Consider the following 72,089-nt stretch of genomic DNA (forward strand, 5'->3'; position numbering starts at 1 on the left):
TATCATGAGTAAAGTGGGGGTTGTTAGCTCTGTGTTTGAGTTATAAAGGTTTTTTTATGAGTAAAGTCTGGTTTATTAGCACTGTATTTGATTTATTAATTATTAAATATGAGTAAGGTAGGGTTTATGAGTATTTCCCTAGGTATAAAGTGTTCATCATGAGTAAAGTGGGGTTGTTAGCTGTGTGTTTGACCTTTAAATGGTCAAATATGAGTAAAGTGTGGTTTATTAGAACTGTGCTTGAGTTATATACGGACAAATATGAGTGCAGTGGGGTTTATGAGCAGTTCTTGATTTATAAAGGGTTTATTATGAGCAAAGTGTGGTTTATTAGAACTGTGTTTAAGTTATACAGGGACAAATATGAGTGAAGTGGGGTTTATGAGTATTTTCTAAGGTATAAAGTGTTTATTATGAGTAAAGTCTGGTGTATTAGCAGTGTGTTTGAGTTATAAATGGTCAAATATGAGTGAAGTGGGGTTTATGAGTATTTTCTATGGTATAAAATGTTTATCATGAGTAAAGTGGGGGTTGTTAGCTCTGTGTTTGAGTTATAAAGGGTTTATTATGAGTAAAGTTGGGTTTATTAGCTCCGTGTTTGAGTTATAAATGGTTAAATATGAGTGAAACTGGGTTTATGAGCAGTTTATGAGTTATTACGGGTTAGATGTGAGTGGACGGTGTTTATTAGTGGTGTTTTTCTCTGAGTTGTGGCCGTTGTTGTTGGTGGGTGGAGCTCCGAGCGGAAGTAGTTTGAGTATGCTAATGAAGTGTTGGGCTCAAGATATTTACGTTCCGTGGGCGCCGCCCTTCATTCACGCGCACATGGCTCAGCGCAGCGCGCGCCGCCGCCACTGCGCGGGGCTTATTGTTTACTCTGCCGTGTTTCACCGCTGCTATTTTCTTTTTATTTGGTTTATTTGTTTGTTTGTTTGTGTGTCTCTGTTTGTAGGACGGGGTCTCGCGCGGACGCCGCTGCAGGACTTGGTGGTTTCGGGTCCCCGCGTGCAGCTGAACGGTAAGAGCAAGCGAGAGAGAGCGAGCGCGTGAGTGAAGATGGAGGACCTGGCCGCGCGCGTGTTGTTGACATGAAACCTGTTGGCGCGAGACTCGCGGAGCGGCGCGGGGCTGTGATTTTTGAAAATATTTCAAACCCCACGTAAATAAACGAGCCGCGCGCGGGGGCGCAGCCCACCGTACGCCTCGCGCCGGCCGAACGGTGATGGCTCGCGGGGCGAGAGAGATAGAGAGAGGGAGGGAGATAGTTTGAAAGCGCGTGCGGCTCGCGGTGCTGCTGCGGGGAGCCTCCGCCCGCGCGCGCTTCACAATTTTTTACGATAAAAACACAGTAAAACAAGAAAAAATCCACACTCACGCGCACATATCAAACAATGCGACGGGGCGCGCGGGCGGAGGTGGCCTCGCGCCCGGTGTGTTTACGGTGTTTTAACGCGTTAATGGGCTACTTCAGTGTGTTTGAAAGGCTCCGCGCGCTGCTCGCAGTGTGGCTGCAGAACAAAAGCAGCACATGGGGGCAGGAGGCCGCGCGCGCGAGGCTAACGGGCTAGCACACATTATCACAGAAAAGAGACTTAAAAAGGGGATAAAGACCCAAAAGTGGTAAATCTGAGGTAAATGTTTGGGATTTTAACCCAAAAAGGCTGAAATTGCCTTTCGGTGAGGAGTAGAAACATCTGTTTATTTTAAACACACACACAAGTGGCTAGCTAGCATGCTAACTAGCTAAACCAGCTAGCCGACACTCAGGCGCGCGTGGTCTTGGTGCACGCGCAGGCCGGACGCTCTTTTTGTGCGAGTTTGTTGGAGTTTATCTGGGTTTATTTAAATGTGTTGGCTCGGGTTTTTTTAAGTGGATATCTGGGGGGATGAGGACGAGCTGCTAGTTTTTATAGCAGCTAATATTAAGCGAATAGAAGAAACAAACAGAAGAATCCTAAGTTCTTAGGCTCTTGTTCGGTTCTTGTTGGGATTTTTTCCGTTCCACCTTAAATAGTGCAACAGCTGCACGCGGGTGCCACAGGCGCCCATGTGTAACTGATGCAGCTTTTAAGGTGGAACGGGAAAAAAAATCAGAACAAGAACTTGAGTAACGAACAAACAAGCTAGGGGGGCAACTGAAGGCGTCGCGAGCTTTAGCTAGCTAGGCTAACACGCGTAGCTGAAGCAGCACGAGCCCGGGTAGCGTCGTTGCACATGCGCTTATTTCCTCTAGAGTTTGGTCGATTTATTGTGTGCATGTTTATTGTTTATTAGTTTTTTTTTCTTGTTGTAGTCGCGAGACGGTGGTGTGTGAGTGTGACTGCGGCGTGTCGCGCGCGCTGGGTCCGTGTGTGCGCGCGAGGTTCAGACACACGGGCGCTGCGGACTCGGCGGCGCCATGTTGGTGCAGCTCGTGGGGGGAGGGGGAAAGCGTTGCCCGCGTGCGCATGCGCCATGTTGGTGTAGGGCTTTAAGGGAGGGGGAGGGGCGGGCACGGGCGTGCTGGGGGGAGGGATGTTGAACGCGCATGCGCAGGAATGCCGCGCGGGACACACGAGTGCGCGCGGGTGCATGCATGGGAGAGCGCGCCGCAAAAAAGGAGAAAGAAAATAAAAATTATAGTGAAAGTTTTGTTCCACGCGAAATGAGTGTAAAAATAAGGGCTGGTTGCATTACCTGTTAAATAAACGTAATAAACTAGAGTAAACATGATGTAATTACTTAATATTAGTAATTAACTTATATTTCAGTTACTACAGAGTGTAATAGTAAATTCTGTTTTTATACTATGTAAAACAGTGAAATAGTTAGAACTGTTTACAGTAGAATGTATATTGCAATGTATTGCAGTTAGTGCAGTATTTGATGCATTCTAGTACTTTGGTGCAGTGTATGCATTGTAAAACTATATACTGATGTATTAATATATACACATCACAATATATACTTGAATTCAATATGCATATTATAATACATTATAATTTATTTAGTAATAAATATGTAGTAATTTAGTGCAACATATAATTATTAGTAGTACAAATAGTGTAACAAGAAGTGCAGTGTGTAACAAATTATTAAAGTGTTGATTCAATGCAGCATAAGTATAGTACATTATTATACACTAACAATAGAATAAAAACACTAATATAAACTTGTAGTACAGTTATATGTTTGGGATAAATTTTGATTTATTACAGAGTTGCTATTTTGTGTTAAAGCTGTGTATCCGAACTTGTGGAGAACATGTCAGTAACCAGCTTCTGTCTCTCTCTTTTTCAGATTCCCCGTTCCTTTCTTGACGTTCATCTGAGGTCACTTCTTCTTCTTCGGCAGCATCTTTCCTCTGATGTCACTGTAGGGTCAAAGTGCTTACAGTGCAGGTAGTTCTGTGTATTGTCTACTGCAGTGAAGGCACTTCAAGCTCTACATTTGACACACACACATATATAAATACATATACACACTTTGACTCGTAGACAGGTATGCTGGGATCACTACACCGCGAGCACAACTACTACAACTACTACTACTATTACTACTGCTTATGCTAAGGTGCATCTAGTGCAGATAGTGGAATAGACTAGCACCTACTGCCCTAAGTGCCCCTTCTGGCATAAGGGGCTGGGATGTCTGCCTGCTATGATTGGCTGTGTCCCCCGTACTTTCTCTGCTGTGGTTGGCTGTGATCCTCCCCTCTCCTCAGACCCCGCCCTTTCTATCTTTAATGCAGTTCTCTGCTAGTTTTGCATAGTTGCACTACAAGAAAAATTGAGTTGTGCAAATCTATGCAAAACTGATGGTGGCCTGCTTTCCCCGTCATTTCCTTTGTTTGGCTCTGATGTTGCTGGTCGCACCGCTATTAGTGTGTGTGTGTGTGTGTGTGTGTGTGTGTGTTTGTGTGTTTACAGGAGACCCCCCCTCCCTCCCCCAGCAGGCCTTCACTAGTCCCAGCAGTATTAAAGTGCTTATAGTGCAGGTAGTTTACTTTAATGCTTCTACTGCAGTGTGAGCACTTGAAGTACTTCTAGACGCGTGCATCGTCTCGGACGCCGCCATTGTCACCGGCAGGATACTGGTGCATTCCTCACTGATCTGGTCAGTTTTGCTGGGTTGCATTCAGCGTTCCCCCGTTGCTGTGCAAATCCATGCAAAACTGACCATAGCGGTGGATGATCCCGATCGAGGCTTCATGCTGACTGACTCTCCCCTTCCTTTGCAGGTTGGGATCAGTAGCAATGTTCTTTTCTGCTGGAGTATTGCACTTGTCCCGGCCTGTTAAGGGCAATGGGGAATATCCCAGCTAGCATCTCAATTTAATTTAACAAAAAAGAGCAACATTACAGCTTCATTCAACTTAAATTAAACTTCCTGATGCTTTTATAGATGCTCAGTGCTTCAAAAACAATTAGACTCTGCAATAAAGTTCTCTGCGTGGACCTTCATTTGTCTGATTGAGTGTAATTTTCAGATTTTTTTCAGAGACACTAAACCGAGTATTAATGAGAAAGTCTGTTTCTGTAGTCAAAATCATTATTGTCATCTGTTACTAATTTGGTGAAGAAAATATTTATATGTTTAAAAATTATATAAATATATTAAAAATTGTGTATATACTAAATGCAATATCTATTAAACATCTTTTTTGGATGGGAGCATGGTGACACTTCAGGTTCATGTGAGCACATTTATGTGAGCAAAAAAAAAAGCCTGAAGTTACCTGAAAAACTTGATTGTGCAGCTAAACCACCAAGCAACTGAACTAAAACCTGTAGAGGTACAGAGCAGAAAACTGCCTGTTTGGGTTCAAATTTAAGAGGTTTTAGCTCAATTCGCTTCATACAAATGTTATTGTTTCAGTGTGTCTGTTGTTTACCTGGACTGAAGCTTCACTTTTGGGTCTTTTTTAAATTCAACTTTTATATAAATACTTACATTAGCCCAGTACAAAATGCAAAATGTCTTATAATTTTGTGTAAAAACAATATTTATATGAAAGTCTTTATTATGTGTAGGGTCAGGTTAAAATCAATTAAATTACACTGTTATTTAAGTGTTAACAAGTTCTTAGACTTTTTTCTTAGAAATAAAACACTATAATTATATTGCAACCATTTACATACATGAAAATGATAATGATCTCTAGGAAATTTTGTACTATTTAGGAACATGTGTGCTCCGAAAACCAGCTCAGTGTTGTAGTTATAAAATATATAAGTAACTTTATTTTATTGATAAAGTAATGTTTATAGACTAATGAGCAGAGACAGATAGTAAGTGAAGTTCTCAGTGTGGAGCTGCAGTGTTTTTACAGGTGATTTTAGTAAATTCTCACAGTGGAGAACAATATTAAGCCCAGTGGATCAATAATAAAAAAGGAGGAAAAACTCAGGCAGAGTGTACACTCAATATAAAATCAATCTTTATTTGATTTGGGGTGTGCAGTGTGTGGGCTCATTTCAGTGCAGAAACAAACTGTAGAAAAAAATTATACAAAGTAAACTCGACATGGTTATTTTTATAGTTTAAGGGTTTTTAAGTACAGAGTGTTAATGTGCAGTGGTTCCTGATAGCTTGGGAACCCTTTGTATTTTTCTGAATCAAACAAATGAGACAAAATAATAGATTTTTAACCATATTTACTAAGTAAATTAAGTTAAGTAAAATTATGCAATATTTTAAAGTGGAAAAGGTATGTAAAACTTTGGGCTTGACACTTGATTTAAGAAAATCTTTAAGAAAATGATTGTTTGTAAAATATGACTGAATATGAAGTCTTAATAAAGTTTAGGATAAATAGCAAAATATTTAGAGCCAAAAAGGCACAGAATAATAATAATAATAATAACAACCCAATGGCAACACATTATTTGCTGCCTGATTAGAAACTGCATGATTAAAAAACTGTTAAATTGAAAGTATTAAAGTAATAAAGTACTTTTCTGACCATTTCCTTACTACTTTCCACCTCTGGAGGACCAAGCCTTCCATATAAAAAAAAGATGAGTATAAAACAAACATACGCAATTAATTAGTTAAAATGGGAAATAAAAGACATAAAAAATAATGCATACAGTATGGATAAAGAAATCCATTTGTAGATCATATAAAACTTGTTCCTCTCATTTTTTTGTTTCTGCATAATAGTTATTTTTAATTATGGCTATTTCTTGTGTGTATTTTAATTTTTAAGCAGTGTTTTGCTCATTTATAAATGTCTAGTAGGGCTAGTACTTACTAGTTAAGAATCCAATGTCTATTAAACTCACCTGGAGGTATTTGAGCTCTTCTTTGTGTGGTGGATTTCTTTTTCCATTACTCATCGCTTAGCTACACTACAACAGGGGAAGCCCTTTTCACACACTAAACATAAAATATCACTTATTTATTTGTATATGGCATACGCTCTGCAATCATATAGAAATCATAAATGTATGAAACACTGCATTTGTATTTAATTAATTAATTTATTTATTTATTTTAATTTCCCCCATGTGGTCCCAGTTTTTGTTCTTATTTGGGGTTGTTACATGTATTTTTATTGTACTTTAAAGTGGTTTAATTGGAGATGGTGACCTCCATTTCTTACTCTTTATTATTTATGATCTCAGTATCTGATTCTGCAGTTGTTGGGTCAGACTGAAGAGACACTAGAGGGCGCTGTAGGACAACAGAGACTGCAGTCAAATGCAGATTTGAAACACCTGTGGATTTTGTGTGATTGGGACAAAATACTGCTATTATTTACAACCTTTATTCATAAAAAATGCAGCAGTATTGAAAATGTAAGTTGTAAAAATGTAAGAAAAATCAGGGGTTCTATTTTTACATTCGCCCCTTTGATTTTTACTACATTTACCACTATGAAACACTTCACAACAGATCTTTTGGCGACAAGGATAACAAGTGCTAAACAGTTTCAGATTTGTTCGTAGTTTGTAGAATCTGTTAAGTGTTTATGTTATTTAACAGCCCGGAAAATCTTCTATGGAAATATTCATCTTTGTGGCCCTTGTCTTACAGATAATACACTTAAGGAGTCAGATGGAGTCAGTAGAGTTCTATTGGAATCAGTGGAGTTCTGTAGGAGTCAGATGGAATCAGTAGACTTCTATAGGAATCAGATGGAATCAGTAGACTTCTATAGGAATCAGATGGAATCAGTAGAGTTCTGTAGGAATCAGATGGAATCAGTAGGGTTATGTAGGAATCAGATGGAATCAGTAGGGTTATGTAGGAATCAGATGGAGTCAGTAGAGTTCTGTAGGAATCAGATGGAGTCAGTAGAGTTCTGTAGGAGTCAGATGGAATCGGTAGACCTCTATAGGAATCAGTAGGGTTATGTAGGAATCAGATGGAATCAGTAGAGTTCTGTAGGAATCAGATGGAGTCAGTAGAGTTCTGTAGGAATCAGATGGAATCAGTAGAGTTCTGTAGGAGTCAGATGGAATCAGTAGACCTCTATAGGAATCAGTAGGGTTATGTAGGAATCAGATGGAGTCAGTAGAGTTATGTAGGAATCAGTAGGGTTATGTAGGAATCAGATGGAGTCAGTAGAGTTATGTAGGAATCAGATGGAATCAATAGACTTCTATAGGAATCAGATGGAATCAGTAGGGTTATGTAGGAATCAGTAGAGTTCTGTAGGAGTCAGATGGAATCAGTAGACTTCTATAGGAATCAGATGGAATCAGTAGACTTCTATAGGAATCAGATGGAGTCAGTAGAGTTCTGTAGGAGTCAGATGGAATCAGTAGACTTCTATAGGAATCAGATGGAATCAGTAGGGTTATGTAGGAATCAGATGGAATCAGTAGAGTTCTATAGGAATCAGTAGGGTTATGTAGGAATCAGATGGAATCAGTAGAGTTCTGTAGGAGTCAGATGGAATCAGTAGAGTTATGTAGGAATCAGATGGAATCAGTAGAGTTCTGTAGGAGTCAGATGGAATCAGTAGAGTTATGTAGGAGTCAGATGGAATCAGTAGAGTTCTGTAGGAATCAGATGGAATCAGTAGAGTTCTGTAGGAGTCAGATGGAATCAGTAGAGTTCTGTAGGAATCAGATGGAATCAGTAGAGTTCTGTAGGAATCAGATGGAATCAGTAGAGTTCTGTAGGAGTCAGATGGAATCAGTAGAGTTATGTAGGAATCAGTAGAGTTCTGTAGGAGTCAGGTGGAATCAGTAGAGTTATGTAGGAGTCAGATGGAATCAGTAGAGTTCTGTAGGAGTCAGATGGAATCAGTAGAGTTATGTAGGAGTCAGATGGAATCAGTAGGGTTATGTAGGAATCAGATGGAATCAGTAGGGTTATGTAGGAATCAGATGGAATCAGTAGGGTTATGTAGGAATCAGATGGAATCAGTAGGGTTATGTAGGAATCAGATGGAGTCAGTAGAGTTCTATTGGAATCAGTGGAGTTCTGTAGGAGTCAGATGGAATCAGTAGGAATCAGATGGAATCAGTAGAGTTCTGTAGGAGTCAGATGGAATCAGTAGAGTTCTGTAGGAGTCAGATGGAATCAGTAGAGTTATGTAGGAGTCAGATGGAATCAGTAGAGTTATGTAGGAGTCAGATGGAGTCAGTAGAGTTCTGTAGGAGTCAGATGGAATCAGTAGAGTTATGTAGGAATCAGATGGAATCTGGGATTCTATAGAAATCAATAGGAGAATCAGAAGCCATCAGTGGGAGTCAGTAGGGGGTCAAATGGTCAATAGAATTAAGGAGACAGTAGAACTATGTAGGGGTCAGTAGAAGAGAATAGGGATTTGTCACAGTCAGTAAAGTTCAGTAACAGTCTATAGGGTTCAGTAGGAGTCAGTTGGGTTCTATAGGAATCAATATCTATAAATTCTGAATCCTCTAAGATTGACGCAGTTCATAAAGAAAACACCAGAGGGACATCTTGTGCTTAAAGTAAGGTCCGATATCTGAACAGCGCTGTGATACAGAACCACCTGCTGTTACTGTATTTTTCCTTCATCTGGGACAGCATGTTAAACTTTATTCTGAACAGGGATTAAAGGTTAGTTGTTGACTTTATTTTCCTGTCAATGGAAAATCTCTATTCAAAATGCTGTGTAATCAAAGACCAGGCTTAATCCCTGTCAGAGAAACGGCCCTTTAAATTTAAGGTAAATCTTAGTTCATCTTTACTGGCTGTATTTAATCACTGATCAGCCTGGAAATGAGGAGCTGCTTCAGAGCCCACCTTTCAGGACTGACCCTCTCCTCAATGAACTGAATCTGATGGACTCTTTGGGAAGTGTGTGTGTGTTGTGGTCGGGTTGTGTGTGCTGTTGGAGAGGACAGTAATTTCACAGATGAACTCATTCAGCTCAGTTTTTCACGATAGAAGAAGCAAACAAATCACAAACAAACAGAAATAAATGAACTTGATTCATTCATTGGCCGCTCGGATTAGTGTTACTGAAGCGTCACCTTTGTGCGAGAGTTTTTCAGAGATGATGACGAGAATGAAGGGTGGAAAAGAGTTCAATTTGAATCTTTTTGTGAACATCGTCTTTCACCACCAGTCTGACATATTCACTGACTGCACTGCTGCACTACAGTCACCTTAGACTCACTATTAAGAACAAGTTTCTAGGGTTGAGATCAGTCTAGGCATCAGTGCAGCAGTTCACCAGTTTAAGGGTGAACTCACACTTGGCAATCCGTGCCACGTCAGGGCATGGTTACCTTCGAAAGCATGGCTCAACTGACTAGTGTGATCGCTCCGAACCATGCCCAGGTTCACTTGGAATATTTTTTAAGTAAGTTAAAGCAGATTATCTCTGTCTTTATCAAGAAGATGTGCTCCTGAGAGAGGGTGCTTTTAATGGCAGGGGTGCTGAATTCAGCACAACACCGGCAAGCCCACTGAGCAGTGAGTAATGACGTAAGTGTGCTCGGGCACGGATTGTTTAAATGTAGTGTGAGTGCAGGCCAGCAGGAAAGTGGGGAGGGGGCACAATTTAAACGCACCGTGCCTAGTGGGAGTAAACCCTAAATGACTGACTGGTTGACTGATTGTTCCACTGACTGGTTGACTGGTTTAGTGACTGGTTGAATGATTGGTTGGTTCACTATCTAGTTGACTGATTGGTTTACTGACTGGTTGACCAATTGGTTCACTGACAGGTTGACTGATTGGTTCACTGACTGGTTGACTGATTGGATGACTGGCTGGTTGACTGATTGATTAGTTTACTGGCTGGTTGACTGATTGATTAGTTTACTGGCTGGTTGACTGATTGATTAGTTTACTGGCTGGTTGACTGATTGGTTAGTTTACTGGCTGGTTGATTGGTTGGTTTACTGATTGGTCGACTAATTTATTTTCTGACTGGTTGACTGATTGATTAGTTTACACACTGGTTGACTGATTGATTAGTTTACTCACTGGTTGACTGATTGATTAGTTTACTCACTGGTTGACTGATTGGTTGACTGACTGCCTGGTTGACTGATTGGTTTACTGATTGGTTGACTAATTCATTTACTGACTGGTTGACTGATTAATTAGTTTACTCACTGGTTGACTGATTGGTTGACTGATTGGTTTACTGAATGGCTGACTGACTTACTGAAGTAAGACTTTTATGTATTGAACATGAATCGCTGTAATGGGGAAAGAGGGAGGACAGAAAGGCTCTTTTTTTACACTGACTCTAGTTGACTCCTCCTCCTACTAGTACATTAGCACTAACTCCTCAACAGACCTGACTGAAGTTTGCATTACCCATGAATCTTTGCAACGCATGACTTCATAATTTATGTCACCAGCCTGGGGTCACATTGGATGTAAACACGTTAAGAGCATGTGGGTTATTAAATATCTATAGAGCAGACCAGTAGATGTCCAGCGGCTGTCATGTTTCATATCTTCTCACGTTTTATTCGTTTTTTTCAACTTCCCTGTATTTTTATTGATTCCGACTCGGCCGGGTGGGAATTCTCCAGGGGAGCGAACCGCTGCTGCACATAAATACGCTCTCCTGCTGAGCGCTGGAGCATAATAATCAGCTACCACTGAAACATCAGCTCCCTGAACATCAGTGAACAATTCACAGGGTCTCATTCAGCAGCTCTCGCGCTCCTCAAGCAGCCGTTTCTGTCTTTGTAGTTTTCTGATATTCAGAAAGTGAGAAAGTGGAATTTAAGATGATTCTGCTCCTGTTATTCCTCAGTTTCTTACTTTGCAGCAGCTCATGAATCTGAATTCACCTCTACTTTTGGGTTTTGTTCTGGTTCTGTACTTTAAGTCGTATTGATTCCCCATAACTATACTGGATTTGGGTCATTGTACAGAAAAGTCCACTTTTGGGACTGCAAAATGTCTTCATTTTATATTTTAACATTTTATTTAAATTTCTTTTTCAACATTGTTTTCTGTATCATGTTTTAAAATTAGTTTTTAAATTATTTGTTATTGTATTCATTTTAATTTTGCTATAAATAATTCTATAGCTTTCTTTTAAACTTGTTCTGCACTGAGTCTCAAAATCGTTCTGTAATGCCTCAATGTATCAAAGGTGCAATACAAATAAATTTGCTTTGTCTTAAAATTATATGGCCTTTATTACACAACTTATTTGCTGTATTAATACACAAAAATGACAGTTTACTTCTTTTTTGGGTACCAAAGGAAGGCAAAATCAGTGATATTTATCATGGAAAATGTGTTACAAAAAAAGTACTGCAATTGACCATCAAACCACATGTTGTCAGTCTTGACTCATGACTGTATCTGCTAAAATATGTTATTAATTCTCATTTTTCACAGTTTCCAAACAATAAAGCACATCACAGCAGTCTGATGTGACTTCATTCAAAAGCTTAACTGAATCATGAGCTAAAAATAATTTCAGATAAGAAAAAAAGAGACAGCAGACTTATATTGTGCTTTATTCATAGATCTTTAGAAAAAGAGAGGAACACAATTAGAAGCCAATTAATGGCATCAGTGTGGTTTTATTTAAAAAAATTGAGAGATTTTTTGGTATACGATAAAACCAGTCACATGACTCCAGGAGACACAATTGTCTTATATCTTTTATTTAACAAATTCTTATCATAAACATCATATATGTCTTAGTCTTGTGTAGAATAAGAAATACGTTACACTGAAAGTCAAACATGGTTTAATTGCTAACTTAGATTAGATTAGATAAAGTTTTATGAGTTCAGAAATCAATGAATCAATTTTAATCACATGCATCTTGGTTTTCATGCATCTTGGCGTCATGTTCTCCTCCACCAGTCTTACACACTGCTTTTGAATAACTTTATGCTGCTTTACTCCTGGTGTAAAAATTCAAGCAGTTCAGTTTGGTGGTTTGATGGTTTGTGATCATCCATCTTCCTCTTGATTATATTCCAGAGGTTTTCAATTTGATAAAATAAAAAAACCCATCTTTTTTAAGTTTTCAGAGCTGTATATCTGTAAACAGAAGGGAGACAAAAATATTATTATTAGTTTTTTTTCCATTTGGAAACTGTTTACAGGATCTCACATAGAGCAATAGAGTATAGAACTGAATTTAGAACAGCTTCAGTCATTTCTAGAACTCTTTCTCTGTAAGAGCTGAATTTATTTTATTCGCTAAATCCCGCCTCTTCCCCTTTGTCTTCCTCCTCACCTTTTCCTAGCCTGTAGCCCCTCCCTCTTATCATTCCTCCCAGGTGTTTTGTGGTGCGACACCTTTGATTTTACTGAAAATTGAGGTCAGGTCTGGAATATTGAATGCCCCAGGCTTGATTACTTGTCACAACCTCAATTCTAACTCTGATGTTCAGCAACAAATGTAATCTTCCACAGATTCACAGTCTGATCACATTCAGAATACATCCATCTGCACTATACTGGCTGTACTGACTAGTGAATTATCTGAATATGCTCTTAATCTGGGCTATAAATTAGTCCTGGAAAAAATAGTGATATTCTTGGTGATTTGACAAAATCATGAATATTCAGTAGATATAAAAAACTGTAAACAGTCTATACCAACATGTAGGTTAACTCTACTACAAATGTAGCCTAAACTCTACCCTCACCTTACATTATTTTACCCCAATCTCTTTACTCAAACTTTACATAAACTCTATCTCAATCTTTATCCAGTAAATTGTGCCAAAATCCTGCCTCAATCTTTACCCAAAATTTACATAAGCTATACCCCAATCTCAACCATATATACAAAGTATACTTTAACTATATCTAAATCTCTACCAAACTTTATCCAAATGGTACCCAACTCTAACTCAACTCTAATCCAGTTTGTACCAAAACTCTTCCTACATTGTGTTTGACCTTTACCCCAGTCTATACCAAAACCTTTACTCTACTAAAAATGTGCCTTAAACTCTACACAAACTCTACCCTAGTCTTTCTCAGTTTGTACTCAAACACTACACAAACTGTACACAATCTTACCAAACATTTTACCTAAATTCTCAAACACAAACTCTACACTCTAAAAAACAGAGGTACGATATGAGTACTTTTTTGTACTCGAAGGTACACTCTTTATAATTGTACTCTCAAAGGTACAATATTGGTCTTTACAGGGTCAGATTTGTTCCCTCTGAAGTACAAAGTAATTTCTAACAGCAATAAGTACAAATTTGTACCATTTAACCAGCCAAAGGTACATTCAGTATTCTGTATCACTGTACTAATAAACAATATATATTTAAATTGCACATTTTTTATTTGAAAGCCAGACAATTTTGTATCATCAAGTTTTTGAGCCATATTTAGTTGATGATAATGTTTATAATCTTTATAATCTTTACTGGCACAAAAACCATGGGTACAAAAAAGGACTTTCACTGAAAGGTACTTTTTTGTGCCTCAATATAAGGTACAGCCCCAGCGACAAGCTTTGTACTCTTTTAAGTACAAATCTGTACTTATATTTCTTAGAGTGTACCTAAACTGTGATCAAACTCTACCTCAATCAGTTTGTACCCAAACTCTACTCATTGGTATTTCAATCTTTACCATTTTTTTACCCAAACTCTACCTAAACTGTATCCAAATCTTTACCCAATTTGTACCCAAACTCTACATAATTTTACCTCAATCTCTACCCAAATTGTAATCAAACTCTACCTCAATCTTTACAACATTTGTACCCAAACTCTACCGCAATCTTTGCCCAAATTCTATCTAATCTGTAACCCAGTCTCAACCCAAAATGAGTTTATATAAGCTGCACCCAAATCCTACACCAATCTTTACCCGAATATTACATAAACTCTTACTTACTCTACATATATTTTATTGAAACCTTTACTTAAACTGTACCAAGTCTCTCTCTCTTACTCTCATACCCCTTTGTAGTATTTCCCCTTCCCTGCTGTTTTACACTCTCTCACTTTTCACTCTGCTATAACCCTCTAACCCTCCCTTTTTCTCTTTCTGCGTGTCCCTCCTCTCTCTCTCTCTCTCTCTCTCTCCTGTAGAGCGCAGGCGCTCCTGCTCTCAGAGTGTTTCTGGTTTATAGAGTTTAGTGTGTCTCTCTCTGCACTCAGCAATGTTCACTCAGCCTGGTGGAACGACTCGGGAGGAGAGGAAGACATAGAGAGAGAGAAAGAGAGAGAGTGAGGGAGTGAGAGAGTGATAGAGAGAGAGAGATGATGGTGGTGGTGTTCTGCGCTCTCGCGCTGCTGCTGGTGTCCTGCTGCACCGCGGAGCTTCAGACAGAAAACTGCAGCTCAGCTCACAGCGCCTGGACCGACCTCGGCATCATCACCCAACCCACGACCCAACACACACTGACAGGTACACACACCCAACACACACTGACAGGCACACACACCCAACACACACTGACAGGTACACACACACCCAACACACACTGACAGGTACACACACCCAACACACACTGACAGGTACACACACCCAACACACACTGACAGGTACACACACCCAACACACACTGACAGGTACACAAACCCAACACACACTGACAGGTACACACACCCAACACACACTGACAGGCACACACACCCAACACACACTGACAGGTACACACACCCAACACACACTGACAGGTACACACACCCAACACACACTGACAGGCACACACACCCAACACACACTGACAGGCACACACACCCAACACACACTGACAGGTACACACACACAGGTACACACACACACCCACAACCCAACACACACTGACAGGTACACACACACACACAGGTACACACACACACACACACACACACACACACACACAACCCAACACACACTGACAGCTATACATGGACCCAACATGCACTGACACACAAACACACTGCCTTATACACACACATACAAACACACTGACACACATTAACAGGTATACACACCCCTCACACTTTACTTCTCTAAAATGTTTTTATATCCAGTCCTTTCAAATCAATTACATTTCCAGCCTTTTCGTTGCTCTGTCCAAACATTTTTGAGTTATGTTTCTGATATGAAGATCTAAATAAGTTAATGCTTTTTTTTTCTTTATAAAATGGTAAAACGTCTGATATATGTTCTAAGTTCTGTTGTAAAAAATATTTATTTTTGGAGTTGGTGTTCTGGTGTTCTGGTGTACTGAAATCCCAGTAATATTAGCTTCACTGTTTCAGTTTCCAGTGCAGAGTGATTTACACACAGTGAGTCACACACACTCCTGCTGGCTTTGTAAAAATGTACATTTTACATTGGAAGTTGAATGTATAATTGAAATATAAGTAGATATTCATACGGGGTAACATTATAATATATCATTTTGTTATAGTATTATTTATTACAACAAGCAAAAAGAGAGATTTTTTTTTACTTTTGAATGTATTTATAGAAATGCCTCCTGGCTATTAGTATTATATATTTATTGGAGCTATTAAATGTTAATGTTATTAGAACTGCACTCAGTATAGATGGAGTAATGAAAGCATAATGCATAAACAGAGACGCTGAGGAGGAGTGTGTTCTTAATATGAAGTGTGTGTGAGTGTGTGAGTTTATGTATGTATGTATAAATGTGTGTGTGTGTGTGTTTTATTAATGTCTGGTGTCACTCTGTGCTTTAATCACTCTGGAGTGAGATCAGTGTGGAACCTGAGAGCTTCAGGAAATTCAGCCGAGGTCAGATTTTAGACTGAGGTTCTGCAGCGGTTCTGCGAGAGGAGGAGTATCTAGAACACGGTGCTCAAAGCTTATATAGTCTTAAGATCTATGATCTGGATCTAATTCTGATTTTAAAGCTACAGGAATTTCCAGACGTTCACACTTTAAAGCTACGAGCATGAATAAAATTAACCAGGGAAAATACAGTAAATATTTAATAACTCTATTTAAAGTTTAATAAGTGACAATTTTTTATATTAAATGTCTGATTATTTTTCTTATTTTAAGGAATTCCATCTTGAGAGATGATCTTGATCGTTTAGCTTCATCATTATAAATTCAGTATTATCTTTTCATCATTTATGGACTTTCTTTTAATCTTTAAAGCTATGTTTCATTTTGGGTTAATACACTGAGGAACACAGTTATTATCAACATTTTCAGTTATAGGCAAAACACCACAGTTCTACTTTAAATACTACATTTATAAGCTGAACATTACAGTTATACACACATAAAGTGTTACTACCATATAGTTAATATAGGCTTAATGCCCCGTTTTACACTAAATACTACATTTATGTGCTAAATACTGTAGTTTTATGGTGAATACGGTTGTTTTAAACTAAATACTGCAATTATAAGCTAGATTCAGTAGTTTTACTCTTAGAATTACTAAAATTCTAGTAAATAAAGTTATACACTAAATATCAAGTTAATGATATCAAGTTAAATGCCACAATTATATGCTAAATATTACAGTTACACACTAAATACCACAAGTATACACTGAATACTGGTTTTAAGCTAAACATTGCAGTTGTACATTAATAGTTATGCAGTAGTTATAAATATAGTTATACAGTAAATATCACAATTATACACTGAATACAGGTCTAAGCTAAACATTATAAACAGAGAGAGCAGGGCCGTCTGTGCTCTCTCGGGGCTCCGGCAGCTGATGGCAAGCTGCATGCATGACTTGCCTTTCTTCTATTGTTTGTCATCTCACTGCAAGAACAACACCTGGACTGCAGGACAGAGTCAGGACGTTCTCTACACTCTACACACACACACTGAGAGCAGAAATACACACTTTGTTGTCCCAAAAACACAGCAGGATTCAGCTGGAGTTTAAGCTGCTTTATCTGTGTTTCTGGTTCAGTCACTGTGCACGAGTTCAATCAGGTGAATTAGAGCAGCAGGAGCGTCGTTACCCAACAGCACCATGTTCCATCCCATCATAACAATATTCCCTCCTCAGACCAGACAGGCAGAAACACCAGACAATCTCCTGAATGAAGGTTTCAGCAGTGATGTGTTTGATACAGACTCTAAAGCTCTGTAAAAATGATTGTTCTTTGTGTGCATTATCACACTATAAAACTCAGTAAGTTCACTAAACTTAAACCTTTTGTTGTAAGTGATTATCTAATACATTTAAAGTTCTTGTAATATAATTTTTAAGTACAGTGAACTTTGTTATATCAATTGCTTTGCATAAAAATAATAATTCAGTCAGCTGTATAAAATTTGTAGATTTGTCTTTAGCCTATTCTTGATTGAAGTGAACAGCATTAAGAGAACAGCCAACAAAGAGTTCATGCAGCTCAGAAAATGTTGCTTGTTCTTACAGCCTACAACAACACAGAGACTGAGCAGTTCATCATAATAATATATGATCTACAAGTTTACCTAATATAGCCCAGGGGGATATACACACTAAACTCAGTTATTATAAGTTGATTAAACTCAAAGATCTCAGTTTGAATGTATAATATTTGCCCACAAATGTTTAGCTAACTTAAAATAAATTCGTTTTAGTTTAAACAACTTTTTAAAAAGGATTAAAGTGTACTGCTGAGCTGATAGATTAAATGTGACGCCCTCTTGTGTTTCAGGTGATCGTCTGCAGGTGTGTGTGCAGGAGAGGACGTGCTGTACGCTGGAGGTGGAGGAGAAGCTCACTGAGAGGAGTAAACATGAGTTCGAGAAGCTCATGGACGAGGCCACCGAAGACCTGAGGGACACCTTTGTGTCCAGACATAAAAGGTTTGATGGTGAGATTCCTCTGTATATGTTTGGACGCAGCTGGAGAAGGAACATCCACCCCCGAGGTGGCCAGTATGGTACACAACAGCAAGCGAGCGGTGCTGCAGCATGGAAGCTAGTAAGCAGGGCTAGTTCAGCTGAAACCTTTAGCTCCTACACAGCCTAAAAAAACAGCATGTCAGAATAAAGCTCAGAGACCAATGAAGGAATAAAATAAAATTAAAAATTTCCAGTGAGTTGGAAAGTTCCTCTGCCTCTCCTACCATCAGCATCTGCCCAGTCACCACTGTCTTAAATTCAGTGTTTATTCATTATTATGATTTAAAATTTCAGAATTTTAGATTAGATAGATTTAGTCAGGTTTATGAGGTAGAGTCACCTGGAATTAAGGCTTTCAGTTAACAGCTGTGCTGAACTCGTCAAGAGTTAATTACTTGAATTTTGAGGTAGAGTTACAGGTATACAGTGAATAGCTCTGTTTAAGTAATGTTCTAATCCAGATTAGGAGAAGCAAGAACTACTCAACTAAATACATCAAAAAATTGAAGAATTTTAAAAATATCCACAATTTCAGTCGATAAGACCTTTAAAAACATTATGATGAAACTGGCTCTCATCAGGAACAACAAGAGTTTCCTCTGTTTTACAGGATAAGTCTGGATGATCAGCTGGTCTTGAGCTGGATTTTTCAGCAGGTAGAGCATGAGCTTCAGATCACAGTCTGACCTGAAGGAACACAGTGCTGCTCTGCACTGGAGTTCATCCTGTTTCATCCTCAGCAGATCTGATTCAGTGATGCAGACTGTATTTCTGATGCTGAGCTGCATGAGATTTCTGCTCATTTTAGTCAGGATTAAGATCAGCTTGGCTAATGTTGCTGTTCTGAGGTGAATTTCTCTAAATGTTTGTAATTCTAAGTACTTAAGAGCATGTAACTCATTTACACTGTTGGCACAGTGTAAAACACTTCAGTTTCTGAATCAGTTTCTCTGATTTTGCTATTTATAGGTTCATGTTTAAGTAAAATGAACATTGTTGTTTTATTCTATAAACTACAGACTACATTTCTCCCAAATTCCAAATCAAAATATTGTCATTTAGAGCATTTATTTGCAGAAAATGAGAAATGTCTGAAATAAGACCTCAAATAATGCAAAGAAAACAAGTTCATATTCATAAAGTTTTAGTAGTAGTAGAGTTTAGAAATCAATATTTGGTAGAATAATCCTCGTTTTTAATAGCATGCATTTTGGTTTTCATGCATCTCGGCATCATGTTCTCCTCCACCAGTCTTACACACTGCTTTTGGATAACTTTATGCTGCTTTACTCCTGGTGCAAATTCAGATTCAAGCAGTTCAGTTTGGTGGTTTGATGGTTGGTGATCATTCATCTTCCTCTTGATTATATTCCAGAGGTTTTCAATTTGTTAAAATCAAAGAAACTCATCATTTTTAAGTGCTCTCTTATTTTTGTCAGTGTGTGGTCACATTCTGGGGCTCCTTTGGGTGAACTTTTATATCATTTATTATATATGTTTACTATCTGGCCTTGGTGTTTGTCGACTGTAAAGCCAAGCTGAGCTATTTATTGACTTTGTGTTTGCTGTGTGCTGTACTTTTCTTTATATACTTTTCTAAAAGTACTTTTAAATCTATATTTAAATCTATATATTTTTAAATAAATGAAATTAATGTACATGTTCTGCATTTTGGAGTATAAAGAAAGCTTTTTTGGGAAACAGAATAAAAACTGGTATTTTTAAAGTTATGTCATTCTTAAAGGTGTTAGCAAATCACTAAGATATTAAGAAACATTTATTTCTGTTGGAAAACACTGACACACACACACACACACATATATATATATATATATATATATATATAAAGCCGAGCTGAGAAATACTTTGTACAGCTCCAGTTCGTTCCCGAGGGAAGTTCTTAGTTCTTTAGTTATGTAGAGTAAACTCATGCTAATTAGTGAAGCCACTCATTTACTGTAGTTCTGCTGTAAAATTGAGAAAAAAAAGAAATTGCTGTAAAATGTTGATTATTATATTTAATAGCTGCTCTATGATTGGTGATCTTTATATGAAGTGACGCTGATAGTCAGTAAAAGCATCAGCAGCCAAACTGCGCTTTCTTCATCTGGCATTAACTGTCCAAACTCAGCCTTTTAACTTCTATATAACGCTGCAGAAACGTGCTGTTCACACGTACACTTCTGTGCGCTTCTTTAATCGTTTGATGGCAACCGGCTCAAATGTTTCGCTTCTTCTGAGCGATCATTTATCTCCGGGAAGTTACTTATCTGGGACATCGTAACGCCTTCTCGCTTTCAGCAAACACATAGAATATTCATAACTCAGATCCTCATTAAACTGATGTCTGCGAGGCTTTTTTGACGGGAAATTAGCCGTCATCATTACGGACGCTGAATCCACTGAATAACCAACAGGGCCTCGCCCGCATGCTAATTCAGTTGATGCAAATTAGATTAAATGAACAGCAATGTTTCATACATTTGTTGATTAATGTGTTCCAGTGAGAGTTTAAAGCTTGGCATTTGGAGGGGAAGTTTAAGTTAAGTTTAAGTTTACTTCTTTAGAGTTTAAAACATGGCTCTTGAAGCCTCACTCATCACAGTATTCAATATATACAGCTCTAGAAAAAAAATAAGCAAGCACGTATAAATGATGAGTTTCTTTGATTTTACCAAATAAAAAAAAAACTCTGGAATATAATCAAGAGGAAGATGGATGATCACAAACCATCAAACCACCAAACTGAACTGCTTGAATTTTTGCACCAGGAGTAAAGCAGCATAAAGTTATCCAAAAGCAGTGTGCAAGACTGGTGGAGGAGAACATGATGCCAAGATTGAAATGCCATGATTAAAAACCAGGGTTATTCCACCAAATATAAATTTCTGAACTCTTAAAACTTATTATTAACTTTATGAATATGAACTTGTTTTCTTTGCATTATTTGAGGTCTGAAAGCTCTGCATCTTTTTCTCATTTTCTGTAAATAAATGCTCTAAATGAGAATATTTTTATTTGGATTTTGGGAGAAATGTTGTCTGTAGTTTATAGAATAAAACAACAATGTTCATTTTACTCAAACATAAACCTATAAATAGCAAAATCAGATAAACTGATTCAGAAACTGAAGTGCTCTCTTCATTTTTTCCAGAGCTGTATAACGTAATAGCTTTTATGAGATAAATTAGTACAATTTACCGAACAGCATGATTTACTTTATTAAAAGACTGCAACTTGAGCATGCTCAGTAGCAGCGTTCAGTCTCCTGCTTCAGACAGGATTAACATATGGATAGAGTCAAGTCAAAAGTCAAGAGACTTTTATTGTCATTAAATCTGTTAAATTACATAAACTACTAAAAGTGTAAGTAAACTGTACAACATGCAATGCTTTTAGACTTTTAAAGATTTTAAATATTTACAAAAATAATCATTTGAAACTGCCTGAAACTTGAAATATGTATTTTTTTAAATACTCCCCCACAGTGTTGGGCAGCAGCTGATGAAGGCAATTAGACTTGTGATGAAAGTGTGATGAAAGTGCAGCAACATAAACAGCTCAAGTAAATACATTCAGTATACAGAATATATTAATAAAACATGACATAAATAAATATATATACGCAGTCTTTCCTGCTCAGATACTGATATCTGAAATTTGCCCCCTCGTTTCCCTGTAGCTGCAAGAAACTTCCTTTTTTTACTGCTTTTTTTACTCATCGATATATCAGTTTGAACTTCATTCCTGAGGGAATAGTCGGCTGTTCTTTGAGGAAAAGGAGCTTCAGGATTTCCTGTTCTTCTCCAGTTTCTTTATACTGAAGTGCAGAACTGAAACCTCCTCCATAAATCTCCTGTTACTCTAAAAAGTGATTTAGTGTTTAATCAGGAGAACTAATATTATCAAGTTGAGTGAACTTATTGGTCAATACAACTCAATAAAAATAAGTTCAGAGAACTTCAACCTAAAAACTTAAAAATGCTTGTTGAGTCAATAAAAACAAATAATAAAAAAAAGAGGCAACGGCAGAATTCGTTAATTAATTAATTGTATTAATAAAATATAATGTAATAATTAATAAACAATGCCTAATAATAAATAATATATATATATATATATATTCATATTGATAAAAACATGGTTGATAACTTAATATAAACATAATAAATATATTCTTTAATAATGTACGTCCCCAGGACGTCCAAAAAAGTTACCTGGTCCAATGTTTAAATGTTTAACTGCATATTGACGTCCAATTAGGGTCGTAGTTAGACGTCCAAATAGCGGACCTAGTTTGCACGGCGTGTAGAAGTGCAGATTTGGTATTGGACCGACAGACGCAATATAGACATGATCTACACATCTATAAGACGTCTAGTGTAAGATGTTTAGTGGGTAGGGTTCATACAGCTTTCCCATAGGCTCCTGGCACCATATATTTGCATATTGGGTGTGGCCTCTGCCTTACCTACCTTATCATAGGCGTGCGTTAGTGTAATATATGTGTTGGTTGCCAGGCCTCAGTGTTGTAGGCTGTAAGAGTAAGTTACCTTTATTCTGTGTTCCTAGTGATCACTTTTATGCTGCCCCAGTAAACTTAACTGAGTCAAAGCAAAATGATGACTTGACTGAGTTAAGTTGAGCCAATAAATATATTTTTTTACATTTTTCTGTTGAGTTTGTTCATCTAAATATAAATATTTTAGCAACTAATTTCAACACATTTTTAGTTGACAAGTCTAGCATACATTTTTCAATTACCTCGACTAAATATATTTAGTTCAGACAACTTAATATATTAGATAAACATAAATGAACTATGATAAATTCTATGTTGAAGTGATTCAATAATTTAAGTTTAGCTGACAATTAAGACATTTTAGGTCAACTTAATTTTGTAAGTGCAGAGATCAAATGAGCCATAAAGTTGTACTAACTTAAAAAGGGCAGGAAATTAGATGCTTAATGATTTTAAGTTGGAGTGACTAAAAAGAAATTTTCTCCTGATACTCCACAGCATCCAAAACATAAAATACACACACCTGTAAGGTACCTTTAGCTCCTTCAGCTCCTGAACACGAGCGCTCGCCAGCACGTGATTGGTGGGCTCAGTCGGGGCATCAGAGCGGCTCTTCTTTTGCCAGCCGAAAGCGTCCCGGCGCTCGGGGACCGGCTTCTGAATAATTCAGCGAGTGTCGGGACAGATCTTCCGTTCGGTGTGAGACACACTTCCTCACTGGTCTCGGTGGACCTGTTGAAGTGCGGCGGCGGCGGGGACGGCTTCATCGTGTTCACGCATCACAATTACTCAGTGTCAGCATGAGTGTGAACATTTCTGAGATTGGTGATTTTGAGATTTGTGGTTTTGACCAAGGCTGTGGTCACTAGAGTTTATATTCTCTACCCGAACCCGACCCCATCCGAGACCTGACCTGAACCCAACATGAGCCCGGGTTGGGTCCAGGCTCAGGTTTTTAATGCTATTTTTATTATATGTAAGATATGTTGTGATAATCACAAAATATATATATATATATATATATATATATTGCATGTTCTGAAAATATTTAATATTCTAAAACATAGTTAATTATATCAGAGTAGACATAAGTAATTGTAAATTATGTTATTGTTGTTGGTTTATTTTGGTTTAAGTAGTGTTGTTTTATGTGTTTTGCTATTGGTTATATGTAAAAAAAATGTGTTTGTTCAGAAAATGGTTTATATTCTGAAACATTGTTAATTATATTGGAGTGGTCGGGGAGATCAGTTCTTTATAAACATTGTTCTTAAATAACAGGTCTATGCTTCTTCAGTGTTGCAATGTTAATTAACATCATTCTAGACGGTTTTCGCTCATTTAAACAGCTCAGTTTTAACGCTCTACTTATTAAAAAATGTGGGGTTTAATTTGGGCTCGGGCTCAAAATGGCAGTTTATCGGTTGGGTCGGGCTCAGGCAGAACGTGCAAAGGCTCATGGGGATTTTTTGGGCCCGATATGAGCTCTAGTGGTCACTGTCCTTTTTAAAGAAATCTCCAGTCCTGCAATCTGTAATCAATATCATTATTAGAAGACCTTTAACTGGTCCTGATGCAGAAGAACTAAATTGAAACTTCAGTCTTTAGATGTAGAACAGTGTAGAACAATAGTCACCAACCCTGCTCCTGGAGAACTACCACCCTAAAGTGGAGTTTAACCTAAATACACCTCACCTGATACACCCAGAAAAAATCCATGATTGCGAGCCCGAGCCCGATTTAAACCCAACATTTATTTAGTAAGTAGAGCATTTATAAAAAACTGAGCTTATTAAAAACATTTTCAGGCTGTTGTAATGAGCGAAATCTGTTCAGAATGATGTTAATTCACATTGCAACACTGAAGAAGCATAGACCTAAGTATTGCTATTGGTCTGTGGCACAGTGTAAGGGACAGTTTGTCTGTTCAAATTGTGTAGTAAACTAAAAATCGTCAAAAATTGAGATACTTGTTTTTCATTGGACAGCGATGATGTGTTTTTAGAACAGTACTGCAGAATCAGAACAATGACTCCTCTAGGTAAGTGTATCTTTGGGTCACTCTCTATTAAACAGGTATTTGCTTTTTATTGAAGATCACAATACATCCTCTTCAGCTCCTCTTGCAGCTCCTGAAGACAGCGGTGGTAATTAGTTAATTATTAATGAGTGTTAATTAAGGCGGAGTAGCTGATATCCCCCGTTTTTGAAGCTCCTCCCTGGAGTCCAGCGTGAAAGGGAACGTGCCGCTGTCTGAATAATTAAAACGCTCTGGTATGCAGATTTGGACATCGGAATTAAAATAGATCAAAGATGTGTTCATGTGATCCGACTGCGGGATTAAAGACACCGGAGAAAAACTTCACCGCCGGAAAATCAGCGCTCCGATAATCAGCTCGGAAAAGACGTTTGAGTTCATTTCGGAAGTATTTTGCACCTTCAGTGATGGATCACAGACTCCTGCAGCTTTACAGCAGCTAATTTAATCATCATATTCATCATTTTTATTTACTGTAGATACAGTATTAAACACAGTGGCTGTAAACTACGATTACTTAAAAACAGAGGAAACAGAAACTGAAACAGATCAGAACCTGATGAGATCATTAGCAGACCACAGATCTTCTACAGTCGTTAATTATTATTTATTTTACAGAAGAATGATGTCATAGTCCCTCTGTGATCTCTCTGTTACATCATTACCGAGCATGACCTTCTGACCTCCTGACCATCTGGAGCTACACACACACACACACACACACACATTATCAATATTGTCTGAGGTTTTAATGCATTAAATCTGAGAATAGTGAATAAAGTTCTACTCCACAAAAAACTACCCCTATTCCATCATTTAATAATGATAATAACTGATGATCCAGTCGTAAGTTATATTAACGTTAGTTCAGATGTGTTTTATTTTAATCAGATCAATACGGTTAGATATTTATCCTTTAATAAATTAATAAACTAGAAAATCAATTAATCAATTAATCAATCTTCAGTTCCACTCTGTATTACATGAGGGTGACCCTCATTTACATTGCAGCTGAGATTTTACAGTTTAAAAGGGATTAAAAAAAGACATTTAGACAAGAAATTACAAATAATATAAAAAATAATAATGATAATACATAAAAGAAAGTTTTTGTTTAATTAATTTAACATTTAATATAGTTGAATTATATATATATTATACATTTAAGAGACAACTTTTATGAGACCACAGTTTCAGAATCGGTTTCTTTGATTTTGCTATTTATAGGAATATGTTTGATTAAAATGAATATTGTTTTTTTTTTTTTTTCAGAAATCAATATTTGGTGGAATAACCCTGTTTTACACCTGATGCAAAAATTCAAGCAGTTCAGTTTGGTGGTTTGATGGTTTGTGATCATCCATCTTCCTCTTGATTATATTCCAGAGGTTTTCAATTTGGTAAAATCAAAGAAACTCATCATTTTTTAAGTGCTCTCTTATTTTTTTCCAGAGTTGTATAATTTAAGTAAATGTAAAATAAAATGATGAGTGATAAGAAGTGCTAAAATTAATAATAATTAACTTTTTTGAAACAATGTTGCCATATAAACGTTGGTTTAATTGTCAAAATCAATACCAAATCCAACATCAATTCAATTTTGATTCAATGTTAAAATGCAAGTTGGGTTAAAGATTGTGTTTAATATTATATAATTAAAGTCAATGAACCCAAACCTGTATCGGTTCTGTTTCGGTTCTACTACAGACGTTTCCATTAACACGTCTCACCCTGTTCTCCTCTCTGTGGACAGAGTTCTTCCTGGAGCTGCTGGAGAATACGGAGCGCTCTCTGAACGAGATGTTCGTGAGGACGTACGGGAAGCCCTACATGCAGAACGCTGAGGTGTTCCAGGGTCTGTTCTCCGAGCTGAAGCGCTACTACACCGGCGGCAACGTCAACCTGGAGGAGATGCTGAACGACTTCTGGACGCGTCTGCTGGAGAGGATGTTCCAGCTGCTGAACTCGCAGTACCTGATCACTGAGGAGTACCTGGAGTGCATCAGTAAATACATGGACCAGCTCAAGCCCTTCGGGGACGTTCCAAAGAAGCTGAAGTCTCAGGTGACCCGCGCCTTCATCGCCGCTCGGACCTTCGTCCAGGGCCTGATGGTGGGACGCGAGGTGGCCAACAGGGTGTCGAAGGTAAGACCAGGTCTTCAGCTCTGACTATCTGTCTGAATTACGTTTTTAGAATATTTTAGATTAAATAGTAAATTATATTAATACATTATTAGACTTAAAACTTTAATTGCTGTATCAAATTAAAAGTCAAAAGTCTAAATTTAAAGAGATCAAATTTATTTATATATATATATATATATATATATTTTACTTTTATCTCATTATCCTTATCTCATTATTTCAATGAGTTTTTTTTTTCCTACCAGTGGAATAAAATGGCTTTCAAATCAGAATTGGCCATTTACTGTGAATATCGTCGATATCCAATGAAAAACAAGTATCTCCATAACAGCAACTTTACAGGAGAAAGAAAAACCTTCTAAACTTTCAATGGAATTAAATGTAAAACGTGTTTATTTCAGGTAATTTTGGAGAAATTTTATTGGTCCATACATCAAGAAATTTTAACACAGTATAAGGGACAGCTGGTTTGTTCAAATAATGTAGTAATCTAAAAATGGACAAAAATGTCCATTGATGATAATGATATTTAACTATTTTTTTTTCTAAGAATAATTTAGTAAGTAGGAAATCTCTATGTTTGAGCTCCAGTGCTGAGATCCACCATATCTAGAACGTCAGCAAAATAGTAAAAACAGTAAAAGAGACACTTTAATTATCAATGTCCAGTGAAAAACAAGTATCTCCATTTTGTTGAATGTCCCTTACACTGTGTCCTTCAACTTTCTTAAATAATAGACCACAAGAAATTCTCCAAAATGACCCATTTAATGTTAAGAAGGTTATACTTCTATTTGGAGATCCTGTACATATTTATCATTGGACCACTACAAAATAATAATTGATCTGAAATTATTACCAACATACAGCTCTGAAAAAAATAAGAGCGCACTTAAAATGATGAGTTTCCTTGATTTTATTAAATTCAAAAACTTCTGGAATATAATCAAGAGGAAGATGGATGATCACAAACCATCAAACCACCAAACTGAACTGCTTGAATTTTTGCACCAGGAGTAAAGCAGCATTAAGTTATCCAAAAGCAGTGTGTAAGACTGGTGGAGGAGAACATGATGCCAAGATGCATAAAAACTGTTATTATTCCACCAAATATTGATTTCTGAACTCTTAAAACTCTCTTTATGAATACGAACTTGTTTTCTTTACATTATTTGAGGTCTGAAAGCTAGTAGTTTTCATTTTACTTAAATATATATATATATAGAAACTGATTCAGAACCTGAAGTGGTCTCTAAATTTTGTCCAGAGCTGTATAATGTTGAGTTGTTGAGTTGTTGTATGGATTTGTGGAATAATGAGACGGTGAACCACCAATGCATGTTGTAAAGTAGATTTTTTTTTTTCAGGTAGTCAACAGAAATAAAATTATTGAAGAATATTTATAGTTCTTTATTAAACTGTCATCCTTGTGCATTTTGTTGTTTCTATTAAGGTCTTGATATCTCAACTGAATGTTCTCTGACAGATTTTTTTGACTCAGCAATTTTCAGAGGGTGTTATAGTGCTTGATACCACTAAAAACCACTTAATCTAAAGGGGAATAAAGTTGTGCAGCGTTGGGATTTGGAGCAGAGGACCTGTGATCTCTGGAATGATGGAGCTCCATCCAATATCTTTGTGATATATTTATATTTTTATATATTTCTATATAGCTGGAGTGTCAGAACTAATCATCCAACATCAGAGCCTGACCTCGCTGATGCTCTCGCTCTCATGGGGCCGAATGCAATCAAATCCTCCTCCCAGCAATGTAGAGTCTGCTGATGCTGCTGCTACAGCAAAAAGGGGACAAACTCCCTTATAATACACTTACTTTCAGCAGGAACTCTGGAGAATAAAGGTTGTTGAAGGCCGAGTCTCTGTGAAGTCAAATCTTCACCAGTGTATGTTATTTTTTTCTTTTTCTTTTTGGTCATAAATAAATAAATAAACACAGCAGGAGGATACAGTTGCAGCTTCCACTCGTTCCTCAGGCTCAGAACTGCTGAAATCAGTGTTTGCTGTTTACTGTCCACAGGGAGGGTAAACACTATCCTCCTGAAGCAGATGTTTCACTGGCCGGGCTGAAGGTCACTGCTTTAAATTCAGAGCGGTGCGCTGCGGACCGTCAGACTTCCACCCGCATCTCTTTCAACTGATCCTCCACCATCCGTTCATACTGATTTTCCTACGAGAGCCACGGCTCTGATACAGATTCAGTCATATCTGCTCATTTTTTAACACTCAGGAGGAGTCTCAGGAGAGACAGTTGCTTCATTCTTCTCTTAAAGAGGATATATTGTACCTCCTTTTACACAGTGTTACAATATGTCTATAGACTCTATAAAAACTCAAATAAAATACACGTTTATAAAGTTCTCTGCACAAAAGAGATACATAAAGACATCTCATCAGTTTCAGTCCCTTATAGAATGAGGCGTTTAAGGGCTCTGTCACCTTTATGCAAGCAAACTGTTGTTCTTTACCACATGTTAGTGTTAGCTTGTGCTAAGTGGCAAAACACAAACATGCTAGTTTATATTTTACTGCGAAAGAAACACAAAACACAAAAATTATTTGAAAAAACTTACATCTTCCTCATCGGCTGATTTGCTACAGACCCAACGTGACTTGCCATAGATTCCTCCTTCAGAAGAAGTCTGCTGGCTAATCCTGCTGCAGACCGAAATTCTATTGTGTAGCTATGATGTTGTAAAGTGGTTGTTATGATATGACAGGTGGTTGCTTTGTGTTCCTAAGTGGACAATAGGTGATTGGTATTATGTTTTAGGAAGTTGCAATAATCTTGCTTAGGGGTTGCTAGGGTGATTTGTCAGGTGGTTCCTCAGGTTGCTGTAATACCCCATGTGGTTGGTTGTTACTTCATTATAAAATCAAATGACAAACAAATAAGCTATTTTAAAAGAAAAGCTTTACCTAGTAAATTTTGCATTATTTTTGCAGTTTTTTTTTTTTATTACATAACCATTATAAACTTAAAATTGAAATGAATATAGAATACATTATTTATTTTAACAGCTTTTATTTGCCTGTTTTTACAAAACTAAGAGGAATATATCAAAAATTACAATATGCAGTCAAAAAATTACTTACTTTTTAGTACTTTACTTGTTTTACTTTTACAGTCTTGTTTATATCATATCATCATGAGTTTGAAGTAGTGTGTTGCATTTTGGGTGTGCAATCCAAACCACAATTAAGAATTATTTATTATTTAATAATTATTGGTCTCATTCTTCTGTATGAAAGCTTGTTTGCTTTTTATAGTGATTTAAACATATATAAATATTAGACTAGATCTTAAACTAGGGTTATTTGCATGAAGCAGTGTGAGGTATGTGAGGTGTGTAAGGTGTCTATTTGAGATCTATCTGATGTTCTGCGGTACACACGTGTGGTTTGCTCTGTCTGCAGGTTAGCATTAGCGTGGCGTGTGTTAAGGCCGTGACCAGGATGCTGTACTGCCCCTCGTGTCGAGGCCTGACCGCCATCAAGCCCTGCAGGACCTACTGCCTGAACGTGCTGAAGGGCTGCCTGGCCAATCAGGCCGATCTGGACCCGGAGTGGACGCACTACATCGGTAAGACCCTGACTTGCCATAGATTCCTCCTTTAGAAGACGTCTGCTGTCTAATCCTGCTGCAGACTGAAATGCTATGATGCAGCATTACCGAGTAGCATCACAGCGCTAACGCTCGGAGGAAAGCGCAGCGACTCGGTTCTGATACATCAGCTCACAGACGCAGCCTTGTGCTGATCCACATCACCCTAGGAGTGATGAGGGGAAAGAGAGAGCGCCATCTACTGTACTGTACCCACGCAGAGAGAGAACAAGACTAACTGTGCTCTCTCAGGGTTCCGGCAGCTGATGGCAAGCTGCATGAACAGGATTTGAACCGGGGATCTCCTGAGTGGCCTAATATTCTAATAAGTACGATTTATTCCCACAAGATAGAGATTAGCCTGATTACAGTAGAGTACAGTAGAGTTTAAAGGTTTTCTGAAAGCTAAAAGATCTGTATTGTGCTGCTGTTTCTCTCACACAGACGGCTTTCAGACAGTAAGTGGCTCTCAGCAAGGCACTGTGTGTGTGTGTGTATGTGTGTGTGTATGTGTGTGTGTGTGTGTGCTGGGGATGTCCCTGTTCAGAGATAACATCAGGAATTAATGTGAGACGTTCGGGGCCGTGGCAGATGGGAATATGTCCTGACGTTTATTTCCTGACTCTTATGGTTTATTCAGGTTCAAGGGGGAAATATCAGAGTGGAGCACCTTCATTTTCCTCAGTCGTACACACACATACACACACACACACACTTACACACACACACACACACACACAAACTCACACACACACACTCACACACAATCACACACACACAATCACACAGACTCACATCAAAACCTCCCTCTGTTCACCTCAGTATCGCTCAGGGTCCCTCAGCTCTCAGTGTCTCTCAGCATCTTTCAGTGTCCCACAGTGTCTCTCTGCATCCCTCAGCTTCTCGTTTTGTCCCTCAGCATCTCTCAGTGTACCTCTGCATATCCTAGGATCTCTCAGTGTCTCTCAGTCTCTCATATTGTCCCCCAGCATCCCTCTTTTTCCCTCAGCATCTCTCAGTGTACTTCTGTATCCCTCAGCATCTCTCTTTGTCTCTTAGCATCTCTCAGTGTCTTTCAGTGTCTCTTAGTGTCTCTCAGTGTCTCTCTTTTTCTCTTAGCATCTCTCTTTATCTCTTAGCATCTCTCAGTGTCTTTCAGTGTCTCTTAGTGTCTCTCAGTGTCTCTCTTTTTCTCTTAGCATCTCTAAGTGTTCCTCTGAATATCTTAGAATCTTTCAGTGTCTCTCAGTGTCTTTCAGTGTCTCTTGGAGTCTCAGAATCCCACAGCATCTCTCTTTCTCCCTTAGCATCTCTCAGTGTCTCTCAGTGTCTTTCTTTTTCCCTCAGCATCTCTCTTTTCTTTTAGCGTCTCTCAGTGTGCTTCTGTGTCTCTCAGCAGCTTTCTTTTTCTAATAGCATATTTCAGTGTCCCTCTGTGTCTCTTTGTTAGTCTCCCACATCTCTTCATGTCCCTGAGTGTCTTCCATTACCTTGTAGTATCTCTCAGCGTCTCTCAGTGTCTCTCAGTGTCCATTGATGTCTTTTATTGTACTCCTCGGTGTCTTTTAGCTTCTCTCTGTCCCTCAGCATCCTTCATTGTCTCTTTTAATTTTCGGTGTCCCTTGTGTACCTCAGTGTCACTCAATCTCCTTCAGTATATTTAATTGTCCTTAGTGTCTCCCAGTGTCTCTCAGTGTTTCTTAGTGTCCCTCAGCACCTTTTACTATTCTTACTGTCTCTCAGTGTCCTTTAGCATCTTTAAGAATCTCTAATTGCGATAAATAATATTATTGTAATATTTTAGGACCATTTTACAGCAATGATATAAAGTAACTATAACAGCATAATAATGTTATTTAGAGTTATTAAGAGTAGTTTTGACTTTACATTTGAAATGTAATATATTGATTATTTGGAAATATTCCTTCATTAAACAGAAAGTCAGTACACTGCTCTCTTTGCTAAGAAAAACATAATGAGCAACACTGAGGTCGTGTCCGTATTTTGTGCATTAGGTTGATAATGTGATTATTGTGACAGGCCCGGCCGCGGGCTCGTTTTTAAGGGCAGGTCTCATTAAGAACAGTGTAATTGAAACTCACAACATTTACACAGGATGTGTTCTTCACTTAAGAGAGAGTGTTTGTGTGTGTTTGTGTGTGTTTGTGTGTTTTCTCTCCACTTTCCTCCAGTTTAACAGTGTTTCTAAGACAGATTTGGGCTCGTTAGCCTGATCATATATAATTAATGGGTGTTGTCCTTCGCGCAGCCCTTTCTCGCCCTGCTGTAATCGGACCCGTATCGACCCGATTCGCTCATCTCTTTTTAATCGCGTGATTTGTTTCAGTGAGTAACAGGAGCTTCCCCCTCACCATTCATCACCATTCAAACCCCAACATTTCCGGTGAGCTAGAGATACACACACACACACACAAACACACACACAGAGAGAGAGAGAGAGAGAGAGAGGCCTCTACTCAATGACCCGTTTGGAGAGTGATAAATCTTATTTACTCATCATAAAAAGGGATTTAGCTGGTGTGCACTGTCTGTACTGTGTTCTCTTGTATACTGACCTTTACTGGTGTACTAGTGTATTCTTATTTAAACTGCTGTGTATTGGTACGTTCTTGTATGTACTGGTTTGTACTGGCTCGTTAAAATGTGTATTATTCTATAGTGGTGTATACTTGTGTGTTCTTTATATTCTCTAGTATATGTACTGTTTATTTGTGTAAAAAAAAATGTTTACGATGTGGAACAGATGGTTCCATGTTCTGTTACTATGAAATAATAGTGCAGTTGCATTGTTTGAACACCAGAGGGCTGAATTTCGCTAGTGCAGGCAAGAGAGCCAGTGGGCGTAAGCAAAGGATGGAGAACATGTCAATCATTTAAAAATAGAACCAATCACACAACTGCTTTTTAATGTCAGTTAAGTGATTAATTGAGAAATGTAATGCAGTTTTAGCACAGTAGTTTTTTTAAACTTAAAACAGTACTTATAATACTTAATAATTAATTTTACTAATACAAATATTTATGCATGAAACATTTATATAAGGTGCATTTGTACTGGTGTGTAGTTGTGTGTGCTGGTCTGTACTGGTGTGTTGTTATGTGTACTGGTCTGTACTGGTGTGTTGTTATGTGTACTGGTCTGTACTGGTGTGTAGTTGTGTGTGCTGGTCTGTACTGGTGTGTAGTTGTGTGTGCTGGTCTGTACTGGTGTGTTGTTATGTGTACTGGTCTGTACTGGTGTGTTGTTATGTGTACTGGTCTGTACTGGTGTGTAGTTGTGTGTACTGGTCTGTACTGGTGTGAAGAGGTGTCTCAGAGGCAGCTGTTAGATTAAAGGATTATTCCATTAACTGTGTTTATTCCAGTTTATTCCAGTGCTCCCACAGGCAGGTGTACTGGGTTTGAGATAAAAGCCGTTTCCCTCAGTTATACCGGTCGCCACCTGCAGCCTACCTGTCCGGTACCTGTCCCCCCGCTCCTCAGAGACCGGTGTAAATGGGTTTATAATGGCTGTTTGCCGCAGGCCGGCTCTCAGGGGGCTTATTTTATCAACGGGGCGCGCGGGGTTAAACAAACCCGCATCAACACTGCAGGAGCAGCTGTGAGCCGAGGACCCCCCCACACACACCCACTAATGACTTCCAGCTGTGCTGAGAGGAAGCGGCATTACTCTCTCTCTCTCTCTCTCTCTCTCTCTCTCACACACACACACACACAGTGCTGCAGGTTTATCTTCAGTACAGGCCACACAGATACTGTATATTATCTGAACACTGGAATCATGTGGAGATAATTAGACTCTGCTGTTGCTTTAAATATGAATTGAACTTATTTTAACCCTTTATTAAAATAATTATTTAATAAGTCATAGGTAACTATGACTGGTAACTTTATTTTGTGTTGTTTTTGTGGTAGGATATGTAGGATATGTAGGTTCTTTAAACAGTTTTTGTGGTTCTGAGAGTGTCATCTGGTTCTCAGTGTGTTATGTGTTTCTGAGCTTCTCTTCTGGTTCTGAGTCCCTGGACTGGTTTTGAGTCCCTGGACTGGTTCTAAGTCTCTGAGATGGTTTTAAGTCCCTGGACTGGTTCTGAGTCTCTGGACTGGTTCTGAGTCTCTGGACTGGTTCTAAGTCTCTGAAATGGTTTTGAGTCCCTGGACTGGTTCTGAGTCTCTGGACTGGTTCTAAGTCTCTGAGATGGTTTTGAGTCCCTGGACTGGTTCTGAGTCTCTGGACTGGTTCTGAGTCTCTGGACTGGTTCTAAGTCTCTGAAATGGTTTTGAGTCCCTGGACTGGTTCTGAGTCTCTGGACTGGTTCTAAGTCTCTGAAATGGTTTTGAGTCCCTGGACTGGTTCTGAGTCTCTGGACTGGTTCTAAGTCTCTGAAATGGTTTTGAGTCCCTGGACTGGTTCTGAGTCTCTGGACTGGTTCTAAGTCTCTGAAATGGTTTTGAGTCCCTGGACTGGTTCTGAGTCTCTGGACTGGTTCTAAGTCTCTGAAATGGTTTTGAGTCCCTGGACTGGTTTTGAGTCTCTGGACTGGTTTTAAGTCCCTGGACTGGTTTTGAGTCTCTGGACTGGATTTGATTCCCTGGACTGGTTCTAAGTCTGTTGCCTGTTTCTTAGTCTGTCTCCTGGATCTTTTAGTCTCTTAGTCTGGTCTTTTGTCTGGTTCTTGGTTCTCGATTTTGAGTCTCTCAACTGCTTCTGTCTTCTGGTTCTAAATCTGTTGTTTTGTACTGAGTATATCGTTTGGGTTTCGCTCTCTTTTCCAGGTCTAAGTCTGTAATGTGATTTTGAATCTGCTGTCTGGTTCTAAATATATATATTTTGGTTCTTAGTCTCTTGTCCAGTTTGAGTCTGTCATGTGGTTCTAAGTCTCTCATCTGATTCTGAGGACCCTATCGTACACCTTGCTACCTTACACCCCGTCTATTTGCAATCTATTATCACGCCTTGTGCCCACACCGTTAATATAGCGTCTAAGTTTAGGAATATATCTCCACCAATGGTGTGTTTTTTTTTTATCTTTGCTGCTGAAAACACAGGTGCGCCACTGACCGATTTAAACCCCAATAACAGTCAATAGTCACCCATCCTTACCTACCTTAGAGGCACGCACTCAGGTCCCCCTCAATAAACACTCAGCTTTTACATCAGTGAACAAAATACAAAAAAAAAAAACATTGCTGTTCCTGTTAAGATACCAATGCGCCAAAGTCAGAGCTCACCTGAAATGGAAATCTTAAATGGAATGGCAAGTGAAACGCTGATTGGTTTGTTTCCCGTTACGCCAAAACACACCCACCCACCCACCGACACGCCCTAAATCTAGATGTGCGATTGCAGAAATAGGTCCCTTAGTCTCTTGTCTTGTTCTGAGATGATGATGATGATGATGATGTGGTTCTGTGCAGGTGCTTTAGAAGTGACTGAGCTTTCTGAAGCCGGTTTCCCTGTAGGACCGTGTTTGGTTGGTGCCGCTGCGTCTGGCCTGGACATTGCTGAAATAGCTGAGTGGACGTGCCAGGGCCACCGCCGCTGCTGGTGCGGTCTGTGCCCAACCAGAGGCCGTCCATCCAGATGACGTCCGGGGGCTTTTTGGCATTAATTTGTTCCCAGAACACGAAGCCTTTCCCTGAGAAAACTGCTGCTGACAGGAAAGGAAGGCTTCCTCTGACATACTTGTGGACAAAACTGGCTCTACGTTCCTCACTGTCTGGCATCTGGGCAGCTGGGACAGATGTTGCAGGGACAGATGTTGGGTTGGGAGAGCTGTGAGCGAGGAGAGCGGAGGAGAATTAGTAGAGCTCCATTAGTAACTGGAGCCGGTCTTGAGAGAAGACCTGTTTATTGGGTAAAGTCCCTCCTGGTTGGGTAAAGTAATCACTCCTGGTTGAGCTTCTGACCGTTTTACTGTTGGAGCTTCTTGCAGTGGAGGGGGCGGAGTTAACAGAGGTTAACGGAGGTGGGATTGGTTAGGATCTGTGTGGGGTAGAAAACATAGAATACAGCTGATGTCTCTGTAACAACAGTTGAGTTGGGCATTAGCTGCTGACGTGTGTTTTGTGGTGTTTCCTGTGGTTGACCACACCTTAAAGACGGAGGGTTTTTCTCCATCTGAAAGGAAAGGTCAGCTTTACCCAGCCAGCCAGAGATGATTCATGTATTTTTGTTTTTAGCTCTAATATACATGATTTGCACAAATGGTAGGTGTATGCAGTTTCCGGTGGAAACACAGCCCACAGATGTTGCATCTGGTCCTGTATCTCCTGCACAAATGCTCAACTGGTGATAAAACTGGTGAACAAACAGGCCAAGGAAGAGTTTTATATGGTAAAGAGGTTTCTGGGCAACCCTTGCTGTGTGTGGGTGAGAATTATCCTGGTGAAAAATGTCAGTAAAAAGCCCTGCCATGGCTATTAGCCATTAGTAGGGGCTCTGCAAATGTAATTTTGATTTGGGTCCAGTTTCCCAAAAGCATCTTAGCATTAAGAACATCTTAACATGGAGAGAGTGTGCTCAGTGATGAAACTGGCTCTCATCAGGGCTGCCCCAGGAAAAGAAGTTCATCACAGGATAATTTCCAGCCTTAAAAAACACAAGTTAAAGTTAACAGCTCCCCGGATAAGAGTATTTTTGGTTTGTTTAATCCTTTTAAGTTACTACATATCTAATCCCTATGTACTGTATTCCTTTATAGTCTGATAGATCACTTCACTATTCAATTACTATGTAGATAATGTGTCCAAACGTTTGACTTTTTTACTATATAATCAGCAAAGTTAATATAATCAGCAGGGTTAATATTGTAATTACTGGGGCTCTGTGGCATTGCCACTATGTTCAGGAGATCACTGGTTTGAATCCTGGTCATGCAGCTTGCCACCAGCTGCCGGAGCACAGTTGGCCTTGCTCTCTCTGGGTGGGTACAGTACAGTAGATGGCGCTCCTTCCCCTCATCACTCCTAGGGTGATGTGGATCAGCACAAGGCTGCGTCTGTGAGCTGATGTATCAGAACCGAGTCGCTGCGCTTTCCTCCGAGAGTGGGTTGGGAAATTGGCCTTGTAAATTGGGGAGAAAATGTGATAAAAATTAGAATTTTTTTTTATTTCGTTCAGATATAGTTTTATACAGGTTTTAGCATTAGCTGATTCTGACACTGTTTTACAAGATTCCAGATTTAAAGAGATTATTGTCATGTGCACAGTGAGAAACAAATTTCCTCATACAATTAAATTCTTCCTTCTTTAGAGATAAAAGTAAGAAAATATATAATAAAGCAAGAAATAACAAACTAACTAAATATATAAATATTACTTTGGTGTTAATCATGTTAAATTTACATCCAGGACATTGCAAATGTGGTAAGTGTGAACTGGACACCATTCTCTCTTTATATTCTCTGTATGTTTATTTAGTATAAAGGCGTTTGAAAGTTGTTTGAAGGCACAATATATTAATCAATACACAGAGTTTTATTTCAGGATTCAGTTTGAGGTGATCAGGAGGTTCTTGGACTGAATGTTCTGTGTCTTTCCTAAGGTTCAGTTTTGAATAAAGCTTATTCTTCAGGGTTCTTCATCATCTGAGCACTGGAAGAACTGGTATGAAATTTATTTTATTTTGGTGTGTCACTGATGTGTCAGGATTATTATCAATGGAGGAGAAACAGCAGAAATCAGACCACGAGAATCCAAAAAATAAGCTGAACACGTGTCCCTGAACAGAATCTAGATTTATATTCGACTTCACATGCTGAATATTGCAAATATGTAAATGAGACAGATCATTGTGAAGGGAGTTATTGTGCTGTGTCCGGGTGACGGGTCACTGCAGGGTCAGAATGCAAGTTGTTCATGTTCCCGAATGTGTTTGAGGAATTTTCCAGACTGGATTTGGCACTTCCGCACGTGGAGGACTGTTTGTCCTCTGGGGTTTTATAAGAAATGGGCATTTACATTTCTTGTAGGGAAAGAAAATGTCAGTATTGTGCTGAAAATCCTTCATTCAGAACGAGCCTAGTCCAACCAGCAGTCAGAAAACAGAGCCCGGGTCAGTTTAAGGGCTTACCCAAAGTCCTGGGATAAAAAAGCAAAACATAAAAAAGCTCATATCATATCACCTACTGGCTACTTTATTAGAAACTCCTACCTTACTCTAACATACCATGCAAAGTAATTGGATAGATGTATATGCATCATGGCATCATGTGGCAGCATGACCTCCACCAGTCTTACACACTGCTTTTGGATAACTTTATGCTGCTTCACTCCAGGTGTAAAAATTCAAGCAGTTCAGTTTGGTGGTTTGATGGCTTGTGATCATCCATCTTCCTCTTGATTATATTCCAGAGGTTTTTTAATTGCTCTCTTATTTTTTCCAGAGCTGTATATTGATCAAGTATGGTCTTATATAATATTCTATTTATCTGAGAGACTGATTTCTGGATTTAATAATACAAAACTATAAATAATATAACATACAAAAAAAATGTAATGTAACAAAAAGACTAATATAGTACTAAAGTGCAGAATATGTGCAGATCTGTCATCAAAGAAGAAGAAAGTATAGTATAAAACATATAAAACATATAAAATATTCTGGTTTTCTTAACATGAATTATGCATGTGTTCCTATAGAGCTTTCAATATTAAATTTACAATGTAAAAAATCATAAAAAAAAAGAAATTGAACATATAGAAAGAGAAGAGGTGTGTCTGGATTTAGAGTGGTATTGTAATATGGATTTGAAAATGATATAAAGTGACTCTCAGTATGACTCAGTATTGGTTTTACAGACGCAGCTCATTGTAATTATACCATTATTACTATATAATCGTATATGAGATGGTATAGAGTTACAGGCTGTATGTGTATCTGTGTGTGTTGTGCGTCATCGTTGTGTTGAATGAATGATTATTGTGAGACTCACTATAAAAACACGATTTTTTAAATCTTATTGTCTTGCTCTCTCTCTCTCTCTCTTTCTATTTTCTCTCTCTCTCTCTCTCTGTTGTGACAGATGCCATGTTGCTGGTGACAGAGCGGCTGGAGGGACCCTTTAACATAGAGTCTGTAATGGAGCCGATCGATGTGAAGATCTCCGAGGCCATCATGAATATGCAGGACAAGAGTGTTCAGCTGTCCTACCAAGTACGTTAAACACACTCTCTCTTCTACATCCGCCCGAGACCCAGCCGCCTGCCTCCGCTCCAATAATCCTCTTACTGTTTCCTGTCCTCTCTGAGGAAGCTCTGACTTTTATCATCCGCGGGTTCCTCTGTCTACAGGCCCAAAGGTCCAAACACTGTTATCTCAGGTTACAGATATTTGTATATTTGTATACCGACTGCCACGGCCAAGCAGGGTCACAAATGTGTAGTTTTTGAGTGCATGCGATAGATAGTTAGTCTGTGCCTCGTCTTTCTCTATGATTCGTTTCGGACACTAGTTGTAGTTCTTCTTTCCTGGAGGAGGTGCCGGGCGATTATGGCCCAAAAAAAAATCTTTGTTTTTTTCATAATTATTTCGTTTTTCAATTATAATCGATTTTTTTTCCCCCTCTACTAAAAATTACATTCATACTACAGATGACAAAGAAATTCTAATTCAAAACTAGGTTTACTTGTAAAAAATAACTATATACATATATATATATATATAATCTGTTTGGTGTTCAGACAGTTTGGGATGAGTCGACTCATTGAGTGAACCGATAATTCAAAACTGATTAAACAGCCGTGGAGAAACTCACACACTAACCAACGCTGGATTATTATACTTACAAACGCAGGTTTTTTTTTATCAAAAATTTAGAAATATTGCACTAAATAAGTCACAAAAGAATATCTGAATGAGAGATTATTATTTTTAACACAATTAATCACAGATCCTCACTGGAGAGCGATGACGCTGCAGACGCTTTTAGAAATGGTACAGTTTATTTCTGGCTAAATATACACTTTATTCTACTGGGTGTTTGTGTAGAAAGTGCTGGAACAGTGCTGGAACCTTTTACAATACTTTTTACACTTCTTTCTATGATACAAATGTTTAGAAAATGAGTAGTGTTTTCAGATATTTTAGATTAAAAAGATAAAATGTCTGTATGTAAAAACGAGATAACTCCATTTTGAAAAAGATATTTAAATCATAAGGCAGCACACTCAGAGGAAAGGGCAGTGACTCGGTTCTGATACATCAGCTCACAGATGCAGCCTTGTGCTGATCCACATCACCCTAGGAGTGATGAGGGGAAAGAAGAGCGCCATCTACTGTACTGTACCCACCCAGAGAGAGCAAGACCAACTGTGTGTGCTCTCTCAGGGCTCTGGCAGCTGAGGGCAAGCTGCATAGCCTGTTTTCTCAAATCACCACCAGCTAGTTTTGCCAGCTAGAAAGGTCCAGACACTGTTATCTTTGGACACCGGCTGCCACGGCGCGATAGATAGATCTGTTCCTCGTCTATCTCTGAAATTGGTTTCAGCCACTAATTGTAGATCTTTTCTAGAGGAAACAGGAGAGAGAGGATTTAACAGCCTGACGCTGCAGGAGGGTTAGAGTTCGGTCGGCTTTAGCTGGAATCTGTCGCTCCACTTCTTTTTCTTTTAATAGTGCGAGTTTAACAGTTTGGCCTTCATGTAGCAGCTCTCGCCGCCTCCCTCCCTCAAAGCCCTGAAAATTACACGACGGCTCTCGGCGTGAGGTATTACAGACCCGGCTCACGCTGACGGGAGGGCTGCAGTCCCCGGGCGTATTTGGGAACTCGGTGGGCAGAGCGAGTGGCAAGTTCTTCGCGCTCTGGAATGCAAACCATGTTTTTCTTCCTCGGTTGCTCTGGGGAAACCTGATATCTGGACTGGATGTGGAGGACGTGTCCTCTCTGTCTAATTGCAGGTTTTTCAAGGCTGCGGTCAGCCCAAGTCCTCGGGAACGAGCAGGTCCGCCCGCGGCGTCTCGGACGTTTTCAGCGGCCGCTTCAGGCCCTACAACCCCGAGGAGCTGCCCACCAGTGCCGCAGGCACCAGCTTGGACCGCCTGGTAAGGAGGGGTAACCCCTGATGTCCCTCAGCACCCACACACACACTTAAACACACATTTAAACACACACACACGCATCTCTCGCCTTCACACTGCTGGCGCGGACACACTGCACTGGTTGACCTGTATACTAAACTCCTGTATAACGCTTTACGACCTGACTGGTAAAATTCATAACTGCTGATTTTTGGGAAAATTAAAGGATTTTAAGTGCACCTTATAGTGCAACAAATACGGTAAAAGTTCAATTTCTTTATTTTCATGACTATTAACATTGTAGATTCTCACTGAAGCATAAAAACTATGAATGAACACATGTGGAGTTTTATGTACTTAACAAAAAAAGATAAAATGACTAAAAACATGTTTTATATTCTAGTTTATTCAAAATAGCCACCCTTTGCTCTGATTACTGCTTTGCACACTCTTGGCATCATTCTCTCAATGAGCTTGTGAGGAAGAGGTGGTCACCTGAAATGAAAAGTTTTCCAACAGTCTTGAAGGAAGGAAGGAGTTCCCAGAGGTGTTTATTAGCACTTGTTGCTCCTTTGTCTTCTTCACTCTGTGCTCCAGCTCACCCCAAACCATCTGGATTGGGTTCAGGTCCGGTGACTGTGGAGGTTCAGCTCATTTTTTGTTAAGTACATAAAACTCCACATGTGTTCATTCATAGTTTTGATGCTTCAGTGAGAATCTACAATGTAAATAGTCATGAAAATAATTGCATTGCCTGTACTGTATATGATTATTTCCAGTGCCAGGGTCTGTTTTCGCTTATGCACATACTAGGAAATCTGATAATACTCTGGTTAATAGTTAGAATGATCTGATAAGTATGATTAACGCTGAATCCAGCTCTGTTTCTTGATTCACTGGTTGACCTCGGCAGGCATTAAAGCCTTGTTGTCCCTCGTTGTCCCTTTGGCCTTCTCCATCGATTAGCGTTCAGGATGAGTTCTCTCCGTCACACGACGGCCCAGGAGAAACGTTCTGGCTCTGCCTCGACTCCACTGTCATTGGTGTTTGCTGTGACGGGTGTTTGCTGAATATAAAGGTGATTCTCAGGGGGGTTTAGGCATCAGCTTGTTTGTCTCCGGTTGCATCTGCTGTTTCTCTCTGACTGTCAAATTTAGGAGCTCAAAGCCGATCGATCAGAGATGACCTTGATGCCAAGGTGAACCGGTGTAGCTTCCAGATGTGAAGCTGAGGGACAGAACACAGGGAACTGACCACCACAGCCTTAACTCACAGCTTTCACTTACAGAACATTAACCCTTTGAACTCTAGGCTGTTTTGGTGTGTTTTTTATTCTTAGTTTTTGTCAGTTCTCTCTTTTTCAGGTCTTATAACACAGTAATTATATCAGACAGACACATGCCCTGATCTCTTTTACTCCAGAAGACATACGGCTGCTCAAAAATAGAATCATTTAAAATGTAAAAGGAAGCAGAATTGTTATATTTTCCTGGAACTGATCATGTTTTGCTCAAAATTTTACCAAGCGCCTTTTTAAACTTATTTTTGAATGTATAGACTTTAAATATATTCACACCTAAGATCTAATCTTTAAAAAAATGGTTAGACTAGAGTGTTTATGAGTTAAAAGAAAGCATAATAATATTGATGATTTGAGTTCATAACATGGATTATTAATTATTACTTTGATAAAATACATGGAGAAACAGCATCAGGCAGAGTTATTTATTTTTCTTGATAATCAAAAATCACACCTTTAAGATACATATAGATTAAATTACTAAAAACCTGACACTCAGAGCTGCCTATGCCTTTCAGTATTTTGAGGATCAGGACACACAAAGGAAACTATATACAAAAATGTAAAATTTTTAGTCGATTAAATAAAAAATTAGTTTAGTGCAAAATAACTACTTAAAACTAGTAAAAATGTGCAAGTAAAATAATAAAAACTATATAAAGTAGTGCGCACACCATACCTAGCTTTAGTTTGAGGAAAGCAGGTAGTTTCACACTTTTTTTTCTGTGGACACTTTTGAGTCTTTATTTACTGATATTATTTGGTTTTTGAAACATCATATAAATATTGGGTTTGAAGCACTAAAGGTAAATAATATTGGTTGGGGAAGGAGATTTTTCACTTTTTTAGGTGTTTTTCTCAATGGGTTTCTTGTAGATTTAGCTTTACCGCACTGGGATGTGATCACTATTTTTAGAAAGAGTAAGCTCCGCCCTTTCTAACCATATATGGATTATGTTAATGTGTGAAGGGATTTCTGAGTAACTAAGCTGAGAACACAAGGTGAGATTTTGGAGGTAAAATCCGTCTGTAGGTTTCTAAGGGTTAAACTCACTCCTCCAGACAGGCTGAGAAGCGTCATTTCAGTGCATTGATTCCTCCGCCGCTGTTCCTCCTGTTCTCTAACTGCTTTCAACTCTTGTTTTGAACGCTGCTCACCAGAGGATTGTCTGGAAGACCATGCAACACAGCGTAAGACCCTCTAACTAACTCTTCTACACCTGTCTGTAGTGTTTTTTCTGTTCTGTTCTTCTGTTCCTTTCCATTTTATCATCAATAAAACATCTCACTCACTATTTCAACAAACATGATTGATGTTTTGTGGACAATTTTAATTTTAATCTTAGTTTTAAAAGGTTCTACATTTGCATTTATGGCATTTGGCCTATAAACGCACCAGATTATAAGGCGCACTATCAATGGACGTCTAGTTTCAGGTCTATTTTTACACATAAGACACACTGGATTATAAGAAACTAGTTTAGGAACAGGGATGTTGCCTAGTTTTCCTTCTAATTCAGCAGGTCTTGCCACTGGGTGGTTAGCGGCTAATGCTTATGCTGCTCCAGCAGTGCTAGCCAGGGTTAGCATCAGGCTACAGGCCTGCTTCAGTGGAGTGGCTTTACTGCTCCTTAATACCAGACTGGTAAAATTCATATATAAGGCACACTGACGATTTTTGGGAAAAGTAAAAGTGCACTTTATAGTGCGAAAAATACAGTAGTGTCCAAGGAATCCAAGGACTTTAATTGGTGTAGCATGGCATTCAATCACCCTGACCTGGAATTGAACCCCAGTCTCCTGCATGCTAGCATTACTTAATGTAAATTGGTTGGTGCTTTAAACATATGTCTAATGTGATTCTTTAGGGAACCAAAGCAGGATCTTCTGTTGCATCACATAAAGCTAACTAAGTTAAGATAAGCTAAGCTAAGCTAAGTAAACAAAACTGTAATAAAAAACTCAAAAAGTCAATCGAGTGCTGGATGTTAAGCTACACACATTTCTCAGATACTCACCTCTGAGCGTGGCAAGAGCTTGTGCTGCGGTTAGCGGGGTAATGCTAATGCTGCTCCAGCAGTGCTAGCCCGGGTTAGGAGGCTGATAGGAGGCGGGAAAAGAGCTAGCACTGCAGTTAGTGGCTAATGCTAATAATGCTTTAACCTTGGTGATGGAGAAACTTTCCCGTATAACTCTGTACTTCAGCAGAGTGGCTTTACTGCTTCTTAATACCTGACTGGAAGAATTCATACATAACTGGTGATTTTATGGAAAATTTGAGTATTTTATTTGCATCTTATAGTGCAAAAAATAAGTAATAAGTAATACCTCAGTTTCAGCGTCGCTCTGAATGTGTTTTATTACTATATTAGGTTTCTGTATTAAATGCTTAAATGCTGATTATTTCCAGTGCTCCAGTGCCAGGGTCTGTTTTCACTCATGCACACACTAATAAACCTCATAATTCTCTGGTTTTAGAGTTTAAATGCACTGATAAGTATGATTAATGCTGAATCCAGCTCTGTTTTTTGATTTACGTGTTTAGATTTATAGACTTTTCTCCAATCTAAGAAAGTTATTTTTCTTTTTTAGAGTTTTGTATTGTTTATGTGACTACATGAATAATCAGATGAATACAGAAATGTGATTATAATCATATTAAATTGACTGTTTGGATTTGTGGGTTTGCCTGTGTTTTGTGGTGCCGCTCTGAAGTGGAGCAGCTCCTCTCTCTCGCTCGGCTGGTTGTGATGGAGTGAGGTTTGAGATGGATTTACAGCTGCAGGATTAATAATAGATTAGACAGAATAAATTACAGCACCTCCAGCTTTTGAGGAATCAGAGCGGCTGTCACAGACGCGGTTGTAGCTGTATAACATTTTTAATTTAAATAAAACTGAAGCTGAAAATGATCTATAGACTCAGACGCTCTGCTGCTAGCCTTCATAAACCAGTGGAGAATAAGATGATGATGATGATGATGATGATGATGATGATGATGGTGATGATGATACAGGCTGACATGCTTGTCTTCCTTTTGGCTCATTATCTTCACATCTTGTTTAGTTTGTATCTCTGAGCACCTTCAACTGCCTGTGTGTGTGTGTGAAAAGTGAATGTGGTAAATGTTGGTGATCACAGCAGTGTGTGTGTGTGTGTGTGTGTGTGTGTGATGTTGGCCCGTCTGCTCTGCCTCACTCTGACACGGTGGAGGAGATTAAAGGTGCTCAGATTAGCGTCTGAAAGCAGCTTTGATATGAACAGCGAGAATCGTGTTCGGGTACCGGCTCCTGACGGACGAACACGACGTAAACTAACACGTCTGAGTGAAGCAGCGGAGAAAACGCTCTTTTAAACACACACTCTCACACACACACACTCTCACACACACACACACATACAAAGAAAGAGAAAGCAATTTAACCACTTAATCTCCGTCTCTATATACTGAACCACAACCTGACCACCAACTGGTTTCTGAACTTAATCCAGATTTTTATTTGTAATTATTACTCTAATTCTGTCTGTTAGTCCAGATTTTAATCCTGACTACTGAACATTTTTTTTTGGCTGTAATCCTGACTATAATCCTGAACATAGTCCCAACTGTAATCCTGACATTACTCCTGGCTCTTGTCATGACTGTAATACTGATCATACATACGACTTTAATCCTGACCTTATTTTAGACAGTAATTTCATCTCTAATCCTGACTGTAATCCTAAACATAGTCTTGGCTGTAATCCTGAACATAATCCTGAACATAATCCTGAACTGTAATCCTGAATATAATTATGTCTGTAAACCTGAATCTAATCTTGGCTGTAATTCTGAACATAATCCTGAACCTAATCCTGACTGTAATCTTGATCTTAATCCTGACTGTAATCCTGAATCTAATTCTGGCTGTAATTCTGAACCTTATCTTGACTGAAATCCTGACCTTAATCCTGACTAATTTGAAACCTAATCCTGACTGTAATCTTGGCCTCATTCCTGACCATAATCCTGACTGTAATCCTTAACATAATCCAAACTATAATTTGTGATGTGATTTCCGATCACAGTAAACTCAACTGTGAAATCTGAATCCAGACTAATTTGAAACCTATTTCTGACTGTAATCCTAGTCTTAATCCAGACTAAGATTACTGTGATCTGATTTCAGATCACAGTAATCTTAACTGTGATCTCAGGCCTAATCCCGCCTGTAGTCCTGATGTTAATCCGGGTGGGTGTGGTCAGTAAGGTGGAGTTGGGAGCAGCAGAGGGAGGAGAGGGAGCAGACGTTAGTGAATCTGTGGAGCCGAGGCTGAAACCAGATCTCAGCATTAGCCGTGTTGATTTTATCCTGGGGACGGTTTGGGCTTTATAATATAAAGCGATCCTGATTTTCTGCAACGTGAGACGCGGGGATCCATTATAGCCCAGCCCGACTCCTCAGCGCAGGAGTGGGAATGAATCGCCGCTGCGACTGATTGCATCTTATAGTCTCTCTCTCTGCCTCTAATGTGGCGCCTCACAGGGAGCATGAAACCGAACCCCGCGGCTCCGAGATGCTGATAATCCTCACATTCTGCTCTCAGAGCTTCCAGAGCTTTTAGAAGATGCTTGTTTGCTGTTTGTTGTTTGTTGTTTTTAATTGGAGTTAGCGCCGCCGCCGCCGCCGGTCTGGAACGGCGAGGACGAGGACGAGGCGTTTTTCTGTTATTTGGAAGGAAAAGGGAAGAGCGTTGTAATAAATAGCGTGCGGTTTTCCAGAAGCCTCTATTTTTATTTTCTGGCACGGTTTAACGTCAGTTTGTTCTTTTTAAGGACCTTTATTTATTTGTTTAGGCCGGAGCCGGGCGGCCGCTCCGTGTTGTTTCTGTAAATTCCAGCAGCGTAATTATCACTGTCAGCAGAACCGCACCAAAATCAACATGACAGGCATGAATAGGTTTGTGTTTGTGTTTATGTTCAGCATATTTCTGCTGTTCTAGTTGAGGGCCAGTCTGAACCCAAATTATTATTCTACACAACTCAAAGCTGACAGCTCCCGATATCCAGCCGTCCAGCTGCCTGTTCCCAAAGCGCTGCTCAGATTCTCACTGTTTTATAAGGATTATTTAAGATTATGCACAGCCTCGTTTGTTCATTTTGGAGGGACTGGATTATGTGAGGATTATGTGAGTGGTGTTTGTTCACTGACACTGCGGTCGGGAGTATCTGACACACAGCCCCTCAGGTCCAGGGCCTTTTTTTAATGATAATAATAGAAAATATTAGTAATAACAACAATAATTATTATGATAATACATTACAAATAAATAGACAAATAAAAGTATTACGACTGCTAAATTATAGTTCCTTCAGGGATCAAGTTAATTAATTCAATTAAAAAGAGTTTACTCTAGGGAGTACATTTTGTGCAAAAAAAAAAAAATCACAATCAAAAGTTTAAGAATCAAAAGTAAAAAGTTTCTGTTACAAAAAATTAGTATATTTACTCCGTAAAAAAAATAAGAGAGCACTTAAAAATGATGAGTTTCTTTGATTTTACCAAATTGAAAACCACTGGAATATAATCAAGAGGAAGATGGATGATCACAAACCATCAAACCACCAAACTGAACTGCTTGTTGAATTTTTTGCACCAGGAGTAAAGCAGCATAAAGTTATCCAAAAGCAGTGTGTAAGACTGGTGGAGGAGAACATGATGCCAAGATGCGTAAAATCTGCATAAAGCTGTGATTAAAAACCAGGGTTATTCCACTAAATATTGATTTTTGAACTCTTTGAGTCTATGAGGAGCTTTCTACTTGATTATTTAGATCATTGCTGTGAGGATCTGATTGCATTCAGCTGCCAGAGTGTTAGCACGATCAGGAAAGCCAACAACTGGTGCCCATAATATAGTACATAGTGCATGTAGGCAATTGTATCTGCTCTAGAAATCCTATACTATTGGCAGATCTGTGACCATTTTTGGTTGATAGAACGTAAAAATTAATATTCTTAGAATATTCAATCTATCAATTTTTTGGATATTATTAAAACAGTTTTTAAACATTCTGATAACTTTGCTGCAACATCACCTGTTTGCACCTTTTTTTTTTTTTTTTAAATTAGTATTTAATTGGTTATTTTAGAGGAGAACTGGATTTATAAATGTATTGTAATGCTCTTATAGACCTTTTCTACTTATCTGATGCTACTAGCACTAGTGCTAAAATCCCAAACCGTTTGAGCTTTTATCACCAGATCAGTGAAAAAAGCTTTATAATACTGTAATAAGAGCATTTCAATAATCAGTCCAGCTAGTTAAAACACACTAGATGAGTTCTCCTCAATTTTCTGGGATAAAAGTGGTGAAAACCTGCAAGAGCTTCCTTGATAATATTATTTAGATAGGAAAAAAGATCAGATCAGATCAGAAGATTCAGTGTACCATCCAGATCCTGATCCAGATCCATAAATCAGATGTTCTGTGATGCTTGAGGCTCCAATCTCACACTGATCACTTAAAAACCAAATATGAGGATCTGTCATAAATAGAGTTCTGTCATGAATAAGACATTTTCTGAGGGATCCATAAAATAGAGTCAGAAATAGACTCAGTCTCAAGTGTTTGCAGTGCTGGAATAAACACTGATCTCCTCAGCCAAACATCACGACCACAGCTCACTCTGACCCACAGGGTGGGTTCCATACCACGATTTAATAGATGTGACCTCAGCAACACAAAATATCTCCAGAACCAAACAGTGGTCAGCGACCGCTAGCTGAAAACATCTGGGAACAGCAAATGAACATTCTTCATCCTGCCATACTTTCGTCCTGCAGTCCTGCAGCTCTGCAGACTCTGATCCTGCTCACTCGGTCCTTCATCTACACTGTAAACCCATACGCTGTTTAAAATCAAATGATTTAAGTCTGTTTTACATCAAATTTGATATTTCTAAACAATACTCAACTATTATTTTGAGTTCGTTGAACTGAATTTGTGGGCACATATACTGTACTATTGGCAGCTTCTTTTCCATTGGCTTCTGTCACAATCTATTTGCATACTGGGCGTGTCCAACAGTTTCTGACAGACTAACACTCACCATCAGTGTGTAGTGATTCCCCCCCCTCGGCTCCCTTACAAATAAATCAACTTCCCCTTTAGTTGTAATAAATAACTTGATGTTTTAATTTATCCTAACTCAAGTTTTTATTTCCAATTACTTAAAAAAATTGAGCAAACTGGCTTCCTTAAAAAAGTTAAGTAAACTCAACTTATCCAGTCTTACAGTAAAACAAAAAATTAAAAAAGTTAAATCAACTTCCTCTTTAGTTGTAATAACTTGATGTTTTAAGTTAAGCTAACTTAAGTTTTTATTACCCATTACTTAACTTTTTTAAGGCAACCGGTTTCCTCTTTTTTTCAAATAAATTTAACGTATCCGGGCTTATTCTGATACTTTAACCCTCCTGTTATATTCTGGGTCAAATTGGCCAGTTTAAAAGTTTGAAGATCCAGGAAAAATAGTTAAAAGTATTTTTGGCAACACTTCCTATGAACCCTGTATTCATAATGCATTATAAATGCATTCGTAATGCATTATACTGTATGACATGCATAATACCTTATATAATGACTGTAATAAGCCTGTAATAAGGCTGTATAATAACTCATAAGTATTTACAGTGACATTCATAACACATTATAAACTACAAGTGTAAGGGTTTATAAAGAAAGGGCTTATAATGCCTTATAAGAATATATGTTCATAAGAACAGTATACAGTGTAGTGTTGTAATGCACTATAACACAGATTTGGTATATTTTGGTACAACACTAAATTGTTTAATGTTCTTATATACAGATGTTATAAGGTGCAGATACAATAAACTTTAAAAACTTTTTAAAAAGGCTCCTAAGTAGTTTTTTTTTCTAAACCAGATGATCTTTGAGCAAACATTTAAGAAGTTATATGTACTAAAAACATTTTTCGTTTTTAGCTGAACAAAATAAATTGATGTAGAAATGTTAGACAGCCAAATATCAAATACAGAATTTATTTTTTTTGTGTGGATTTCATTAATTTTGTCATTTTTCCTCCACTAAATAAATAAATAACAGGCTAAACATATTTCAGCACTCATTTTAAGAGGAAAACTATTACAAAACCATACTTTCAAAAAGAAAATATTAAACACTGAACATTTATTCAGATAAATATTTTCAGTTGGCAAATATTCAGTGCATCCCCAACATTTACCAAATTCCAATTTGTCAATTAAGACAGAGCAAGTACTGAAACCCACCGACTCTGAGCTGAAAACTCAAAACTTAATTCTAAAACTCTAAAAGTCATAAATCAAGGACTTTTACCTTCCTGTCATTAGTAAGTGGGTTAATTCGTCGATTTGAAGCCGGCTGTCGTTTTCTATCATCCTCACCAGCGAGATTAAACCGGAATGGAGGGAATTTGTCTGTGAGGGAACTCGAGCAGATCACCCCTCCGAGACCGAAGCCATTAAGAGGTAATTATGCATCTCCTGCTGTCATCCTTTCTTTTTTTGATCTATTTTAAACTCAGTGGAGGAATTTAAGAGGGAATGGTAAATAAATGTATGAGGACTTCACTCACACTTTATCTTCATGGCGTTTACATTTTTAATGGAGTTCTGTGTTTAACTGGCTCATAGAAATGAGGATGTGTGAACACACACACCGTCCCTCCGGAGTCTGAGAGCTGAGGGGTGACGGGGGGGATCGGGAATGGTGTGTGTGTGTGGGGGGGGTGGAGGTTTGGGATGGATAAATCTGTATCAGTCCGTATTTGGGATGGATAAGTGTTCAGGACGGATTTGTCTTTGGGATGAATGTTAGTTTGCAATGGATGTGAAAAATGTGCAATTGGGAAGAAGGTGTGTTTGGGATAGATGTAGAAATTGTGTCTTTGGGATTGATGTGTGTTTGGAATGAATGTGGAAGATATGTCTTTGGAATGGATTTGTCTTTGGGATTGATATGGATTTGGAATGGATTTGTCTTTGGGATTGATACAGATTTGGAATGGATTTGTCTTTGGGATTGATACGGATTTGGAATGGATTTGTCTTTGGGATTGATACGGATTTGGAATGGATTTGTCTTTGGGATTGATACGGATTTGGAATGGATTTGTCTTTGGGATTGATACAGATTTGGAATGGATTTGTCTTTGTCATTGATATGTATTTAAAAGGCATTTGTCTTTGGGATTGATATGTATTTGGAATGGATTTGTCTTTGGGATTGATATGTGTTTAAGATGGATTTGTCTTTGGGATTGATACAGATTTGGAATGGATTTGTCTTTGGGATTGATACGGATTTGGAATGGATTTGTCTTTGGGATTGATACAGATTTGGAATGGATTTGTCTTTGGGATTGATACGGATTTGGAATGGATTTGTCTTTGGGATTGATACAGATTTGGAATGGATTTGTCTTTGGGATTGATACGGATTTGGAATGAATTTGTCTTTGTCATTGATATGTATTTAAAAGGCATTTGTCTTTGGGATTGATATGTATTTGGAATGGATTTGTCTTTGGGATTGATATGTATTTGAAATGGATTTGTCTTTGGGATTGATATGTGTTTAAGATGGATTTGTCTTTGGGATTGATACAGATTTGGAATGGATTTGTCTTTGGAATTGATATGTATTTGGAATGGATTTGTCTTTGGGATTGATATGTGTTTGAGATGGAAATGTGTTTGGAATTAATATGTACTTGGAACAATTAATATGTGTTTGGATGGATTTTTCTTTGGGATTGGTGTTTTAGGGCTAATATATATTCGATGTATAGATTTATTCTGGAATGTGGAATGCATCCATGGTTTATTGGTTTTCAGAATTCCTGTTTTTTCAGCGTTCCTAAATCTCACTCAGCACAAAAACAATCACTGTTTAAACAGGTTCAGAGCGACACAGCAGCATTTTGGGAAAGTTTTTCTTCCGAAGTTGAGCTGGAATTCTGTCTCAGAGCTGGGGTTGTTGGGAAGCGCAGGCTTTATACGGATGTTCAATCATGTCTGACATAAATGTCAGTGTTCAGAGCTCGCTGCCAGCAGAATTAATGTGAGAGCTTAACTGTGGTCTTTAGGGAGGTGCTGTAGATGCAGGGATTTGCTGCACCTGTTGGAGATGAATCCCCTCCACCCTAAACCCCGCCTTCCTCACTGCATTCACTAATCGTTAGTGAAGAGGTGCATCATGGAGAGCAGATTTTGGATCTGGGTCAGGGCACCACAAACGTTCTGCAGTGGGCTCAAAATGTAGAGATAATTTTTTTATACACACATCTAAACACACAGCCGATCACACTGCTGATCAGACCAATGGTAACACTACCACTGCCGATTACATTGCTGATCACAATGCAGATTACCTCCCCGATTACACAACTAAACATATATGATGGTACTGTAAAACAGCTGATCACAAAGCTGATCTCACTGCCGATTACACTGCTAAACACACAGAGGATCACACTGCTGTTCACAAATCCAATCATAATGCCGATCTCACAGCCAACACACAGCTTATCCCACATCTGATCAAACAGCCGATCACATGGCTTAACACACAGCCGATCACACAGCTGATCACACAGCCGATCACACAGCTTATCCCACATCTGATCAAACAGCCGATCACATGGCTTAACACACAGCCGATCACACATCTGATCACACAGCCGATTACACAGCCAATCACACAGCCGAACACACAGTTTATCACACAGCCGATTACACAGTTTATCACACCCATGGTTACACTGTAGATAACAGTTGATCACACAGCTGGTTACATTGCCTGTAACAAAACCGATCACACTGCCGATCACACAACTTACAACAGAGCTGATCAGACTAATGATTAAACTGCTGATTAAACAGCCAATGACACTGTTAATCACACTGCTGATCTTAGGGTCATGTAAGCATCATGTTCTACTTTTTAGATGCTTAAAACATCTGAACTCATTCATTAGATGGACTGCTTAGATATTTCAGACCAAATCAGACTAATGGCCACCAATAGAGGGAGGCAGAGAGCCATCTTTCAGGTATGAGTGACAGCGCTCAGCGCTCATCCCCAGAGTATTTGTTTGATGTTCGGTTAGTCTGGAGCTCATCTTGCTGCAGGCTGAAAAGTGTTAAGTGGTAGGATGACCAGACGTCGTCTTTTTATTGGACATGTCCAGAAAATTAATATCTGTGAGATTTCTAAAATGTCTGTTCACATGGCCAATTTTAGTCAGTTCTGCACAGTATATATATATATATATAATTTACCTGTTACCTGGACACTATATCTTAACCACAGTTAGATTTATTGATTTGATGCAATAAATAATATCCAGTTTTGGAGTTATTCAGCAGTAGCAAAGAGCAAATGGCTGGACGGTCCTGTTACTGTAAATGTTAAAAGTTTTTTTTAGCTGCTTAAAGTGGAAAAGGTGGAAACATCCATCTCTCTGAACATGCTGCCATCTAGTGTCTCCAACACACTGTTACATACAGTATCCCTCCTCTCTGATTACATGCTAATAATGCCTCTAAAAACATTTTTCAGGTAATATTGTTCAATATTAGGTGTGTTCCTGCAGAGGTGAAGAGGTGAATAGGTTTAGTAACTATCCAATTAAAAACAAGTATCTTCAAAATAGCAACTTTACAGGAAGGATAAAAAAACGTATAATCTTTCAATGGAAGTCAATGTAAAAAGAAGTTAAAAGAGTTTATTTCAGGTCAGTTTAAAGTATATTTATTGGTACTTTGCTCGAAAATGTTTGGCACAGTGTAAGGGACAATTAGTGTGTTCAATTCATGTAGTAAACTAAAAATCGAAAAAAATGAAGGTACTTGTTTTCATCCATTTATTCTTTAAGTTTATGTTGAACTAACAAGGCTGTTAATATATAGTCTGTGAATATACACATGCACATAAACCTATAAACACACACACACACACACACACGCTCTGTTCTGACAGTGTATTCGTGTATTCTGCTCTGCAGGTGATCGATATTAAAGATAAACTCAGGCAGTCCAAAAACTTCTGGTCTTCACTACCAGAGGGGATCTGTGAGGGGGAGCACGTGTCCACAGAGACGGAGGAGACAGAAGACTGCTGGAATGGACAGGAAATGGGCAGGTACGTTCACAATCACAATTCCTGCAGTCCAAACATTTTATTGCCTGAATTAACTGGAGTGTTGTTGTTCTTAAACTGTTAAAATACAGATTACAGTTTATTAGGAATGAATTTATCTAATCTAATCTATTTGAGATTAGTGGGACCTAATAAGTATATAATCTAAACTTTGTCTTTGTAGTGGACATATATGTCCTCCTCATTAGGGGTGGGCGATATGTCCCTAAAATAATATCACGATATTTCATGGTATTTTTGTGATATTTGCGATATTCTTGGTGATATGACAAAACACTGAATTAAAATAATACAGTATATATATATATATATATATATATATATATATATATATATATATATATATATATATATATATATATATATATATATATATATTTCAAGAATACACTACTGCAACATCAGGGTTGTACACAACACGACATTACACGACATTAATAAGTGCCTAATTTGTGTTCCTTAAAATAAAGTTTTACCTAACTAGTGTATGCTGCACATTATTATTATTGTGTGTGTAAACAGCATGGAGCAGCCAATACAGTGTTTGTTCATAGCAGTATATCAGTATATCTGGCTAATACAGCATATCAGATTAAACTGCGCCTTATCAGCAGTTTACCTCAATTAAAAAGATGTATATTTGATAGCTGGGTTGGATAGAGACCAAGTCACTTTCTCACCACTCACCACAAGTTCATTTGGGACCAGACCGAGAAATTATTGCAGTTGGGGTCAAACTTGGTCATGTAATTAATTGCGCAAAAAATAAAATAAACAATAACAGATTTACTGAGTTACTGACTCCAAATTCATTGTGTCCGTTAATGCATTAATGTTGACAGCCCTAATATTAACAAATGAACTAAAGTTCACCAGACAAAACATTAAATATCTTGAAAAAATATATATGAATATATACGAATATATATTTCTCAGATAAACGATGTCCTCTTCTGCAGGTACGTCCCTGAGGTTCTGAAGGACGGGCTCACTCAGCAGGTCAGTAACCCTGAAGTCGTGGTGGACATCACAAGACCAGATTCCCTCATCAGACAGCAGGTGATGGCTCTCAAAGTGATGACCAACAAGCTGAAGAATGCCTACAACGGCAACGACATCTACTTCCAGGACTCGAGTACGTCTAGAACCCTAAGAATGCTCACACACGCATGTAACATAAAGAGGTTCTAAGCTGCGTACTGTCTGCAACCCTGTATAAAAGGAAATTGTGTACTTTTTTTTTTTTACATATATTTGTATTTTTTACACAGTGTCACAACTTCTCTCTCTGTCTCTCTCTCTCTCTCTCTCTCTCTCTCTCTCTCTGTCTTTCTCTCTCTCTGTCTCTTTCTCTCTCGCTCTCTCTCTCTCTCTCTCTCTCAGGTGATGAGAGCAGTGGATCAGGTAGTGGGAGTGGCTGTATGGAGTCCTGTGTTACAGAGCCGGACACGTCTCCCACAGACAGTCCAGTCCTGGGGGCAGATCGCAGTGGTGCCGTGTCTCTGCTCCCTCCGTCCTCCACATGTCCCCTCCTCCTGCTCGTCCTCACACTGCTCCTTCACTGCAGATAGGACACGCTGAGGAGGACACACTGCAGCTCCTGCCCTCCTCCAGAGTCCGTCCCCGCTCTCACACGGACGCCAGCGATGCCGAGGACTCCTCCTCACCTCCCAGCAGTCCCTGAGGTTCAGTCATCAAACTCTGAGCTTTAAAAACTTTACAACCACCTCAACGAGGAATGGACATCATCTCAGCATCCACCTCCAGCTCTTCTGATCTCCATCAGCTTCCATCAGTCAGTTCAGCTCCAACAAGAAAACCTCAGATCTTCTGCTCATCAGATATTCAGCTCTTCAGATCTTCTGCTCTTCTGCTCTTCAGCTCTTCAGATCTTCAGCTCTTCAGATCTTCTGATCTTCTGCTCTTCAGCTCTTCTGATCTTTAGCTCTTCTGATCTTCAGCTCTTCTGATCTTCTGATCTTCTGCTCTTCAGCTCTTCAGATCTTTAGCTCTTCAGATCTTCTGATCTTTAGCTCTTCTGATCTTCAGCTCTTCAGATCTTCTGATCTTTAGCTCTTCAGCTCTTTATCTCTTCTGATCTTCTGATCTTCTGCTCTTCAGCTCTTCTGATCTTTAGCTCTTCTGATCTTCAGCTCTTCAGATCTTCTGATCTTTAGCTCTTCAGCTCTTTATCTCTTCTGATCTTCTGATCTTCTGCTCTTCAGATCTTCTGATCTTTAGCTCTTCTGATCTTCAGCTCTTCAGATCTTCTGATCTTTAGCTCTTCAGCTCTTTATCTCTTCTGATCTTCTGATCTTCAGCTCTTCAGATCTTCTGCTCTTCAGCTCTTCAGATCTTTAGCTCTTCAGATCTTCTGATCTTCAGCTCTTCTGATCTTCAGATCTTCTGATCTTTAGCTCTTCAGCTCTTTATCTCTTCTGATCTTCAGCTCTTCAGATCTTCAGCTCTTCAGATCTTCTGCTCTTCAGCTCTTCAGATCTTTAGCTCTTCAGATCTTCTGATCTTTAGCTCTTCTGATCTTTAGCTCTTCTGATCTTCAGCTCTTCAGATCTTCTGATCATTAGCTCTTCAGCTCTTTATCTCTTCTGATCTTCAGCTCTTCAGATCTTCTGCTCTTCAGATCTTCTGCTCTCCAGATCTTCTGCTCTTCAGATCTTCTGTTCTTCAGAACTTCTGCTCTTCAGATCTTCAACTCTTCTGATCTTCAGATATTTTGATCTTCTGATCTTCAGATATTCTGCTCTTCAGATCTTCTGCTCTTTAGATCTTCTGCTCTATAGCTCTTCTGCTCTTCAGCTCTTCTGATCTTCAGCTCTTCAGAACTTCTGCTCTTCAGATCTTCTGTTCTTCAGATCTTCTGTTCTTTAGATCTGCTCTTCAGATCTTCTGTTCTTCAGATCTTCAAATCTTCTGATCTTCTGATCTTCAGATCTTTTGATCTTCAGCTCTTCATATCTTCTGCTCTTCATATCTTCTGCTCTTCAACTCTTCTGCTCTTCATATTATCTGCTCTGTAGATCTTCTGCTCTTCAGATCTTCAACTCTTCTGATCTTCAGATCTTCTGCTCTTTAGATCTTCTGCTCTTCAGCTCTTCAGTTCTTCAAATCTTCTGCTCTTCAGATCTTCCCTTCTGTTTGGTTCTTCGTCCTCATCCTGGTCTGTGAGAGAGTGAGTTTATGACATCATCACTCACGCCGTGCTGTTCGGGTTCAAGGACAGACATGCCTGTGATGTCATCGTGAACTCGGCTCAGTTGGTCACTGATTCGTCGCGTTTTGTGAGGCATTGTGTTACAGATTGCACTAAGAACCCTGTATGTATGTTTGTATGTTTATTACATGGCCAAAAGTATGTGGACACTCAAACTCAAATGTTTTCTAGAGGAATTTGCTCTACTTTTTAGTTAAAATTTCAACATTTGCTGTGAGAGGGATTTGGTTGCATTCAGCCACTACAGCAGATTGAATATGGGGAATAAGGTCACTCAACAGGTTCTCAAACTTATTTCTATTTTGGCAGTGAAAAAAAGGAGCTCCACTGACTGATCAAAACCCTGACAACAATCAACAGTCAATCATCAGAGTCTATTGAGTATTTTTTGTGCCCTCATAATACCAAAGACGCACCAAAACGCCATAAATCCAGCTGCATAATTTTCAGTTACTTAATTTTCTCCAAATGTCATGAACACAGTATACATTTCAATACCACTTGTTTCACATTGACATACGGATGTCCAATGATGTTATTACACATTGTATTTTTGTCCATATTGTTTACATTGTCCCGAGTTTGCTTGCATATATGTTCCTGTGGATGACTTTTACATGATACATGGTGTAAAATATTTGAAAACCACTGATGTAGGGCATCGTGTCTCTTCTTATTCATTATTGTTCACCCTTATTTCCTTGGTGATAGGGAGCTGAAGTTAATCGGCAGTGTCCGATGCCACAATGTCACTGCTGCACCATTTACACAGTTGGCCAGGGCAGCTCTAGCAGGGTATTTGACCAGTTGAAAAGGTGGAGCTGCAGGACTGATTTTGATGGATTTGATGCAACTTCTATTTGGTCTAGGGAAAAATAGCCATAATCTGATATTAGACTCTAGTAGTTATTAGAAACGACATCCACATACGTTTGGCCATGTAGTGTAATTGTGTAAAAGTGTTTTTGTATAAACAAATTGATGATTTTAATAAAGTATATTTGAATTTATAATAATGGAATATACTGAAGTGTAGAAGTGAGTTTTCTCTTTAGTGACACACAGAACAGTATCAGTAAGATGGTCTTCAGCAGCAATTCTCAACTGATTCTCAAGACAACTGATTCAGTACAACTGATTCAGTACAACTGATTCAACACAACTGATTCAACACAACTGATTCAACACAACTGATTCAGTACAACCAAGTCAAGACAACCGATTCAGCACAACTGATTCAACACAACTGATTCAGCACAACTGATTCAGCACAACTGATTCAACACAACTGATTCAACACAAATGATTCTACACAACTGATTCAACACAACTGATTCAACACAACTGATTCAGTTCAACCAAGTCAAGACAACCGATTCAGAACAACTGATTCAACACAACTGATTCAGCATGATTGATTTGGCATGGCCGAATCTAGACAACAGATTCAGCACAACTGATTCAACACAACTGATTCAGCACAACTGATTCAGCATGATTGATTTGGCATGACCGAATCTAGACAACTGATTCAACACAACTGATTCAGCACAACTGATTCAACACAACTGATTCAGCATGATTGATTTGGCATGGCCGAATCTAGACAACTGATTCAACACAACTGATTCAGTACAATTAATTCAGCACAACTGATTCAACACAACTGATTCAGTACAACCAAGTCAAGACAACCGATTCAGTACAACCAAGTCAAGACAACCGATTCAGCACAACTGATTCAACACAACTGATTCAGCACAACTGATTCAGCACAACTGATTCAACACAACTGATTCAGCATGATTGATTTGGCATGGCCTAATCTAGACAACTGATTCAGCACAACTGATTCAACACAACTGATTCAGTACAACTAATTCAGCACAACTAATTCAGCACAACTGATTCAGCACAACTGATTCAACACAACTGATTCAGTACAACCAAGTCAAGACAACTGATTCAGTACAACTAATTCAGCACAACTCATTCAGCACAACTGATTCAGCACAACTGTTTCAACACAACTGATTCAGTACAACCAAGTCAAGACAACCGATTCAGCACAACTGATTTAACATGACTGATTCAGCATGACTAATTTGGCATGACCGATTCAAGACAACTGATTCAGCATGAATGATTTGACACAACCAATTTAACACAACTGATTCAACACACCAATTCAATGTGATTCATTACTTATTATAGTGGAACTACAAAAGCAAACACATTTTATAAAGTTTAATGGAATGTGGTGAAATATCTGTTATTTATCTGTTATTTAATTGGACCCGACATATTAAAGGATTGACATATTAAGGTCTGCAAATGACACAAATCCACGCTCCTCCTTAAGCTAAAGGTTCTCCAGTCAAAGTTTAAAAAAATGTTCTGCAGATTTGATGAAAGAGTTCATAAAAGTAATGAAGCAGGAAGTTGATTTGATTTCTTTATTAAGATAAATATTACTTCACTGATTACATCACCATGTTGATTAAATGCATAAATAAGTGAGAAGCGGTGATTAACAGCTTTGGTTCACTGTGGCTTTTGTCAGAGTTTAGTTATGACTTCAATTTCACAGTGGAGAGCAGCTTAAAACTACAGTGTGAAATTCATTATCATGTGTGCACATGTCTGAGTGTGTGTGTGTGTGTGTGTGTGTGTGTGTATACTGGTAAACTGTCCCAAATATTAGATTCCCTGAGAGAGAGCACCTGAAGATGTACTGAAATGACAAAAACCGAACCTGTAAAATTTAGGAGAAAATCCAATTCAGAACAAAAAAGAAAAATAATTTAAAAAAATCAATGTGATCATTCAGAGGGCAGAAGTGAAACAGTTGTGGAATCCACCCCCCAGTTACCCCATCACTCAGTGTGGGCAATGCCAGCCAGCATGGGCATCTGTTATCTAATGTTATAGTATTAGTGTATTAGAATTAGTGTTCTCCTCCAAGCGTGTTGATCTCTGGTGGCTTCACAGTAGCTTCAATCTAAAAAAGATTAAACTGGTGCAACATTTTCTTGTCTAGAAGGAAGACTAAGCAAATCTAGCATCATGTGATGAGGATTTGAGATCTCAAAAAGCTAAATTATCCCACATTTTACACAGAATTATAAATTATACATTATAAAATGTTAGATTATAAAATATTGTAGAAAACGGCTCCAAAGAAAATCAGAGGAAATCGGTTTCTCTTATTACAATTGTTGTTATGATTTTTGGTTGTGAATCTGCTTTTGATCTGAATTAGTTTGTTTACTTTACTTTTATTTAATAAAGTTTAAATAAAGTTGATAATAATCATATTTTTTTCAAGTTTTCATCTCAAAATAATAATAATAATATTAATAACAACAATAAAAGCTAGCAAAGGATCACTGATATAAACTCTCTGACATCATCAATCATTATTTATATTTCACTATATCGTGCAGGTTCTGAGGTTCCGTTTTGAGGTTCTACGCCTCTGTGTATCTAGTGCTGATAAACTCGGCTTTAATCAGCGGCTCGAACTCCCTCCTTTTTCTCTGCTGGAGATACAGAACCAGGAGCAGCAGCAGGAGCAGCAGACCCAGGAAAATCCCTCCCAGCGTTCCGCCCAGAACAAACATGGTGGAACCAGGATCTGTATCTGAGGAAGAACACAGAGGAACGTTTAGTAACATTGTAACGGAAGATCAAACAGATTCAAAGACAAGAACAACCACTTGTAGCTTTAATTTTTGAGCTATTCATGCAATAAAACACACACACACACTAGTGAACACACACACACTGATAGCGCTTTTCCGTTAAAATAACTCAAGTTCTTTAACCAGTTTTCTTCGGGTTTATAAGAACTGCAGTGCTTTTCCACCAGTTTTAGTAGAACCATCAAAATGTCACATCATACTTCATCAACAGAGGGCGCTGCAAAGCAGCGGGGAACAGAAATGGTCACGGTTTGCGCAGAAGCTACTATTCCTCGATTGCCAATGCAAACAGAAGTTTCTGGTTCCAAAAACCTACTTTTCTTGGTGGAAATGCAGCAAATGTTTCAAAATTAGGTTCGCAAACCAAATAAATGCCAGTTTAACTTTGTTGAAAAATCTCTATAAGAAAGGAGAGACTGTAGGAGGACAAGATTTCTAAGAACCTAAGCTTGAGTCAGGATTTCCCTATTTCTCTAAGAATATTACTGAGAAATATGATATTATATAATATGATATACTCATTATTGAAATTTTACAGTTTACAGTTTTATTATTTCAGGATTCAGTCAAGCCCACTTCATTTTCTATAACAGACGTCTTATTTCCAAGGGCAATGAGCCACCATGATAAAGTCAACGGACAAATCGGGTTCCTACCAAACCACTAAGGGCGCTTTCACATTAGTACTATATTTGGCTAGACAGCTCTGACCAATCAGAGGAGCTGATGTGCTTGGGTAGAAACCAAATCCAATAGACTGAGAAACGCTCCAAATAAACCAACTTATCAACTGATCCGGACCATAAAACGTTCACAACCACAGGTGTGAAAATGCCCCTAATACATTTCTGAAACAAGTGTAGTCAACAGATCCAGCAGCATATGCTCTTTAATCTCATACCAAGATGGGTGATATAATCAAATAAAGCACAAACCTTCTAAGTCGAGGGCATAGGAGTACCCCAGTTGGCTGGAGGTGATGTAAATCTCCTCGTTAGTCACTGGAGGGAAGAAGGGCACCATGTTGTAGTGCCGGTTATGACCAATAGGGGCCATCTCGTCTGGGAAACTGCCATTTCCATCGAAACGACGCAGCCACTCCTCAAAAATAGCGTCTGTGAAAGCATGAAGAACCTGGACAGAAAACAACATGAGAAACGGCCCAACTTTCCAATTCCTTTTGCTAAATTCATTTTTAACTCTTTTTTTATCGTTACCAGGAAGATAGGGTCATTAGCAGCGGAGTGGGACATCCCGCTCGTCCCGTTGAGGAAGATGTGCACCAGGTTGTGGAGGTTGGTCATGGAACTGTCCATCTCTCCATCTGGTTTATCGTAGCCCTCCAGCGCATTCCTTTAAAACAACACAACTAATCCTCAGAAACTCAGATCCTCAGAATCCCAGTCACTGCCAGAGAGCTAATCCCTCCTACAGCAGCGCTCACCGCCTGACCCAGTGCAGGAAACCAGCAGAAAACAAAGAACTGCTGTCTGAAGGTCCTGAACTACATAATTCTGTCTAAGCTGATTTTTCTTTCTCCTAAATAACTCTGCAAAATCGACAGAACAAGAGAGGAAACGAGTTAAAGTTTCTATAAACAACCTGCAACCTGTATTCCTCAGTTCATCAGGGAAGAAATAAGAAGTATGAAACTCAAATGGTATCATTCAGGAGTTAATAAACTCCTGAAGACAGAGCTCTTCAAAGAGCTCTTACTCTCCTAACACCTCTAACTAACTACCTTCTACTACCAGATCAGGAGAATCTCTCACTATCTTTAATAAACTCCTGAAGGCTGAGCTCTTCAAAAAGCTCTTACTCTCCTAACACCTCTAACTAACTAACCAATACTAAACTAATTTCCTTTTTCCCCTTCTTCCTTCTTAAACTTCTATGTTCTCTATTGCTAAAAATACATTATTGTAAGTCGCTTTGGATAAAAGCGTCTGCCAGATATAATGTAATGTAATTAAATGTAATGTAATATAAAATATCTAATGCTTTATGAGAATTATAAAACTACACATCCATAATTGTAGTAGATTGTAATTTAGTAGGATGGAGATCATGTTTAACTTCTGTTTCTTTCAGAAATCAGTTTTTCTTTTTTCTAACATGGACAGAAAGTAGAAACCATTAAACGAAGCTGATTGGGTGGGGATTGGGCAGTTTTTTTCAGTAAAGTGGTTCTCTTACCTGAAGCTGAAGGTGGAGTTGGTGAAATAAGGTGGACTGTCGAAGTCCCGCAGGTTCAGGCAGCTCCTGACGTCATTAATGGTGGGCAGACGAGGGGAGCTGCTGTCTCCGACCCCCCGCCGCAGAGGACCTTCCCTGGTTCCATTACACAGAGTCACCAGCCGGTTGTACTCGTCCAGACTGAAGACACAATTTACACACACACACACACAAACACACACAGATGTGTAGGCATGATAAGATCAGAGGTAAGTAATGCAGATTGCTGGGATTTATACTTCTGCGTTGAACCTATACCGTAGCCTATGCATATCCAGCAATAGTGTGCTACACAGCGGAGCACGTTTATACTTCTGCGTGCGCGTATCAGCAGCTCTGCATCACTCTACAGTTTAAACCACGAAGGCAGGAATGTGTGGGATTGGGTGCGAGCGTTAAGCTACCGCATAGGGTACGCGGCAATGCTCCATAACTGAAACTGTCTCGGTGGCTTTGATGCAGACACAGGTTGAAATATGAATGGGAGATCTCATGATTAACATGGTGTATGATTACAGATATTCATCATTAAACGATAAACACAATCCACTTGCTTAAACTGTGTTTGTTGCGATTATTGTAATGGTCATCATTATAATGGGGAAAGTTCTGCTCAGTGTGGAGAACTGTGCAAGCGCAGTAGCCGTATCATATTGGTACCCAACCACAGATGTGATGTATGATGATATAATAGGTTCTACTGACCTCTCACATACCACTCCCCAGCTGGTGAAGCGAGAGCCAGGGCTGATACGGGTCGGGTCAGCGGGGTCACGACCCCCGAGTAAAGAGTCCGTACAAACGTCACACTCAGAACCACCGGTGGCAAAGTTCCAGTACGGAACCGCAAAGTTCTCATTACCTGTCATTTTCTACAGAGAGAGAGAGAGATAGAGAGATAGACAGAGAGAGAGAGAGAGAGAGAGAGAGAGAGAGAGAGAGAGAGAGAGAGAGAGAGAGAGAGAGAGAGAGAGAGAGAGAGAGAAAATATAAAAACAAAATAGGGAGAGAGAGTTAGGAATGTTGAGGTCAAATAACTAATGTCTGACAGATCACATGGATCATGTGATCAGCAGGAGGCCAGAAACCCCACACCATAAATATGTAGTGTAACATTAATAACAAAATACTAGTAATTACAGTCTTATAATATAATGTAAATATATATTGTGATTATATTGTTATTTTACAGGACTAAAATATCAGATAAAACTGTAAAATATATAGAATCTTCCTGCATGCTTACATACAGTACAATAAGTACATTATTACTGTACAATTAAAGTTGCTATAAAATTATTACAATTGCCAGTAAGATTTTGCAAATTTACATTTACTTTACTTATTTAACAGAACTAAAAATTCTAGTCATAACTGTAAAGAAAAGAGTATTATCAAATTATCTACAATATAATCAACAATGTGTTTATAGATGAAGTGTACAACAAATGTTTAATTACAGTAAAATCAATTCAAATAGATGTTGCTGTAACTGCATACAAATAATATATATATATATATATATAATATGATTTTGTAAAAGCCAGTTTCTTTTTCTGTGACAATTTGATTATTAGAAATTATTTTTATTTTTTTTCTTGTGCATTAATTATTGAAATCTAATAATAATAATTAAGAATAAAATGCACTAACCTGCAGGTCCCTCTCCAGACTGAGGAGGTGGTACCTGTGCCAGGTGATGAAGGCCGGCCCTTTATGGGAAAAGTCGATGGCTTTAAACGGTCTTCCAGGTCCTGCAATCAGAAAACAGAACAGTTCACTCATTACATTTGTAACACTTTTATTACAGAGAGTTGGACCAGCTAATATATGCAGTTGTAGGGTGAGAATAGTCAGACTCAGAAAGAACATACATATGAGTTTCTTTCATTTTACCAATTTGAAAACCTCTGGAATATAATCAAGAGGAAGACGGATGATCACAAACCATCAAACCACCAAACTGAACTGCTTGAATTTTTGCAGCAGGAGTAAAGCAGCATAAAGTTATCCAAAAGCAGTGTGTAAGACTGGTGGAGGAGAACATGATGCCAAGATGCATGAAAAAAACTGTGATTAAAAACCAGGATTATTCCACCAAATATTGATTATTTCTGAACTCTTCAAACTTTATGAATATGAACTTGTTTTCTTTGCATTATTTGAGGTCTGAAAGCTCTGCATCTTTTTGTTATTTCAGACATTTCTCATTTCCTGTAAATAAATGCTCTAAATTACAATATTTTTATTTGTAATTTGGGAGAAATGTTGTCTGTAGTTTATAGAATAAAAACAAAAATGTGTATTTTACTCAAACATAAACCTATAAATAGCAAAATCAGTGGTCTCTTCATTTTATCCAGAGCTGTATATACTTTGAATACTAAACCATTAATACAGTTACAACACATTAATACAACATTGCAACAGCGGCCTGTCAAATATATTTATACTGTTAAATAAAATAAAAATTAACAGCTTTTCTTCCTGTTGTGGATAAAAGTCCTCACCCAGCAGAGTGTCTCTGACAGAGTAGTAGTGCTGCCACACGAAGAAGTCATAGATGGAGATGTTGGAGACCTGGGGGTTGGTGCCGTTGGGCCCCAGCAGGCCGAGCCAGTGCTCGGTGGCGATGACGTAATCCGGGTGGATGGTGTTTTTGGATTGGTCCAGAGCGTCCAGGAACTCCTGCAGCTCGACCGGCGTCAGAGAGAGGATGTTCTTTCGCACCGCTGGAGCTTTACGCTGATCACAGTTCGGCCCGGTCCAGCCGAATTTACACTCGCCACAGTTATACCCAGCAAAATTACCTGTTCAGATACGATAAAAACATCCAACACACTGTAAACCCATACACTGTTTGAACTCTGTTTTAAGTCTGTTTTACATAAATTTGGGTTTTTCTAAACATTACTCAACTATTATTTTGAGTTAGTTCAACTGAATTTGTGAGCACATATACTGTACTATTCAAACTAAGATATTTGATCTGAGTGAAACCAACTTATAATAATAATAACTGAGTTTAGTCTGTTTTGCCATTAGCAGCTTCTTTTCCATTGGCCTCTGTCACAATCTATTTGCATACTGGGTGTGTCCAATAGTTTCTGACAGACACTCACCATCAGTGTGTAGTGATTCCCCCCCCCATGGGCTCCCTTACAAATAAATCCCTTAAATAAACTTCCCCTTTAGTTGTAATAACTTGATGTTCTAAGTTCCCCATTACTTAACTTTTTTAAGACAACTGGTTTCCTATAATATTTTAAGTAAACTCAACTTATCCGGTCTTACAGTGTATGATCAAAGAGGGACAGAAAGAGGAATTACGTGGGAATAATAATAATAATAATAATAAAGGTTGTGAAGTTATGAAGTTGGTATAGGAGCTGCTGGACAGACTGATTAAGGAGCTTTAATAGAGGGAACACAATGGAGCACTTTATAGCCTGGTGGAATTAGGCTTTAAACAAAGAGGTCACATTTTGAGGTGTGTGTGTGTCTTGCTGTGTGTGTGTGTGTGTGATAATTAAGGTAATATAAGGACGTTTTTACACCTGTAGTTGTAAAAGTTTCTATGGTCCAGATCATTTGATGAGTTTGTTTAGTTGGAGCTTCAGTTTCTCCCTCTGTTTGGTTTGGTTTCACACAGGCATAAACATAAAAGCACCAAAATGTGCACCAATAAAACCATGTGAGCACACTGTCTCCTCTGATTGGTCAGAACTGTTTGGTGTGTGAGCAAGAAAGTAAATGTAGTGAGAAGATACTGTGTTGAATGTTGAAAAATGAGTTGCACGGATGTGAGCAGTGAACGCTGCACAAACTGTGCCCTTATAAAAGGTTTATAACTGGTTTATAAATAAGTTTATTAAATATTATTGACTAAGTTGTAAATGCTTTAAAAATAAAATCATTGATAATCAGTTATAACACATACTTATGTGTTATAACTGATTATCAATGATTTTTAAGGCATTTACAACCTAATTAGTAACCATTAATAAACTAATTGTAAACCATTTATAAACCGTTTATAAAGTTAGTCTTATTTTAAAGTGGTGCCAATAATTTAAAGTAACTATGTAACTTTTACTCAAAGTACATTTTAAATTGAGTACTTTTTTACTTTTACTCGAGTAGATTTTTAGATGTGTACTTTTACTTTTACTTGAGTAGAATTTGAGCAAAGTAAATGTAATTTTACTTAATTGCAATTTTTCAGTACTTTTTCCACCTCTGCTAATTAGTAACCATTAATAAATTCATTGTAAACCATTTATAAACCCCTTATAATGGTAGTCTTATTTTAAAGCAGTACTAATAAAAGTTATAAGATGTTTAGTGATAAAACTGACCAAAGCATCTGCAGGTCTGGTTGAAGAACTTGGTTGGCCATCGTTCTCGGTCGTCTACGTTCCTCAGGCTGTATGGTCCACCCCAGGGTTTGGTGTCCACCCGGACGACGGTGCAGTTCCCTCGGCCGGACAGGACCCCGCACACGTCGGCCGGGTTCGGACCCAGCTGGGGGCAGCAGCGTTTAGACAGGATGTTCTCCACCGTGCAGCAGACCCTCGGGAACTGAGCTCCAGCCTGGTGGGTCCAACCCAGAAATATCAACACACACAACACACTCCTCACCTCCATCCTCAGCCCCATCCTCAGAACACAGAACACACTCCCGCTCCGCTCTACAGAACAGCGCAGCGCAGAATCGGAGTGTGTGCACGGATTGGCCACAGTTCTGGCTGTGTATTTGAAGGCAGGCTGTAGAGAATGAAAGTTCTGTTTCAGCTCATTTCACAGATAATTCCCCCCCACAGACCCCAACCCCCCCCCTCCCCCGAGTGCTCACAGACTGTACCCCCCGGCACTGCAGGATTACAGCCACGGTCTCGTGGTAATCACCTGACCCACGAGAAATACGGACTCATGGCAGCGGAAACCCTGAAGAGCAGAACTACAGTAAACTCCCATTAAATACAATCTACTCTAAAATAGCTCAATAATTCATCAATCCAGCCTAAAAATAATCAAACCGCCCAACACAAAAACTACAAAACAACAAAATACTCCAAATACGAAACTCTGAAACTACAAAATACTCCAAATACAACACACTCAAACTAAAACAATGGTCAAAATATGAAACACTCAAACTACAAAACACTGAAACTACAAACTACTCCAATTAAAAAACAATCAAACTACAAAATATTTCAAATACAAAACACTCAAACTACAAAATACGCCAAGTACAATATCAACTCAAAAAAACAAAACATTTAAATCACAAAATACTTTAAATACAAATCACTAAAACTACAAAATAATCCAAATACAAAACACTGAAACTACAAATTACTTCAAATACAAAACTACTCAAACTACAAAATCCCTCTAATTACAAAATAAGCAAACTACAACCCATTTCAAATTCAAAACACTCTAAATACAAAAAGATATATATTTTTCTTGGATTAGAAGTTTGGATTAGAACATTACTGAAATAGAGCTATTCACTTTATACCTAACTCTACTTCTTCACTTTAACTTTACAACTGATCCTCTCAAATTAACATTAAGAGGCAAGAAATTCAAGTATTTAACTCTTGACGGGTTCAGCACAGCTGCTAACTGAAAGCCATAAAGCTGACTGAGAAAATCCGGCAGAGATGTGCAAAAGTTTGGATGAATTTAGTATTTGTGTCTGTATATACAATGCAGAACATTTTGAAATAATGAGAAAAACTCTGAATTTTAGGTGGAATTTTAGGTGTGCCCAAACTTGTACTGTATCTCATAATGTGCAATCCAGCCTTATTTCATATGCAACTGATGTAAATATTGATGTAAATATTTTTTCAGATTTTTTAATTATTATTTATTATAGTTTATATTATTTGTTTTTACTTTTCTCTGCTTCTATGGGCTTTTCTATCACTTTGCTGCTGTAACACTGTAAATTCTCCCACTGTGGGACTAATAAAGGATTATCTTGTGTCCTTTACAGTAACTTAAGTCTATAGATCTCGGAACTGTCTGTCTCACCCCGAAGTAAAGTGTTAAAGTGAAGATGCTCTATTGTCTGGTTCTTCTCTCAGATCAGTCCAGCAGGACGTTCCTGGATGCTGCAGGACAGTGGGTTGTATTGTCAGTCCTGTATTTAGTGCTGGTGGGTCATTTTGCCCAGAGCTCGGTCAGCTTCTCAGAAGCACCAGAGAGTCACATGATTCGGTCATGCCTGGCCTGCAATCCTGTGATCACACATCCAGGAGGAACATACTGACACGTTCCACACCACCACAAGTGAACGTCAGAGCCGATGATATCTGCTGAACCTTCTCTGAAGAAGAAGAAGAGCCTGAGGAACATGTTCTTCAACTTTTCTGGAAAATCAGGCAATTCCAGACACTTTCATTCATTTAAAACACATGTTCACACATTAATGCACACAATCAGAGGTATTAAGTCATGTATTAAGTACAAATAAAGTATGAATACTTCATTAACTTACTTTAGTAGAGTATTATAACTTTTTACTTCTACTTCTTACATCTTAAAAATACCTTTTTTTAAATCTTATTTCATTTCAGCTGGTTTTAATTCTGGCTTCTCATTGTTCAATAAAACCCCTATCCAGATAAATCTCTCCATCCAGATAGAGTGAATAAATCTGATTGTGATTGGATGTAGAGAACTATAAACATATAATTTCCCACTCCCTATTGGTAGTCCAACTAAACTTCTTTAATATATTTAATATATTTACATTCTACTAAAATACATTCATTTACAATCAGCAAATATGCAGCTGAAACACTAGAGAACAGCCTAGTGCAAAATCTCAAATTAAATTATCAACATTACCATTTTAATATTTTAAAATTATTGTCATTATGGCTTTTAGAAAAATGGGTACCACTTTAAAATAAGACTACCTTTATAAAGGGTTTATAAATGGTTGCCAATAAGTGTATTAATGGTTACTAATTAGGTTGTTAATGCCTTAAAAATAATTAATAATCAGTTATAACACATACATAGAAAGGGCAACAATGACCTGTTGTTTGCCGAATAGTGAACCCACAGCCATCTATATTGTTGCCCTTTCTACATATGTGTTATAACTGATTATTAATGATTTTTAAGGCATTTACAACCTAATTAGTAACCATTAATAAACTAATTGTAAACCCTTTATAAACCCTTTATAAAGGTAGTCTTATTTTAAAGTGGTACCGAAAAATGTGTTTTGGGAAGGGAAGGAAGTGCACTACAGGACTATGGTGTTTAAATTCTGATAAATCTGTTTACAATTCCACATGGTGGCGCCAGAGAGCCATCTCAGTGGACACTATAATATAGAGAGGGAGGGAGAAATTCTGTGATAAAATATTTATTCATTCAATAACATCCCTACAGTTATAAATGGCAAAGTGTCTGGAGATAACAAACATCAAATCAGTCCCAAACCCAAATTTAGATTTTTATAAACTAGTCCTAAAGACATTTTTATGTATGTATCTGTGACTCACAGAAAGCTGTGTTTCTACTTTAGAAGTATATCCTTAGCCCTATCTGGATGGGATTAGTTTCTCAAAGGGGTGTCTGTGAAAAATATTTCACACTTCTACTCTTTAGTGATAAAACTTCTGCCTCCAGACTGTAATTGAAAAACAGGAGGACCAGTGAGTTTTTAGTTTTTAGTTTTTCTTGGTCACATGACATCGCGGTGTTCAGTAGCTCCTCCATTTCCACTCGCTGTTGTGTTTTTAACGTGGATCTTACGTGGATTTTATTAAACACGAACGTCAGAGATGTGCGTCCGGACAGGACTAA

At 38.5% G+C, this 72,089-nt stretch overlaps 2 protein-coding genes across 3 annotated transcripts; one reads left to right on the forward strand and one right to left on the reverse strand.

The window, feature by feature from the left end:
* The first annotated feature begins 14,472 nt into the window (after positions 1-14,472).
* On the forward strand, positions 14,473-56,987 carry gpc6b (glypican 6b). 2 transcript variants are annotated; one of them, XM_049485282.1, is made up of 10 exons: positions 14,473-14,784; positions 18,009-18,167; positions 26,512-26,903; positions 30,339-30,504; positions 39,574-39,704; positions 41,448-41,591; positions 44,029-44,058; positions 54,922-55,058; positions 56,036-56,211; positions 56,460-56,987. In XM_049485282.1, exons 1-10 carry the CDS (start codon positions 14,637-14,639, stop codon positions 56,645-56,647), a joined length of 1,671 nt encoding a protein of 556 aa, XP_049341239.1. In that variant the 5' UTR covers positions 14,473-14,636; the 3' UTR covers positions 56,648-56,987. The 2 variants fall into 2 exon arrangements, with proteins under 2 accessions (XP_049341239.1, XP_049341240.1); XM_049485283.1 differs by lacking the exon at positions 44,029-44,058 and having other exon boundaries at positions 56,460-56,986.
* A 3,796-nt stretch (positions 56,988-60,783) lies between these two features.
* On the reverse strand, positions 60,784-68,957 carry dct (dopachrome tautomerase). The gene is made up of 8 exons (XM_022665666.2): positions 68,606-68,957; positions 66,758-67,057; positions 65,901-66,001; positions 64,953-65,119; positions 64,209-64,388; positions 63,230-63,365; positions 62,948-63,146; positions 60,784-61,951 (listed from the first exon to the last, which is right to left on the reverse strand). Exons 1-8 carry the CDS (start codon positions 68,904-68,906, stop codon positions 61,779-61,781), a joined length of 1,557 nt encoding a protein of 518 aa, XP_022521387.1. The 5' UTR covers positions 68,907-68,957; the 3' UTR covers positions 60,784-61,778.
* Positions 68,958-72,089: the final 3,132 nt, after the last annotated feature.

This window comes from Astyanax mexicanus, chromosome 11, assembly GCF_023375975.1.
Source record: "Astyanax mexicanus isolate ESR-SI-001 chromosome 11, AstMex3_surface, whole genome shotgun sequence".
Taxonomy (NCBI): domain Eukaryota; kingdom Metazoa; phylum Chordata; class Actinopteri; order Characiformes; family Acestrorhamphidae; genus Astyanax; species Astyanax mexicanus.

Bases quoted from the DNA above. Each gene is read 5' to 3' on its own strand.
- gpc6b (XM_049485282.1), top strand. From the start codon at position 14,637: ATGATGGTGGTGGTGTTCTGCGCTCTCGCGCTGCTGCTGGTGTCCTGC. The intron at 26,904-30,338 runs GTAAGACCAGGT...CTCTGTCTGCAG, and splicing joins TGGCCAACAGGGTGTCGAAG to GTTAGCATTAGCGTGGCGTG. The intron at 56,212-56,459 runs GTACGTCTAGAA...TCTCTCTCTCAG, and splicing joins CATCTACTTCCAGGACTCGA to GTGATGAGAGCAGTGGATCA.
- dct (XM_022665666.2), bottom strand. From the start codon at position 68,906: ATGGGGCTGAGGATGGAGGTGAGGAGTGTGTTGTGTGTGTTGATATTT. The intron at 65,120-65,900 runs GTTAGTGCATTT...CTCTCTCTGTAG, and splicing joins GTCTGGAGAGGGACCTGCAG to AAAATGACAGGTAATGAGAA. The intron at 64,389-64,952 runs GTCAGTAGAACC...TTGTGTCTTCAG, and splicing joins TGGGGAGTGGTATGTGAGAG to TCTGGACGAGTACAACCGGC.